The 60,948-nt window shown below is 33.9% G+C and overlaps 2 protein-coding genes and 2 pseudogenes across 2 annotated transcripts; 2 read left to right on the top strand and 2 right to left on the bottom strand.

Moving 5' to 3' along the window:
- Positions 1-7,259: 7,259 nt before the first annotated feature.
- On the top strand, positions 7,260-9,084 carry LOC147385862 (protein NUCLEAR FUSION DEFECTIVE 4-like; annotated as a pseudogene).
- Positions 9,085-15,795: 6,711 nt separating this feature from the next.
- On the bottom strand, positions 15,796-21,588 carry LOC147385861 (serine/threonine protein phosphatase 2A 57 kDa regulatory subunit B' beta isoform-like). Its single transcript, XM_086422902.1, has 2 exons — positions 20,047-21,588; positions 15,796-16,352 (listed from the first exon to the last, which is right to left on the bottom strand). Exons 1-2 carry the CDS (start codon positions 21,235-21,237, stop codon positions 16,023-16,025), a joined length of 1,521 nt encoding a protein of 506 aa, XP_086279028.1. The 5' UTR covers positions 21,238-21,588; the 3' UTR covers positions 15,796-16,022.
- Positions 21,589-30,419: 8,831 nt separating this feature from the next.
- LOC147385860 (protein NUCLEAR FUSION DEFECTIVE 4-like) lies at positions 30,420-32,822 on the bottom strand. The gene has a single exon (XM_086423790.1). The coding sequence runs from the start codon at positions 32,483-32,485 to the stop codon at positions 30,668-30,670; it is 1,818 nt and encodes a 605-aa protein (XP_086279916.1). The 5' UTR covers positions 32,486-32,822; the 3' UTR covers positions 30,420-30,667.
- An 11,243-nt stretch (positions 32,823-44,065) lies between these two features.
- LOC147385859 (secreted RxLR effector protein 161 pseudogene) lies at positions 44,066-44,812 on the top strand (annotated as a pseudogene).
- Positions 44,813-60,948: the final 16,136 nt, after the last annotated feature.

Genomic DNA, 60,948 nt, shown 5'->3' with positions numbered 1-60,948 from the left:
ATACACAGACATGACGGTTGGTGTTGTTATACCTCTCAAGGAGCAGAGAAACATAAATAAATAACTAACCCCACAACTAAAATATTGGCATGATCCAGGGATAGTTATTGAAACAAATGGGCCTTTAATAGACATAAAATCTTTAGGCATAAACTGTTGGATTATGTCTTCTATTCTTATATATGAGATTGTTGTGGATTCAAATCGGATCTTTTGATGATTCGTTTAATTGGTAATGTGTGGGGTTTCTCCATCATTACCGGGGATCCGAGGGCAAAGTCCCGGGACAAACTATTGGGTCCATTTGGTTTGATTTTGGATCCGACCCGTTTAAGTTCTTTGTTACCCTAAATATATAAAGGGTAAGAGATGAATCCCGAAAGGGTGGGTGAGAGAAATTGTAACCTTGTTCTTCTTTGATTAATATAGTGAAATCACCGTTTTCATCCGTAGACGTAAGTCGATTCTTTGACCGAATCATGTATATCTTGTGTCATGTGAGATTCTCGCATTCTTGTTTGATTTATACTTTGGATCATAGGATTTTTTCTAACATAAACATAGTCAAGTGATTCATATTAGGTATCATGTGTACACCCAATACTAAAGGTCAGCCTATAATCAAATCAATAAACCTGAGGATGCCTGTAATAAGAGGTTAATGCCCTTAGGTTGCGAGTTTAATATCCAATATGAGCATTAATTCCATATGGGCCACCCACGAGTTATGTGCGGGCGTTGCACCTGCCCTGGGGCTAGTCCTTGGACAAGATCATAATCTATGGACTATGCAAAGCCCATATACGGGCCCAGTCCACTATATACAGAAATATCCGATTATCATAATTAAAAAAAAAAAAAACAAAGAAGATGACCTCAAATGTAACTATTGAGTTTTAACTCTCATTTATTCTACTCACTTAAAGGCTGCACTATTTTTTATTATTATTATTTAATTTTGATTAATGCTAGAGTGACCTCAGTGGGGGATATCTTGATTTGGTGGCGTGCGTATACCCATATATGCGTTTTTTCTGAGATATGAGTAAAACAAATCCACAGATATGTGCACACCACCACGTTAAAGTGTCCACGCTAAGGTCACTCCAGCATGACTCTTTAATTTTATGGCATATTTTTAATAAAATTTTTCTTGGTGGGGCTAGAAAATTTTCCATTACTCCACAAATTTCTACTTGTACAATCTTCTGCCCCATGCTGTGTATTTCATACCCCATGTTATTCAAACAGACAAAAAATTTATTTATTTATTTTGTTCCTTTCACACCACCGAATGTAACTGTTAGTATAGATACATCTAAATCTCTTCTTGCTTGGGAAGACTTATCTGTAAATAAAACCACCGACCTCACCCAAATATTTAACACAATATATTATATTTTAACATTAAATAAAACCACCGACCTTAAATGCCTAGTAATATTAATATTAAAATAATAAAGAAATGTAGTCAAAACTTTTTAGAATTTTTTTAAAATAGCAAAAATCTAAGAAAAACTTCTTGCAAAATGCTAAATAACCTAAATTAACAAAAAAAAAAAAAAAAAAAAAATCTAAATATTTAAAGTCAAAAATATACTTCTCATACTAAGAAAATATAATCCTAAATGCTAATTTAAGATCTAATTAATAAGTCTCAATCATCCATCAAAATTAATATAAATTATTTTCTAAAATACCTTCAAATTGTTAGAAATTTAGAGGGTTGAATTTGAAAATACTTTAATATTTATTAGGTATTAACCTTAGGGCGAAAAACCTAATCCCACTTTTTTTACTTTATGCTTTTTTTATTTTTTATTTTTTCTTGTTTTTTGTTTTGTTTTATATATTAGTGTTGTTTTTGCCTTGTGTAATTTTTGTCTCACATTGATTAGGAATAGAGTTGATTTTCAACTCTTATAATATTGTACTTCTATTAGTTTTAAAGTTGATAAAGGTAATGTGTAAATTCACCCGAGCATATGGAACTCAAGAGAAAAATTCAAGGTTCTAATTAGGATTTTGATCCACTAATTTGAAAATCTTAATGCGTGTGTGCACATATGACGTGAAGGCTTATTTTTACTTAAATTTCTAAGACCCATTTTATTTAAACTCTTCTTCTGTTGAGTCCAATTAAACACAATTCTTTTGTCTCATCCTCTCTTTTTTTACTCACCGTTTAATTGTCATTAAAATACGTATATATTGCATTGTGAGACCGCACAAGTTAGTCAAATTTGAAGTTATGCTCCGATTGGAGTACCCTCTTGGAGCGTGGGTTATTGTATCTTGGAGAGCGAATGGTTATAGATTGTGGTACCGTAATAAAAGCGAAATTCTCTTTAGGACAATGCTTCGTATATGCCTCAACCTCTAATTTACAATTAAGTATTTTCTATTGCATCTAATTTTGAAATTAGGAATTTTCTCAATTTTCTTCTATATCTTTCATAGAAATCAGTACCTAGTTTCCAACACAATTTTCATTATCACTATTAAACATAGACTTCTAAAAAAAATTTAGGTGAAAAAAAATACTAAAATCTCAATAAAAGTCACATAAAAGAGCTTTTCAACGTAGTTAACAATTTCATTGTATACATTCATTGTGACTTCAATTACTCTTGATCATTGATGCTTTAATGTAACTAAATTCATTATCTTTTAGCTTCCATCAATGACCAAGAATGGCAACAAATTTGTATGTTTAGTCTTCTAATAAGTGAGAAACTTTTTATCAACTACTACCTCAAAATGATAAATCAATTTCCTTATTAAAAGATCATAAAATCATGAATTGGGTTCTCAACAACAATAGAGTCATCCTTGCTCCTTTGTGTTTATATCGAAGATTTGTGTAGAACTCCAATCAATTATAATAATGTGTTGAGTGTATATTTTCCTCCACTCTCGGGTGTGTCATATCCAAATTAAGTCCCATGGCCCTCTTATATTTATAGTTCCCCCCTTTTTCAATATATTGATCTTTTTAGAGTAGTTGGTTAGATATATGGTATCAAAGTGTTAGGTTCTTATAGGTCATGGGTTCGAATCTTTCCACCCTTATGGGTGAGGAGTGTTGAGTGTATATTTTCCTCCATTCTTAGGTGTGTTAAACCCGTGACCCTCTTATAGTCATAGTTTCTCCCCTTCTCCAACATTTTGGAGTAGTTGGTTGGTTAACATAATGGAATCCATTTTCTATATTCATTGAAGATTGATTTTGATTCTTACATTATGAGTGCGATTTTGGCGACCCTCACTTTAGAGACCAAAAGACCTTGCATAACCATTGACCCACGTGGCATACATAATTTAACAGATTTTCTCACACAATGATTTTTTTTTTCTTTCAAAACTAACCTTAATCGTTAATACTAATTTAAGCATTACAAATAATGGATGAGTGATTGTTTGCTCACAGACCAACACTGTTTTGATGTGTGGTGCTGATGACATAAATAATAATAAGAGATTTTTCCTCTCTCTTGCCTATGGTAAAAAATCAAAATTTCCTGATAAGATCATCTCGTTGCACTCAAAAATATGATCTAATGCAAAAGTATTGTAGAGGATGAAATTCTATGAATTTCAAAAAAATAAAAAATAAAAAAAATATATTTTTCATTGGTGTATTTTAATTTTAAATTTGGGTGCTAGGTAGCCGTTAATTTTCAACATCATTGATCAAGCTCGAAATTTAAAAAAAAAAAAATTTCATTTTTTTTTACCATGAGGTTTTTCATGAAATCTAGAAGATTGTAGGGTTTGATTGCAAATATGATAATCCATGTGGATCCCACCATACTTTTAAATTTTTGGAATCTAGAAATAAAGATTTCTCGACAATGGATGGGTGGGCAGGAGAAAGAAATTTCCTTTTTATTACTTACATCATCAATGCTAGGACTGTCAATGGATGCTTATCGGTTTGAATACAGTAATATTCGAATCCGAATCTAAAAATTTTATTTGATATTTGAATTCGAATCCAATTATCCTATCGGATATCAGATAATATCCGATTAGAATTCGAAAATTTTGTATATTAAAAAAAACATAATTTTTCCTTATCCAACTAATTTTTCATTATTACAAAAAAACCTATTATATCTTACACTATGTATATAATAGATAAATAAAATAAAATAAAATAATATATATTCCGAATCAAATATTATCGAATTCGAAAGGTTAATATCTGAATCCATATCCAATAAAGATTCGAATATATAAAATTATCCGAATTCGAAATTTTTGAATAATATCCAATTTTTCGAATTCGAATTTGAATTTTCGACTATCCATTGACACCTCTAATAAGTGCCCCATGTCAAAACGGTGTTAGTCTGTAAGCAAATTTGCTTACATTGTCGTGAGCAAACAATCACTCAATAACAAATCCCATGTTGCTTCGTTTTTCTGTAGCTCTCCCTAGGGCTTCAATTACAATCAAGAGATGATCGCATTTTTAAAAAGAGTAGGCGATAAAATAACTCGTCAGAGAAAACTATTTATTCCAATGACTCCTATTTGTGATTATGCAATTACTATTTATCACGATAATAAAACTATATTGGCCATTTCAGGAAATAGAAAATATAAGGGTAAATAAAGGTATATAGGCCTTAGATATAATATTATTCGACAGATGTTGACAAATGAGGTGATCGTGCTCAAGTACATACCAACTTTAGAAATGGTAATGGATCCATTAACAAAAGCGCTACCCAGAGAGGTAGTTTTGAGAATCTCGAGGGAGATGGGCTTAAGATCGATATCCATGAAGACAAAGTAGTAGAACCTCAACTTAGTATATTTGAAGATACCAATTTCTAAGTTCAAAGAGATAAGAAGTTACTTTACTATCTTTGTAAGTGCACACACTATTTATATATTGGTTACCCTATGATGTTATTTAATGCACATATCTTGTAATATGAAGATGATGAGTTAAACTTTTAATGAATTTGTAGGCTATCTTAAGCTTGGGTGTTAAAGAAGTTACAAAATCATCGATGACAAATTCATCAATATGAGTATAAAAGTTCAACTCTTTTAAACAGAGAATTAGTCATCTTTTTTAAATACTCATGAAAATCGAGATTTAAGCGTATGACTGCAAAACTTATTCATTTGTAACTAATGAGTTAGATTATAATTAGTGTCTATATAATTCCGATTTATTACATAGAATTTAAATTCAAAGTTATAAGCTACTTAAATATTTTATAAACTTTGAATTATATATACAAGTCAAAGGTTCAAACCGTTAGGTACCTATGGTTATACTTATTATGATCATTCTGATACATATCATGTTTATCTCTATTCAATTAATTATTTTTTGAATCAAGTGTGGATTGTTAAAATAAATGTTGTTTAATATTTATTTAGAATAGATTCAAAGAAAATTAATTTAGTTTGTTTTAAAATGATATTTGAAAGTTACTTTATGATTGGTGTATTTTTTTGTTAAAGTAAAAGTATTATTTAAAACATTTCTATTGGTTGATATCTTTTCACATGGATTGAAAATTATAAAAGTATGTTTTGGCTCTTCTTTCAAATAATTTGTAAATCCCACATTTCTTTCTAAATTTTTTTAAAGGGATTTAAATCTATAAATAAGAACATATTCTCAACTCTTTCTTCATTCCAAAGACTCTTTATTAAATCTATTAATAATTTATTTTGATTTTATATATATAAGAAAAGAAAGAAAGAAAGAGGGAGAGAAATACAGAAGAAGGGCCGTTTAAATTTGGATAGGTTCCATAACAGACTCTCTGATCTGAATAGGTGCCTAGTGGTTTCGATGAGTTTCATACCTATTGAATTTCTTAATTCATTTACCAATAGATGTGACTATTGAAATTGTTCTCTATTTATAAAGATCAATTTTGTTAAAAAAATTATTCTAACTTTCTACAAAAAGACATTTGTGTATCCGAAATTCTATGTGACAAAATTTCTCAAAATAGTATAAATTTTGAGGTAATATATAGTTGTGATAAAATTGGACTCTGTTGTATCCTAAAGACAAGTTCATCAGCAACTCATCTACATCTTCATATTCAATCGGAGTGAGGGCGTTTATTATCTATAAGACAACGTAGTGTCTCAAAGTAATTTTTTTCTTTATTTTCAAGTTATATTATTCTTACACATAGTTCATAGAAATTATCAAGAGACGCCCATAGAAGTCTCTATGGAGATCACCTTTTTATAAATGAATTAGTGGTTAGTAATCAGTAGGTAGTTTTTTTGACTTTAACCAACTTAGCTGGGACATTCAAACTGGGTCTGATTACTGTTTGGTGCCCTTGTCAACTACTGGCACAAAAGGGAGAGAGAGAGAGAGACGAAAGGGGCAGATCTGGGGAAGAAGACGAGTTCGCCTCTGTCTGTCTCTTTGGTTTTCTCTTTTCTTTTTTATGAAGAAAGAAGAAAGAGACAAAAGGGGTGGAGTTATGAAATCTATTTTTTATGTTTTATTTTTAAGTAGGTGACATGGCAGTCAACTTTCATTGACTTTTCTCAACCCATGTCAGTGATTATGCCATGTGGCGAGTTCTTTTATCACCAAGTCATGCTGGGGTGACACAGTATTTACTGCAATTCTCACAATTCTAACGTGGAGATGCATATATAATCATAGATGATTTTTACTTGTATCGTATTGTATTGCGAGGAAACACATTTATGTTTATGTGCACATCCCATGTCAGACTTGTGAGAATCCTAGTAAATATATATATATATATTTTTTTTGTCATTTCAGCATTTTTCTTAACAAAAAAATATAGAAAAGAAAAACCTTTTTCTACCTAATGGCTTTGAAAATGTACTGTCAGTGAACCAATAAATTTTACACTGTGGTAGTTATTTTGTATGTAACAGCTTATTATTAAGGTGGCATTTTCTGAATGGTTGAACTGCACTAAGCGAAAAGGAAGCTATAGAGGATCTGCTCCCCGCTAAAGTGGGGGTCGCCAAAATTGCACTCTAACTATGGGTTATAGTGGTTTAAGATATTTTGTGGGCATCACAGTCAACAAAGTCTACGATAACACACTTCAATATGTAAGAGAATATATGATGCATCCTATTCTCTTACATTCGTTACGTCAACCATCAAGTTCTCTCTCAATATATATATGAACTCATCCATTGCACACATATCTCAGCTTAACTTTTACATGTAGTGTGATCCGTCCTCACTACCATCCATCCAATACTTGAAACTTCGTTATAGGGGAGCAAACAGAGATGATGGTGGCTGAGAAAGGTGGTGGTGGAGGCGGTTGTAGAGAGGTGGAACAACTAGCATGGCAGGTGTACCGAGGCCGATGGTTCATGGTGTTCACGTCATTCCTAATAATGGCTGTTTCTGGATAGACTAACATCTTCAGTATATATTCCGACAACATTAAGTCATCTTTGGGGTACGATCAAACGACGCTCAATTTGTTAAGCTTCTTTAAGGACTTGGGCGTGCATGTTGGGATCCTATCAGGACTAATCAACGAGGTGACACCACCATGGGTGGTGCTATCGATGGGTGCCGCAATGAATTTTGCAGGCTACTTCATGATATGGCTAGCTGTAACTGACCGAATTGCTCGACCACATGTTTGGCACATGTGCATGTACATATGCATCGGTGCTAATTCACAGTCTTTTGCCAACACTGGCTCGCTCGTCACTTGTGTCAACAACTTCCCCCAGAGCCGAGGCATTATTTTAGGCCTCTTAAAGGGCTTTGCAGGCTTAAGTGGTGCAATAGTGACTCCACTCTATCTTACCTTTTATGGGGATAATTCAAAGGGACTAATTCTCCTTATAGCCTTCCTTCCTGCTGTGATATCTGTGTGATCTGTTCATACTATAAGGATCATGAAGGTTGTTCGAGAGATGAATGAAGTCAAGATGTTCTATAAATTCCTCTATATTTCACTTGCCCTTGCTGGGTTCCTCATGGTTTTAATCATAGTACAGAAAACAGTTGGTTTCTCTCAATCTGAGTATGGTGGAAGCACTGCTGTTGTCCTCATATTGCTCTTTTTCCCACTCTTCATCGTCGTTAAAGAAGAGATTGATCTCTCGAAGGCCAAGAAACAACCCCTAAACAATCCTTCCCAAGTGAAAATAACCGTTGAAAATCTGATACCCATGTCATCACCACCACTCCCAATAATCACAAAGCCATCAAATTCACAAAAGCAAGCTTCTTGTTGGTCTACTATGTTCAGGGCCCCAAACAGAGGAGAGGACTACACTATATTACACGCGCTCGTGAGTGTGGACATGTTGATTCTCTTCTTAGCCACAATTTGCGGTATCGGTGGGACATTAACCGCGATTGATAATTTGGGTCAGATAGGATTATCCTTGGGTTACATGCCTCGTGGTATCAGCACCTTTGTATCTCTCGTAAGCATATGGAACTACCTCGGTCGAGTTGTCTCGGGATTCACCTCTGAAATCTTCTTAACAAAGTACAAATTCCCTCGCCCTTTGATGCTTACATTCATCCTTCTGTTCTCATGTCTTGGTCATCTTCTCATCGCATTCGCCTTCCCTGGTTCTATCTATGTCGTGACGGTGATCATTGGGTTCTGTTTTGGAGCCCAATGGCCTCTTCTTTTTGCCATCATATCTGAAATCTTTGGTCTCAAATACTACTCAACATTGTACAATTTTGGTTCTGTGGCAAGCCCAATTGGGTCTTATATACTAAGCGTACGTGTCGCCGGGCATCTCTACGATAAAGAGGCTACAAAGCAAATGGTAGCTTTGGGTCTCAACAGAGGAGATGGCAAGAAGTTGGCTTGAATTGGTGTCCAGTGTTACAGATTATCTTTCATTATAATTACAGCTGCCACACTCTTTGGGACTTTGGTCTCAGTTTTTTTGGTGTGGAGAACAAAGGAATTCTACAAGAGTGATATTTACAACAAGTTTAGGGAGGCTGAGTCAGTTGCAGAGACAGAGATGGCTATGGCTGGAAACGACATCCAAGTGGTAGGAGTGAGAGACGACGAGAAGTCGATACCAACCACCACAGATAAATAAGAGCATTGAGGGGTTAATTAGTGGTGAATTAAAGGGTTTTGCAAAGTAAATATGACAAGTAGTTGCTGTTATTTATGTGATTTAAGAAATATAATATATGATAAAGTAACAAAATAAATTATAAATATGATAAAAATATTATCTTAATGTTGAAATGAGTGAAGCTTGTATTGGACACAATAACTTTAAGACAAATTTTGTTCCTGTGACGTGCTAACAGTCTTTGGACATTTTGTCTCCCAGGATACAACGCTTCACACATTTACGAGACATCACTCCAAGTGTACACGTACAAATGAACTTGTACTCTTAAGGACACATGAAAAAAAATCTCTTGAAAACAGAGTGATACTATGCAAGTAATAACTCAAAAATTGAATGAATGCAAAAGAGGGAACACATGAAAATTTATAGAATTACAAGTGTCTCTCTGGACAGTCACTAAGATTATTGAAAATGATTGTGACTTTTTGAACAAATGTGTGTCTGTAGAGTTTGGGTTGTGACTGTTTGAACAGACACATATGTCTGTAGAGTTGAAATACCATTTATGTCTCTTAGAACAATCATGAGTTGACTCTATTTGAGTTTCTTAGAATAGTCAAGAGTTGTAACTCGTTGAGTTCAACTCGATTCAACAAGGTTATAGCAAAAGTGGACCTTTCAAATTCTTATGTGCGTATCGCATGCGTACACACGCATTAAGATTTTTCGGACCAATGGGTCCAAATCTCTTTTAGAACTAATGGGCCCTCACGTGTGCGTGGCTTGACCCATATCTTTCTCATACTTACTATACTATGTGAGAGCTTTTATATAAGAATCACACTCTTTAGTTATTTCATTCGATGTGAGACTAAAATTTTATATTACAACGTACAAACAAGTCACTTAACTCTTACTTTCACCTTTTACTTTAACTTTTACTTTTCTTCCACTTCCATTTAAACATTAGGATAAATCTCACATTAATCCAACAATTGCTTTAATATCATCAAAGTCTTTACCCTATCTCAATTATTGGAGTTTGCAATATGAATTCTATTTCACCTTTTAAGTCTACATGAATCATATATGACTTTGAAGCTCGACAAAAACCATATACTTTATATAACTTGTAATGCTGTATGTTGTGAATTATGGATATTTTCTTTTGATTCACCAAGTCCTAGTTATTATTATTATTAGGAAGTTGAATCAAAGGGTTAACTATCGGTTTGACATATTTTCATATTTAGTCACGGTATAGATAAAACGGAATATGCATTGATTCTACCTACAAATCCAATAGAGATATTTAGGATGTTAAAACTTAAGAGAAAATAGTGTTTGTTTTTAATATAATCCATGATCATAGGCACATTGCTGAACCATGTAAATCCTTGTGTTTTGGGCCATTGTGTTATTTTTGTTATTTTATATGTTCACAAATATTTTAGTTTTTTCATAGTCAAATGACCATATAGAGGTAAGGGTGTTGACCTACCCAATTACCTAAAATCGATTGGTTGGTTTTGGGTCCACCATCATGGACCCAATCATTTTCCGATTCTATTTTGGGTAGCCTTCTTAGTGGTCCAATAAGGATGGTGGCTTCGAGTATCCAATTAGTCGATTTTATATATACAAAATTTATTTATAGGAAATCGTATAATTTTTTCTAAGGACACATGTCTCTTGGGAATCCAGACCTACCATGTCAAACATCTACTTGATGAGAACCTAGGTTGAGGCTAATGTTTCCTACTTTTACGGGTATAAAAAAAAAAAAAAGAGTTAGGATGAGATTTCACATTCATGAGATACGCATATAATCGTAGTTGTGTTTCCTCGAGATATGAGTGAAATGCATGTATGATTATGTGTGCGCCTCCATGTCAGAAATGTGATAATTGCAGTAAATCCAATGCCACCTCAGCATTAGAGGAAAAAACTAAATAAATATTAACTAAAATTAGAATATTAAAAGAATGCAGAATCTTTATTATTAACTTTTTTATTATTATTATAAATAAATGCCAATTCACACTCCACATTCCTTCTCTTCAACTACAAATAAATACGAATCAAAATTTAAATGGGTCCCCACCTCTTTCTAAATTAACGAAAGTCTTTAAATCAAAATTGGATTGACAAGTTAAAATTGTGACTCATTGTTTGGGTCGGGCATCATATGGTTAGGATTTGGATTTTTATAGACTAAGCCCATGATTCAACAAATTTAAGTGATCCTTATTAAGTATTGGGCCCATACACCCAACAAATGGGTTAGCTCATGATTAAGTTCAAAGTCCACTAAAATGGATTGGATCAATAACCAAATATCAATTAAATCAATTGTGTAAAATCCAGTTAGGTTGGGGGACATAATTGAAAATATTTCATTACCATAAGTCTATAAATATCAAAGCCCCTTTCATTTGGAAGGGATAGAGATCACTCTCTCTCAGAAGATAAAAGTTCTCCCTCTAGAGAAGAAGAAGCTCTCAAGCCTTCCTTCAGAAACGAAGCAAAGTTCTTCAAAAGATTTGGACTCCAATTAAATGAAGAATCAAGCCTAAAGCCATCATTCAGAAGTCAATAAATCATTTTCAGTTGATAAAACGTGAAGTTTGTAGAGAAGAAAATCTACAGAAGATTAAACACAAATAAAGTCACAATTAAAGCAACCTTCTCAGTTGATCACACATGAGGTCCGAAGAGAAGAAACAACACATACGTCACCATCTATATTTTGTATTTAACTATTAATCAGAGAAAAATACTAACATTTGTACTATAATTTTTATTGAAATCAATATAAAATTATTTGCGATTTTATTTCATGAATCTTGAGGTAGATTTGTGAAATTTATTGTCGACAACTCCATATAATAATCTTTTAACTTATTTCTTTTCAGTTTGATTTATTTGAAGAATTCATTGTTGGTATCAACTATCAAGTGAGGAATTACAAGTTAATTTTTTTTTCTTCTTTAAATTGAAAATGATTGTCTATATTATCGAGTACCTATATTCGTTTTCTTTAAAGAAAATTGTTATCTTATAGGGTACCCCATTAAAAATTAATCGTGTATCTCGTTGGGTACACGAATATTACCCAATGGGTACAGCGTATTTGATGGGGTTCACACACACGAAACCAGAAAATGATATTTAATTAGGTTTCAAATCTTGGTATATAGGAAACTGAACTAAAACCGGCCCATTGATATCTTCATATAGCTCTCAAATAGAGGGGATTGGTGTGAAAAATGATGGTAAATTAGACTCCTATAAATAGTGTTTACTTTTTTCCAAAATGAATTTCATAATTCAAATTTCCTACAAATCATTATCACAATAATATAAAAAAATGAACCAATTTGAAAGCATTTTTCAAAAGTAAATTTTACAATCCATATCAAAAGCAAATAAGATTGCTCTTTCTCCTCCTATATATATGGCATTCTATGATTTTCTTATGAGTCGGGTTGCATTGATCTCAAGATTGTACCTCACATCGCACTTTCCTGATGTTAAAATGTGTAGAACTATAAATGCTTTTCTTCAAACTTCCACGTCAAGAAAGCGGGATGTGAGGTACATTTTTGAGGTCACTTCAGCATTAGAGAGTAGTTATATGTTTAAAATGACCACATAGTACGTACTTAAACCTTGAGAGAGGAAAATTATAAGTTTAAGGGTATTTTGAGTATTTTACAAAATATCAAGTCACTTGGCCTATTTTCGTCTTATTCGGAATAGATTCATTTAGTGTTTAAAGGCTATTTTACCATAAATTTTAAAGTGAAGTTAAAAGAAAATCTTTGAAAGGAAAACATTTTGGAAAGTGGGCTTTAAACGTTTTAGGATCCGAGTTGCTCAAATCTCACCATTCTCTCAAACTCTAAAGGGTTGGATAGGATCTTATAGGATTGATCGGATCTCTAGGTGTCACATATCTTGGCATGGGCCTCGCGGAGAATATCCTCCACGCAAGACAACCTAGATTTGCTTATTATACTTTTTTGTCCTTTCTAATTACCTATAATACATAGAGAAAAGTAAGAAACAATACTAACCTTTAAATAATCGTAATTACTAACCTCTCTTAGTTCTTAGAAGCCCACCTCCCCCTCTAAGTGTTCATTGTTAGAGAACAAGATGCATTGTATTAAGATGCATGAGATACACTATATCATTGTTAGTATATCTCATCACAAAAGGAAGATACTCATGGAAGATGTTCTAAAATATTTTAATTAATATATTTGAATATTAATAAATATTCTAGAATATCCTCCCTCACAACCTTCCATTTGTGATGATATAGTGTATCTCATGCATCTTAATACAATGTATCTTATTCTCTAATATAATATCATTTGATGTAGGTAGTTGAAAGAATGGCAAACATAGTATAAAATTTTGATCATCGTTAAGTCAATAATTTTTTAGAGAAGAATCTCATGTGGCAAGTCCACAAGAAACTAGATAAAATTCTAATAGAAAAATTTATTTTATAGTATTTTATTTTATTTATTTCAATGCTCTCATAACATCTATTAATGAAAAAACAAAATCCTAAAACACCTAACCTAAAGCCCCAAATAATGAATCGTATACATCCTCTCAAAGGTCCTTATTTTTTTTTGGCACCTTTTATAATAGAGTCGGTGTATTTGCACACAATGAAATGGCTTATTTCACCTACTTGTTTATTATACCCACCTTAACTTTAAAATATCCCTTTACACACACGTAATAAATCTTTTTAAACCTCTATTACTTATTGCACACACCTGTAGGTTTCGAATTATTTCTTCATCTCTTCTTCATCCTCTCTCTCTCTCTCTCTCATTTCTTCTTCTTCTTTATATCTTGAAAGATATTAATTAGAATTTTAAGTTTTGATTTTACTCATTTTTCTTGTCTTATGTAAGAGAATAAGATGTATCACATTATGATGCATAAGATACATTGTATTATTATCAATGTATTTCATCCCAAATAGAAAGTAGTGATGGAGAATAAAATATTTACCAATATTTATTAAGATATTTTATATTAGGAATTATTATAGATAATTGATATATTTATATTAGGCTACTATCTATATCTTGGTTGATGTAATCTCTATAAATATCTTAGTATGATTCATATAATGATCATCAAAGAATTATCAATAAAATCCAGATTTTCCTATCCTAACACTTTCAATTGAGTTGAAAACATTCACGCTAGGTACCTATCGAAATGATTTTGAAAGATTCAATTTTTGATAGGTACATACTGAATCGATTTTGATAATATTTGGTAGGCATCCAACGAATTTGTTAAAACAAGTTTGATCTGAACTTACATAACGAAATTTTACGACTATTAATCTTTGATTTTAATCTCATAAAGTAAGCCTCTACATATTGATCAAAATCATTCATTGTTTGAGTTAAAATCATATAATAAATAATTTATGAGCCATCATAAATTTTGTTTGAGTTAGACATGATTCATTGATAAACTAGAAATGAACACTTGTTAAAATGTTGGACTCTTAATGAGTAATAAACTAAGGGTAAGTAGATCGAGATTCTTCATTTATGTGGAGCAAAACATGCAAGTTCAACATTTAAAAAAAAAAAAAAACAAAACTAGAAAGAGTCTTCTTGATAAAATGCCATACTCAATGGACTCACTGACGTGGAGTGAGAAGTCTCGTTAAGACTGAATTTGACTACCACGTCAGTGACTAAAACATAAATGAAAAAAAAAAAAATCTCAGAAATAGATTTGATCTCTTTCTTCTTCAAAGAGAAAAAAATAAAATCAGTGACAAGAGATAGACACGAACTCGAAACTCGTCTTCTTCCCCATCTCTCTCTTTTTCTCTCGATCGTCTTCTTCAGAAAAATAAGAAAACCAGATCGTCTTCTTCCCAAAATGATTGGAGATCTCGACTCTGACCATCGTTGATTTCTTCTTCTTAAAAAAAAAAAAAAAAAAACAGGGAAAATCAGGGTTTATGGACCAACAGTTTAGATAAAAAAATTATCAACTTTATATATTATCATTTTGGTTTTTGACTTCTCATGTGAACTAAAGAATCCCTAATCTCTATTTCGGCTTAAATTTTATGTTCTCTGTCAACTATTTGTCTCTAATGCTTTATCTTTAACTGGATCTGCTAAAGTTTCAATCTTTTTATGTCCAGATCTAGAAACATAAACAATATTTAATATTTTTTTAAAGAAGAATGAGACGAAAAGGGACAGATCTAAAATGGGGTTCTATTTTATTTTTATTTTTATGTTTCTGTAATTTTTTTTTTTTTTTTTTTTTGGGGTAGTTGATGACGTGGCAGACATAAAATCACGCGGAAGAGAGATTCTCAATCCACGTAAGTGAGTCGATTGAGTATACCCCTGGCAAGTGTATCTCGAGGCATACAAATCTATGGTTTCAAACTTGTCACATCAGTGAGTCGATTGAGTATGCCAACTGACGAGTCATTTGTCACAACTCATAATTAATCTCTTAAGTTGGTAAGAACCAGAATTGCATATGTGAAACTCATTTCAAGTTAGAAAATTCCTGATCCAAAAACTCAGTTGGCAGCATAGGTGGATAACGCTAATTTGTGAGAACTCGAAGTCTCCACCATTAGCTTGTCTGTAATGATGCTTTATGAGGATTTAATTATGTCATCTATAACTTTATCATTATTGGTGCTTTTTGTAGATAAAAATAAATATATATACTGGAAATCTTCACAACCATTCATAATCTGCAGCACATTATCCACATATTTTGATACATTTCTAAATTACATTAATCACTGCCTTTGTTGATCTCCCCAATACTCAACTGACAGATCAAAAAGTGGGGAAAATTTTTCTAAAAAAACAAAAAATGGAGAGGAGTGTCCCCACCCACCCATCCATCCCTCCCTAAATTAATCAGGTTATTACAACCATATCCTCTCCATCGGCCTTTGTTGCCACCACATCTTCCAGTCTCTTCCATGCCAATTCCCGCTGCTCTTCCAAGCCTTTGGCTCTGGCTTCTTTCTCTTGGTACAGTGTTTGACACTCTTCAAACAGCTCATTGTCCATCTCGACGAACATCTTACGTACATTGGCAGTCAGCCCATTAACTGCCTGGTTCCAATGACTCTGTATGTTCTTCTCCAGAGCTTCAAAGATGATTGGTAAAATGACATTGCGGTTCTGGGCAATCAAACTCACAATGTGGTCGTTGTTCCACAGGAAGAGCGCACGTTCAGCAACCTGAGACATCAAATTCACTTTTAGTGAAAAAAAAAAAAAAAAAAAACTTTGAACATGTGGATTTTGAGTATGAATGAATATATAAAATGAAGATCAGCGTATAGATTGATCTTTCTCTTTAAGACATACATTTCTAATGTTCAATAGTATAAACATTTGATAACCTTTCATTATGATGAAGTTCTCCATTTCATAAAATTAAGGCTGAAGAGTCCATTGGTTATGTTATATACATATTCCCAACTTCCCACAAAATGTTCATTTAAAATATTATATATACCTCTTGGCAGATATATAAATATCTATACAAAACAATGACACAGATGCATGAGTGAGTGTGACATAAGATATTAGGCACTTGAAGTGGCACTTCCCAAAAGTCCAAAGAGCATACACATCAGTACACATGCATTTTTGCGTAACATTTTGGTTGGATTTGATTTGGAACTTCTTTTTAATGAGAATAATATGTGCAGAGTAAAAGAAAACATTTCTACAAACCATATAGCAATCCACTCAATAATTTAACTAGGCCTACAAGAGAAGACTTAAAGACAGTTGTGTTTAACAACTTAGTAATTTATGGAGAATGTAACACACCCTCTTTGAAAATCTTAATGGCAACACTGTAGCACATGTCAAGATTTGTTGGGATGTGTTGATATGTGTGTCCTGGTCGATGGGTCAAAACAGCCAAACATACAGGAAAATGGCCATGTCCCTGTTATAGAGATTCTCCCTAACAAAACTATACTCCAAAGTTAAAAGCCATAATAAGAGTTCCACAAGAGGGATTTCTGGTGCAATTCTAGAAAGAGTAAACAACAAAGTAAATTAGCAGTCCCCTGCCCAACTTACTACTACTGGTTCACGAACTTCAATTGACACCAAAGCAGTAAAAAAATAATAATAAAAATGGCAAAGTAAATATCTTTGATGCAACATAAAATACAGATGGAAACAAAATAATGTTCAGCAGGAAAAGTTAGTTTTGGAATGGTACTGACAAACAGAAAAACATGCCCGCGCTATAAGAAAAACAGAAAAAGACTAAATACTAGTACATCTCTTGGTTTTACATCAAATATAAGCATCCAAACCATCAATGATAAAAAAAGTGCCATCATGAAAAGAACCCTCCATGTTAGTATTAGCATCAACACCTACAACACCCACGTTTTCGTCTTAAGGTACTTGGAAAATTAGCTTTAATAAATAATCCATTAGAAAAAAAGGACTCAACCAAAATAAATTAGTTGACAGCCAAATTACTTCTTTAGTAAGGCATGGAGGAAATACACTAAATAGTGAAAAGCAAGGAGAAAATACAACCACCAAAAAAATATTGAGGCACCCAACCCCTCCACCCACCAACCAACACCACCACACGCATATGGTACTTGCACCCTTCTGAAAATTATTTTATTCATCTTTATAAAATTAAGCATGCACCATTATCTTTCCAAGGACCATAAAATCCAGTCCACATCGAGTAACGAATTTTTGAACATAGGATTTAAATCATCTGGCATAAAAATTAATTGGGATGGTAACATATGACCCACCTGTACACAATCAAATACAAAAATGGTCTGCCAAATCACATGCCTTTTATAAACTAATCAGTATACAACTAAAAATAGAAACTATGTTGAAATTATTCCACGTAATTGACCATGATAATACCCATATGAGACAAAAAATAGAATCCAAAGACTTGATGCTGAAGTATCATGTGGAGGTTGCTGGTCAGTAAACTATAGCCTTTCAGCTAAAGTGTTGCGGTTGCTTCCAAGAAGGAAACCCAGTGGAAGTATCAGAATCTGAACAGGACATGCAGCCGGCATGAACAAGAAAAAGATCTTGTATCAACCATGTCTTGGTGTCTATCATTTGCAGATGTTGTAGTGTTAGTTGATAATAAGAGAGAGGTAGTCAATGCAACAATAGAACTTTGGGGAACTGCTTAGAAGCGTATGAGATTTAAGACCAAGATGGACTATTTAAAGTAAAACTTTAATAATGATGCACATAGGAAGGAAAGACCAATAAAACTTGGAGCCCAGAAAAATAACTCGATGTGACCATTTTCATTATCTCAGTTCTATAATCCATAAGTGAGGAGAATGATGTCCGTAGAACTATAGATGCCACCGACGCATCTAAGCCAAATTAAATGGAAGTTTTTAACAAAAAAATATGAATTATGGAGTTTAACATTGGACAATGAAGAAACAACATGTTCATAGGTTGAGCCTAGTAGAGATCACAATGCTGGGATGGAATGACAAACATGTCCGTGCAGCTGGGTTTTATTGTTTTATTTTATTTTTCTAATTGATATTTCTGCTCCACTGTTACATGGATTGTATTTATGAGTAAGAATAAATGTCAGCTGGTATTTTCAAAATATCATTCCTTTACCTGACAAAAAAAGAAAAAGAAAAAGAAAAAAACTCAAAAGTTTCTTGGAGCACAAAATAACTCAACACAGACTAAACAAAACTGCACAACTTGATGAAAGAAAGTAGAAGAACAATATACTGCTGGAGGAAAAGAAAACACAAATGAAACAAGTAAAACGAAAGAGACTAAGAAGTCAAGAAAATGCACAGGGTTCCAGTGTTTTAAAAATCAGACCGGACCGATGTTCCGACCAGAAGTTTTAGAAATGATGGTCAGGTTCACTGAAAATCGAAACTTGATTACCGTCAAAACCAACCGTTTTTTTGAACGATCGATTCTCAGAATTGAAATAAAATTTCTAAGAAGTCAAAGAACATCTTTTTGGTCATGACCAACAGATTCAAATAAGTCATCATTCCTTCTTTGTGAGATTGCAATATAAACCTTCTTAAATTAAAGTATTTAACAAAGTGCAAATTTTTAAAGCATTTCTTTTTAAGGAGATTTTACAAATGCCTTTATTATATTGAAGGATGAGTTACCAAAACATGCAAGGCCTTTTTTTAAGAAACCTTCATAAATTAAAGGTTGAGCTACCAAAATTGCCATGAAATCCTTAAATGTCCTTCCAAGTGGATGGTTGTTATTTACGGACATTTTACAAAAGCTTTTATCATATTGAAGGATGAGTCACCAAAACATGCAAGGACTTTTTAAAGAAACCTTCATAAATTAAAGATGTCATGAAATCATTAAAAAAACTTTCTTAGTGGATGTTTAGAATCTTATGCAATTTAAAAGAATTAAATTTATTTTAAAATTTATATATAATAGTTATTTAACAAAATAGAAATCGGTCCGACCAAATTGAACCCTGGTCCAACCAATTAAGAAAATTTTCGGTATCGGTCTGGTTTTTAAAACATTGCAGGGTTCTGTATCTTTTACAACAAACAGAAAGAGATGAATCATCAACGACAAATCTAACAATGCAAAAGTGGGAGCAAAAGAATAAACAAAAAAATTTGATGCCTAATGGCTAGTCTGTCTGAGCCGGTAGCGCCTCAACACCATCAACTGAATCCAGAAATTAGGAATCTTTAAAACCATGTCCAGATAGCAGATTCTTCTCTATCAACATAATCTAGCTTCTCTAGGTTAATCATTCTATCATCACAACTCTTCATGATACACAAAAGATGAACTTTGCAATTTCAAAATTTAAATGTTGACATAGCAAATTATACAGCTGAACAGGAATTAGCGAAAAAACATGTGGATTTCGAACCTGGAAATGAGAGCTGTTGAGGCAGCGTGTGATCTGTCTAAAAAGAGGAACCATGCAACGCTGGAATTCCGCAGATTGTGTTGCCTCCAACACTTCTTCTAGTTCCCCGAGAAAGAGAACCTCCTTCTGACAGTTCGTAACCGGCCAATACTTCAACAACCCCCTTAGAACAGAATCCGCCAACTTGTAATCCTTTTCGATGAACTGGGTAATGCAATACGTCAATTGCTGATGATACAAAGCAATCGATTTCGGCTTGTGAAGTGGGATAAGTGCCCGAACAAGGAACAACTTATGTTCCTCTTTCATCGGTAAGGCAAACCCATTAATTATGCTCCCTAGAATCTCCAATAACTCACTGATTCCACTATGCCTCTCTGTCTCAAATATAAACCGATAAAAAATATTATTGATTGCTTTCCTTATGAAGGGGCGGTGCACCATGAATTTTCCATAAATGCGATGGAGTATTGTCTTCAAATACTCCCGTTCACGTGGATCCTCAGAATCAAACAAATCAAGTAGTTTCAAAACAAAGGAATGATCAATATATCGTTTTGCGATCTTAGTGTCCGTATCCGATGACACAATATATCTCAAAAGCAACTCATATACAATCTGTAAATGGGGCCATGAAGGCTCTAGATATGGATCATCTTCTTCTGGGTCTGTGTTCTCGGACCCCGTGTTTTCATGGGAAGCTGGGGGCAGGCAACGGAAAATGTTGATCGAGATCATCCGTATCAATTCTTCTTGACAGGTCTCGGTGATCTTTCCAGAACCCGATTGTATGAAATCGACGAGCTCGAGAAGGGTCTGTCGCTTAGTCTCTTTTTCTCGAGCTGATTTCAATGTGTCCGAAAAATCAAAGAGTATGCAACAAAGCTGCAACTTTCGAAGAAACAAACTTTGTCGATCGGATGCCACAACATCTCTAAAAAAGGGAAGGGTTTCGACGATGCCTAAAGTGTCTGGATGCGACACCGCAATTCCAGCTCCACCTGTTTGTTGCTGAGAATTGGCAACAGAGGAGGAAATTGTGGTTCGAGAGGCATGGTTTACTGTAACGTTTGATGTCGAAACCGATACTGAATTCCGATACGCAGACGTACCGTACCCATATATCGCAGCCTCATTGGCATCCGATTTAGAAACCTTACGATGCCCACGTTTCATGAATTTGTTCAACATCCCTAACCCTAGAAATTACCCCTCTTCACTACCGTTCCAGCAATCAAACAATCAGTCGAAGAAACCCTAGTAATTTAGCGAATAATTTGAAGATATTAATGCAAAATAAAAAACCACTAGTTTTCCCAATTTGAAGTTTTGGTTTCTTAGAGATCTCGATATGATAAAACCACGAGGAAATTAAAAATAAATGGATCCAGAAACACGAATCAGAGTGTAAAAGATACCATTTTTGAATCAAATCTTCAAGAAATCCGAACGCCTGAAGAGAGGATCACCGAAAAAATGATCAACATGCACCAAATCGGTCATCGAGTCGTGAAATTCGCGACTAGATAGAAAAAAAGAAAGATAAAAATAGGAATAAAATAATTAATGAGAAATCCTAAAAAAAAAAAAATTAAAAAAGGATTATTCTTAGTAACTCCTAGGAGGATAGTTTCGTAACGTCGTCCGTAGATCCAGACTGTTGATGATTGGACGTAAATATCAAGTAAAATCTAAAGGTCTTGACCTAAGGATGACAGTACTACAGTATCATTTAGCGACGATCTATCGCATCATTTTCAAAATATAAAAGAAATTTGTTTTTGTTTTTCCAGGTTTAAGTTTAAAAAAAAGTCGACCTTTCACGGAAAAATTAGTAAAGACTAACGTCTTTATCAAAATTTTATAAAGTATATTTTACGTGTTCCCACTCGGTCCATCGCTTGGTGTACCTATGATTTTGGACCACTCGATTCAAGATATATTTATTAGATTCTCTAATAAAATTGATCACTCTGATTTTTGGTATAAACAGACATCCGAAACTGTTAGTTGTTTTGTCTTCAACTCGAAGTCGTAGCTTTGGGCACAAGAATCATATTTATCACTAATTGACAAAAGTAACCTTATTCGATACAAGTGTTATCTGTCCTCCACACACATAGAAATCAACGTGTTAAACTTTTAAGATCCATTATTGATCCATGAATTCTTGAGCTCTCTCAACTACACTCTAAGTGGGGATTTCCATCCCCTTGTATTCAAGTCCTTTTTAGTCAAAATGGGTTTCATGTACACATAGTGAAAAAAAATCTATGATTTAATCATAATTTTAATATTTTTTCTCTTTAATTTTTTAACAAATCATGATTTAATCCCGATTTTTTTTTAAAATAATTATTAATTATTTTTGTTTTAAATATATTTTAAGTATTATTTTTTCATTTAATATATAAAATACATAATTTTTATATTTAAAAATTTTATTTTGTACTTTTTAATTTATCTGATGTTTTCTTGATTTTATCGATTTTTTTCGTAACTTTTTCTTGTTGAATTATTTTCAAATCTCGATTTTGTTACTATGCATGGACATGCCGATGGATTTCAAGTCTATAATGAAAATATTTTAATTTCGATGGTTAAAAATCACCAATTTAACTAATGTTTGGTGTGAAACATTGACAAAGGATATGCAAATTAATGTTTTTCACTCCCAATTTGGTCATCATTGTCAATCTCAAAATCTTATCTCGAAGATTTGGAGTCGAGTAAATGAATTCTTTTTCTCCATTTCACGATTCAAAGTCAAAGTTTTTGTTATTGTAAAAAAAATGAACTCTTATATGAAGGAGACCTTTTATATAACAAAAATCATCCATCAGTGTGTAATCATGGAGGGGTGTTGATCAGAAGCACACTTGATTTCAATATAACATGTTATAGGGTAACATTAGGTGATTTGTCATAATAGATGGTAATTATTGTGGTTCATAAGAGGAATAATGGGCAAAAGAGTAATTCACTCATTATTTAGATTATATTAAATGTGTAGGAGATTGGATATGGAAAAAAGTCAACCACTACCCTCTAAGTTAGGATGATTAGGAAATGAGAGAAGTGGATTCATTTTGTATGGATGAAAAAGGAGTTGGTCAAGTCAAGGGTGGTTGATTTGGGATGTTGTTTAATAATGGGGCCCTCTCTTTGGATAATCTCTATATCTATAATTCATTCTTTTAGCTTTCTTTATCATGACTCTATCATGATTGGGTTACAATGCCCAAGTGGGACCCAATTAGATAAAAATTTAATGATTTGGATTTTGACATCTTTGTTGAGAGATAAAGCTAAAGAATTAATAGTCTTTTTTTTATTTATTTATTTTTGTTTTTGTGTGGAGATGAATGAATTATGGTGGAAGAAATATGTTGTTCTAAGCATACAATAGTAGTTAATCTGGTATTTGCCTGTTGGTTGGAAATCCTTTTCATATATAATTAGCTGTTATTTATTTATTGAGAGCTACTATTGCCACACCAACTTTTGTTAATGCCACACCAATTCCCCATGTAAATCACACAAGACTTGCACATAGTTGGTGTGGCGATTATTGATCTCTTTGTTTTTTTTTTTCTTCGAGGAAACCAGTTGTGTCGAACATTTTTGCTTGTGTTCAGAAACATTTTCTCTTGAGTATTGTTGTTGATGAATAATTGCAGTTGAGAGCTTAACGACCTGGTGTCAACTAAGAGTTTCGACATGAATTTTATGTTGAGAAAAACAAGGACAATTGAACCAAGAATCGAATTGAAATAAGGTACGAATCAAAATTTTACATGATTCTCTCAAGATTGAGGTATATCCACGGATCACACCGATCCTACTATGAAGAGAAAACTTAAGGTCACAAATTACAATCTTTCACAAAAAATAAGAAATATAAATACCCCAAGAAATCTAACTAGGATTTTACATAATATTTATGAAATTAGCTCGATCGGCGTGAAGGCATGACTTGATTTACAGTACCTCCTTGTTGACCAGTATTATCAAACTCCACAAACCACAACATTTTACTGAATGTAATGGTCAGATTTTGTTGAATGTGATCGGCAACACATTTAGCATCTCAATTTACGAAAAAACAAAGACAACATTAGGTTAACTAACCTTATTAATGCTATGGTCCACCCCTTGGAAACCCACAGACCAAAATTCTGCTTCATAGGTGAACCATGACCTTTGGATTTGGGGCCTTTTATTTTTCTTTCTTTTCTGTATGTATATAATTTTTTTTACAATGGGTTTGGACTTGATTTCTTTGGTCAAGCCCAATATAAAAAAAATGCTCATATCCAACATTGAATGATTATGAGAATTGGGTTCAATAGGCCCAGATAAGTTTTGCAATCTGGGTTAATCCAGACCTACAACTTGCATTTTTTAATAGATTTGGAGAGCCTCATCAAGCAAATGGTGCTTAGAATACCTCCAGAAACCTTACAACTTGCATTTCTAAAAAGATTTCGAGGGCGTCATCAAACAAATTGTGATCAAAGCAGTTCAGGTAGAATGGGTCGTCGTTGTAGGCCAGAAGCAACAATGAAGAATGGTTTTTAATAAATTTGATTTAAAAAGAGGGAAATTCTATTGAGATAGTCATTTTAAAATGCTAACTGTAGGAATTTCTCCATGACTTCATCTGGTAACAAGAAGTTCAAATCCACTACGAAACCATAGAGTAAAATTATTGAAACACAAATGTAATCGCTTATACAAGATATGGTCAACGAGATGCACATTCCACCTTAGAATCCAATTTGGATTTGGAGAATCTTGAGTTGATGTTGTTTGATAGATCAAACCAGTTGTTCAATATGATCGAGAAGTTTTTTCTTATAGACTAATGAAAATGATCTAAATGCCATTGACTTCAAATTCGTATTGTTAATTTGGTAACTAGGGGTAAGAAAACCCTAGTTGTGGTAAGTGATCATAATGAAATGGTGGGGACATGATGACCCACACCACCCTCTAACACATGTCTTGATAATTCCTAGCTACCTAAATAACTAACAAGCTTTCAAATGTAGAGCTGGTCATGGGCTGGGTATAGGCCTGGCCCATCTTGTCTTGGATCGTTTCGGAAGTATTATAAGGCCTATTTAGTTATCATGCATTCATGCAGGAATTTTGTGAGTACGACCAAAGTAAGTTCATGATATTAAGAAAATTTAAGGAATCCTGGATCGAACAATCAAACGAACCTTGGAGGGCATCTCATACTTACAAGACTACACAGGTTCTATATGATTGGGATCTGGGATTATGTGAAATTCCGGATTGATTTTTCTATGAGCAAAAAATCTCTCCTCAAGATTTATGTTGAGAGTAGCAAAGTTCTTATAAATATGTAACCTTCTCCTTTATATCTAGGCCTGGCATTGAAGTTGAGGTGTTTAAATGCATGGACCCTTTTGGTTACTAACTCAGCTATCACATGAAAAAGCCCCACCAACTCGGCAATGTTGGGGAGTAGTGTAGGGGTGTTATGTATTATATCACTGTCAATGCTCTACGCAAGGTGAAGTTCTACCTAAATCTAGTACAAATTATTAGTAGTTAGGTCCAAACTCGAATAATTCTAGCCCAACACTAGTCAAGATATGGCTCTGTGTGTGTGCGCGCGCACATGCGGGAGGGGGGGACGACATTCCTACAATCCCCTTTGACATCGAGACCGGGGGGACGACTTTCCTACAATCTCCTTTGACATCGAAACCATATCTCTGGGTCTTATGTATTGGGTTCCAATGCTTACCTTCAATAGGATTTGATAAGAAAAGCAAAATGGGATGTGGTCAGAGAATGCATGCATAAAAAGATCAATCATTCAAAAATTGTCGAGTAGACACATGTAAGGACACGCTTAGGGACCACTCCCAAGTAACGAGGTCACTCCACAGTAGCAGTCAAAAATAGCTGCCATAGAGCATGATTGAGCTTTTTATCTAACTTCAATTATACTCGAGACATGTCAGTATGTAAGGAAGTAAGTCCGGGACCTAACGTCATTTTCCACTCATAAGCACAAAAAAAATTATAATGTTGGATGCAAAAATCAACAAAACATCATGTGTCATATCATGCGGAAAGACAATTCCAAGGTGTGGCATCAAAGCACATGCATATACGAGAAACATAATACAAGTAAAATAAACATTTATACCAAGGATCTCCGAAAATCTAAAATATGGACAATTTGCATAAAAGAAGGTACAAAATCTCGTTTCTCTACATTGAACTTTGTTAAATTCTCTTTTGACTTGATTGTCAAAGTATTTTTAGGAGAGTCTCTCGGAGAATCTAAAACGAAAGAAATAGATCAAATCAAAACTTTCATAGTTCTAGATTTTTACCCACACATAACAAACCAAGCCTTTAGATTAGAACTCGAGATGGATATACTAGGGTGCAACTTGGTTCAGTTTGAGGTCAAATTGGAACTAAACCGACCTAGGCCAGTTCCATTAAATGAGAATTGGAACTGAATCAAATTGCTAGAGAACCAAACCAACCCAAACCGAGTTAAGGTTGGTTCAGTTTGGTTCGGTTCTATGGATTGCCAATATCTTCAAAACCTAATTGAATCAACATATTTGATATCGAAACCATATCTCTGGGTCTTATGTATTGGGTTCCGATGCTTACCTTCAATAGGATTTGATAAGAAAAGCAAGTCGGGATGTGGTCAAAGAATGCATGCATAAAAAGATCAATCATTCAAAAATCGTCGAGTAGACACATGTAAGGACACGCTTAGGGACCACTCCCAAGGAACGAGGTCACTCAACGGTAGCAGTCAAAAATAGCTGCCATAGAGCATGATTGAACTTTTTATCTAACTTCAATTATACTTAGGACGTGTCAATATGCAAGGAAGTAAGATGCTATTTGTTAAACTGAACAAATAAGTGCTGAATGATTATGATTGCTGAAACTGTATAAGCGCTGAATTTAAGTGTTGAAATTGTTGTTTGTTTATCGATTTGAATTGTGTTGAACTGATTCAAATTAAGCGTTGTAATCACATAAATCTGTTTGTTACTTAATGCTGAAAACTGGTAAATTGACTATATTACTATTTTCAACAGTTGTATGTTTAAGGGAAAATTATTAATAAAATTCAAAAATAAAAATTATTTATTAAAAAAATACTAAATTTAATGAAATTCGTTTTGGGAACCTAGCCGAACAAATTCTCTCTCCTCCACATCATTTAAATTTTAAATTTTTTTTAATTCAAATTAAAAAATAATATTAATTCAAATTAAAGAGAGAGAATATTAAATATAAATATTTCGTTAAATATAAATATTAAATATTCCAAAAAAAATAAAAAAGGAAAAAGAAAATTTCTCTCTCCTCTTTTATTTTTTTGAAATATTTAATATTATTTAAATGCGTGGAGGAGAAAGAAAATTTTGACCTTTTAAGGGTCGTAATTTTCTCTCTTTAATTTGAATTAATATTATTTTTTAATTTGAATTAATATTATTTTTTAATTTAAATTAATATTATTTAATTTGAATTAATATTATTATTTTTAATTTGAATTAATATTATATTTTAATTTGAATTAATATTATTTAAATACGTAGATGAGAGAGAAAATAGGAGAGAGATAATATTGGTGTGGGTTGCCTTATTAATTTGTGGGGTGCTTATATCATTATCTATAGGATATAAGAGGTAATATCATTTCAAGTATAAGGGCATACTTGTCCGTGTTGAAAAAATCGGTGCTTACCGTTTCAGCAAAAAAATTAAGTGATCCAACTTCACTTAATGTTTTTCACTTATTTTTCAGCAATAAGTGCTGAAAATGTGGAGTAAACAAACGTGCTGATTGCTGAAGCTGAATTGCATTTAGCATTAAGTGCTGAAATCAGCGTTAAACAAACACCCCCTAAGTTCGGAACCGGACGTCAATTTCCACTTATAAGCACCAAAAAATTGTAATGTTGGATGCGAAAATCGACAAAACATCACGTGTCACATCACCCGGAAAGACAATTCCAAAGTGTGACATCAAAGCACATTCATAGACGAGAAATATAATACAAGTAAAATAAACATTTACACAAAGGATCTCTGAAAATCTAAAATATGAAGAATTTGCATAAAAGAAGGTACAAAATCTCGTCTCTCTACACTTGAACTTTGTTAAATTCTCTTTTGATTTGATTGTCGAAGTATTTTTAGGAAAGTTAATTGGAGAATCCAAAACTGAAGAAATAGATCAGATCAAAACTTTCCTAGTTCTAGATTTTTACCCACACTAGTATAACAAACCTAGCCTTTAGATTAGAACGCGAGATGGATATACTAGGGCTGCAACTTGATTCGGTTTGAGGTCAAATTGGAACTAAACCGACTTAGGTCGGTTCCATTAAATGAGAACTGGAACCGAATCAAATTGCCATAGAACCAAACCAACCCAAATCAAGTTAAGGATTTGATTCAGTTCTATGGATTGCCAATATCTTCAAAACCTAATTGAATCAACATATTTTTAATAAATATAAATAGATATGAATATGAAATCTCATATAATGAGTCATTAATCTATCCATTAATAATTACAAAAATTCATTAACGTATCCATTCAAAAAAACAAAGTCAATAGTTTTTTCATCAATTAAAGAAAGTCTTGAATCTCATCCATCCAAAAAAATGTCATTAATCTATCCATTAAAAAATAATCAATTTATCCATAAAAATGGGTATAGTATATTAAATAGGTTAATAATATTTATTTATAATTTTATTAATATAAGGATTCATTCTCGGTTTGGTTCGGTTTTACAAGACATGAACCAAGAACCGAACCAAATTGGTCGGTTCTCTATTTTGTTAACTCGAAATCGAACCGAAATTCATTATAAACCTAACCAAACCAATCCAATGCTCTAGGTTTGGTTTGGTTCGGTTTGAACCAGACCAAGTTGCACCCCTAGGGTATACTAATCAGGTGATAGTTGGCTTGAGTCTACTATGCGTCATTGGTGAGCAGGCTTGGGCTTAGACATGGTCCTTTGACACATCATGGACCAAAATTTGGCTTGGCCATAGGTCTTATACCATCCTTCTTGTATAAGTAAACAGCTTGATTGGGGCCCATTATGAAGAAATGCTCACATCCTCAAAAAAATTAATAATAATAATAAATAAAAAAAAAAAGAACAAGAAGAAGAAAAAAAGGTTACACCACATGGCTCAGAAACCAAAGTTGGAGTCAGACTGCAACCCCAAACAAGTCTGCCTAGGTTTGTATAGCAGAGCAAAACAAAATGCCAAACAAGTGGGGTGGGTGAGAGCTGATTAAAAAAAGAAAAGAACAAAAGAGGAAGGGTGGACCTGTGTTTATTTAACTTTTTCAATTATATTGGAAGGATTTGTCTTTTTCTCTTGACGTGCTCCAACTGATAGTTTTTGAAATGCACGACACCCTTTGAAACCACATCTTTTTGTGCCAATATCACCACATGTGCCACAATCTTTTGGTCCACTGACCTCATGATCTTTTGGCCCATCCTTTACTTGTCCTTAAAAAACAAAATGTCTTTATGATTGACGATCTTTCTTTCTTCTGTTCGAGAAAATTTTTTATGACCCACCATGGGTTAAACATAACATAACAGTTTCAAGTCCTAATCCTCGATGTAAAATGCTAATGAAAGGGGCCCAAGTATAGAACCCAGCAGGCAAGAAGCCCAAATTGGTGCCATCTCTGATTTTTAAAATATGTAGCATATAGGGATATCTCCTATTCGAAAATAAAATATTTTTACTGAAAAGGTATCTTCTCTAGGTGTATAATTTTTCGTTTTCTTTTTTGAATTTGCATTTATTTGGGTATAAAAGTAAAATTAAAAAATATAAGTACAAGTATTCATTTTGGTAAAAAAAAATGCATTGTCAAACAAGGATGTTCCTTATATGCCAAACATTTAAAAAATACATGTGATAGCTTAATTTTGGCTCCTCCAACTCTTGTTTGGTAATAACTCGAACTCATTAATTAGGCTGAGGTTTGACACAAAAATCCACCAATATTTGGGCCAAAACTTTGTGGGTTGGTGAAGACGTCAACTTGCTAAGTTAGTTAAAGTGCGCGTGTTGATACCACAAATTGGGTTCAAACCTTTCATCTGCTGTTTACTAAGCACTAAATCATTTTCTTATCCAATAATGGTGCCATTACCATGGGTTTCCGAATTTGTGTTTGATACCAGCCAATATTGCCTAAACATATTACGTTTTGTCTATACCACAACTAAATACGAAAATCAGTCAAACCAATAGTTAGCACTTTGATTAAACTCCCAAATAATAATAATCACTAGGACTTGGTGAATCGAAATAAAATATCCATAATTCACTACATACTACATTACAAGTCATATAAAGTATATGTTTTTTGTCGAGCTTCAAAGTCATATATGATTCATGTAAGACTTAAATGGAGAAATAGAATACATATTGTGAACTCCAATAATTGAGATAGGGTATAGACTTTGATGATATTCAAGCAACTACTGGTCATATTTACTTTGTAAAATGCTTCGATTCACCATTAATTAAACCCCCAATGCTCTTATTTATCTGTGGTGGTGGTGGTGGTGGTTGCTATCGACTTCTCATTGTCTCTCACTCCTACCACTTGGATGTTGTTTCCGGCCATAGCCATCTCAGTCTCTGCAGCTGACCCAGCCTCCCTAAACTTCTTGTAAATATCACTCTTGTAGAATTCCTTTGTTCTCCACACCAAAAAAAGTGAGACCAAAGTCCCAAAGAGTGTGGCAGCTGTGATTATAATGAAAGATAATCTGTAACACTGGACACCAATGCAAGCCAACTTCTTGCCATCTCCTCTGTTGGGACCCAAAGCTACCATTTGCTTTGTAGCCTCTTTATCGTAGAGATGCCCAGCGACACGTACATTTAGTATATAAGACCCAATTGGGCTTGCCACAGAACCTAAATTGTACAATGTTGAGTAGTATTTGAGACCAAAGATTTCAGATATGATGGCAAAAAGAAGAGGCCATTGGGCTCCAAAACAAAACCCGATGATCACCGATGCGACATAGATAGAACCAGGGAAGGCGAATGCGATGAGAAGATGACCGACACACGAGAACAGAAGGATGAATGTAAGCATCAACGGGCGAGGGAATTTGTATTTTGTTAAGAAGATTTCAGAGGTGAATCCCGAGACAACTCTACCGAGGTAGTTCCATATGCTTACGAGAGATACAAAGGTGCTGATACCACGTGAAGAGTAACCCAAGGATGATCCTATCTGACCCAAATTATCAATCGCGGTTAATGTCCCACCGACACCACAAATTGTGGCTAAGAAGAGAATCAACATGTCCACACTCACGAGCGCTTGTAATATAGTGTAGTCCTCTCCTCTGTTTGGGGCCCTGAACATAGTAGACCAACAAGAAGCTTGCTTTTGTGAATTTGATGGCTTTGTGATTATTGGGAGTGGTGGTGATGACATGGGTATCAGATTTTCGACTGTTATTTTCACTTGAGAAGGATTGTTTATGTGTTGTTTCTTGGCCTTCGAGAGATCAATCTCTTCTTTGACGACAATGAAGAGTGGGAAAAAGAGCAATATGAGGACAACAGCAGTGCTTCCACCATACTCGGATTGAGAGAAACCTACTGTTTTCTGTACTATGGTTAAAACCATGAGGAACCCAGCAAGGGCAAGTGAAATATAGAGGAATTTATAAAACACCTCGACTTCATTCGTCTCTCGAATAACCTTCATGATCCTTATAGTATGAACGGATAACACAGATATCACAGCAGGAAGGAAGGCTATTAGGAGAATTAGTCCCTTAGAATCATCCCCATAGAAGGCATGATAGAGCTGAGTCACTATTGCACCACTTAGGCCTACAAAGCCCTTTAAGAGGCCTAAAACAATGCCTCGGCTCTCGGGGAAGTTCTTGACACAAGTGACAAGCGATCCAGTGTTAGCGAATGACTGTGAATTAGCGCCGATGCATATGTACATGCACATGTGCCAAACATGTGGTCGAGCAATTCGGCCAGTTACAGCTAGCCATATCATGAAGTAACCTGTGAAGTTCATAGTCGCACCCATCAATAGCACCACCCATGGTGGTGTCACCTCGTTGATTAGTCCCGATAGGATCCCAACATTCCCGCCCAAGTCCTTAAAGAAGCTTAACAAATTGAGAGTCGTTTGATCGTAGTCCAAAGATGACTTAATTTCATTGGAATATATACTGAAGATGTAAGTCGATCCAGCTGCAGCCATGATTAGGAATGATGCGAACACCATGAACCATCGGCCTCGGTACACCTGCCATGCTAGTTGTCCCACCTCTCTACAACCGCCTCCACCACCACCTATCTCAGCCATCACCATCTCTGTTTGCTTCCCTGTAACTAAGTTACAAGTATTGGATGGATACTAGTGAGGAGGGGCTTTACACTACATGTCAAAGGTAAGCTGAGATATGTGTGCAATGGATGAGTTCATATATATAGCACTTGATGGTTGACCTGATGAACAACTAGGGGGTGAGGTGGGCTTCTCAGAGAGAGAGATAGATAGAGAGAGTAGGCCATCCAAAGTGGAAGGACCCATGAGTCTTCTAACGGGTCTCAAACCTGAAATGATGCCTAATGGATTCAATTGGTGCTGAATGGGTTTCAACTGCACAGGTATATAGACCTCACAATAGTTGTTCCAGCGAGGTTTGAACCCGATGATGCTCTAATAGGTTTGGTATCTCAATTTATTTTTATTTTTAGACAAATTACGGGAAATATAAAAGGGTATATAATTTCATTGATTTGACCTTTTCAACAAGCCGTCTTATGATTCCTAATCATTGATAGATTATTTTTGCCAATTTTTTTTTTCTTTTTTCAAGCGGTCATCTCGCTTCAAAATTTTGAACAAAACCCCTCCTTCGAATTACAAGTGGCAATTTGAAGGAGGTATTCTAAATATTTAAAAAATGGAGGGTCACAAAAAAAATAAAAATTCCATGTGTTTTTTGACATGAGGGCTTCTTCAAAATTTTGAAGCGAGCTGCTTGCTTTAAAGTCAGACTTAGCAGAGCCTAACGAATATCAACAAAATAAATGGAAAAGAGAACACAATACATTAAAGAGTCGTGATAACCTGACACTCTATTTTTTGGGTACACTCTCTTTATAGAACCATAAATCCTTTGCTTCAGGATACTCAAGGACAACAACCATGTTCACACACATGATGTGTATGTTACACAAGTGGCTCACATGCTCATTAATGTATACAAATGTCAAGTGATTGGGTCCATCAATCGTACTCCTTTGACAACCAATACAATTATGAATGATCGGATGTTCTACACCATTCAAACCTGAAATCTTTGGAATGAATCCAGCTCCTGACGTATCATTTTGCTCCGACTTGATGATCCACAACTAAAGGGGATAATCAACGACATTGTTGTGTTAATCATGGATCTTGACACTTGAATATGAAGCATTGAGATCAAATATTCTAATTGTTGAGATCAACACTTTGAATCATCAATCTTGAAAATTTGAGTTCAACGTTTCATTCAAGTGAGAGGGTGTTAATTAAGAAAGAAAAAGGTTATTAAGATCGATATCGTCCTGAAACTCAAGGTTAACTTCGAAAGATGTATCGACCTCATGGTCTATTAAATAATGAATCAAGATTAGAATGGTGTCCTGTTCCAATAGAAAAGGAATGGTGTCTTCGTGTGACATTTTGGTAGGAGTTTAAGACACATTAGACTCCTAACTAAGCCGTTTTCTATATGACACACAGTTCAATGGGTTTATTTTCTAATAAACATTGCAAAGTAGACACCGTATTTTACTATAGGAATTAGACACTCTTCTATATTGCGACTCTTAAATTATTTTCCATTATATAAAAGAATTTAATGAGGGCAATATGATAATTGTGCAACACAAGTTTTTATGGTATTCAACTTATTTTTTTTGTAGGAAGCTAGAAGCATATTTAATTTGCTACTTTACATGAGCTCACTTCCAATTTCCCACAAAAGTGATTCAAATTTGATCATGTCACCAAACCTTTTCTATTGTGTAGAAGCGCTTCCCAGCAAGAGAAGCAAGGCGCGATTATAGTACCAAATGGACCTTCATTGTTGTAGTGTGATGATGTCATCAAGGGTTTATGTATGTGTAAAGAGTTGTGATTTTCTAACTCCCCCCTCTATTCTCATGATGTGGCATGTGACAAAATCGTGAATTTTCTTTCCTTAGGATGCACAACTACACATCCCCATAAACATGTGTAGTTATCTATCTCGACGAAGAAAATCTACGGTTCTATCCCATGCTACGTCAAGAGAGTATGTCAGAGGGGAGGGGAGGGGAGGGGAGGGGGGGGGGTTAGAAAAAGTAAAGACACTTATACTAATGCAGAAGACGTGACCTTAAACAAAATGGAATAGAAAAATATAATGAGTCATGATAATCCGATTTCCCCACGTTATGTGCAGTTGTGTATTTCGAGACATAAAATCTATAGTTCTAACACATGCCATATTAGGAGAGTATTTTGGGTATATCATTACTCAAACATAATTTATTTAACCAGATCAAATATTGAAGATAAGGATTTAATGACCTTGATAATAACGTTTTACAAAGATGTAAGGCTTGAGCATGAGGAGGTGAGGAGGCCATGTACATTTAATGATTTAAAAAAAGGTGTATTGGAGTATCTATCATTGTCATTAATTTTGACATTAATTGACTTGGTAGAATGACGACCCCAATCTAACCTCAACTCGTGTTCAATCTGTAGTGCTTGCCAACTGGTGTTGGATATACCCTATTCCACTAAAAATCAAAGCATTTTCCTTAAAATAGTTCTCCCTTGTTTAACTTGTTTCAAGATTATTGGCCAGTCAACGATGAAGTATGGGTTTTATTGACTCATCAACTTGTGGAGTCTAACTTTATCTCTCTCTTCATTGTATCTTGCCTATCTATTCTACACTCTCTACAGTGGCCCAAGTCGGCAAGACAAGACAACATCTATTAGCATCCCGACTTTTGCTTATTAAACTCTAATTAAATTTAAAAATTAAAAATTAATAGGGTGTGAATATCATTCTCTTGGTTTAATAAAGAATGCCAGGTTTAGATATTTTTCTCTCTTTGAGGGAGAGATACCGAAGAGTGAAGAATACAAGATCAACATCAAGATATCGGAGTAAACGATCGTCATTGATGTCCACTTGTCCTTTTTGATGGGTTATTATCGATAGTGACAATTCATAATTTTTATTTATCTTGTACAAGTGTTATGAGACAAATTTTGATTTGAAAATTTTAATTCCTATTTTAAATGACGTTTTAATTTTTAATTGAATTGTGATAAATAATTTAAATAATTAGGATAAATAAGTAAAAGTTGGAGTGCTAATAAAAATATCTTCTTTTACCTTACGATGGTCAGAGTTTGAACATGTGCTTAAAATATCTCCTTGATTTATGGCTTACGTGGCATTTGTTGTTGTGTTGGAGGAGGGTTTCAACCCTCCACTCTTAGTGGGTACAATTTGGATTCTTAAAAAAATAACATGCATAGAGAACTCTAATTGTTTAACATGTGATGCCATGCCATTGATTCATCAGTTTGTTTATTTATTTTAAATCAGTAAAGAACAAAATCGAACCCCAATTATTGGCATAAGTAAAATAAATAAATTATTGGACAATACATGAAAGAGAAAACACAAAAAAACTCTTTAAAAGACTAACACATGCATTCATTGAAATAGAGATTAGTCCTTAACCAAAAATGGTGTTAAATTAAAAAATACATATATTAAATTGATGATTCAAAGACATGATACCAAAATCCAATGAGTATGGAATGTAGAGGCCAGAGCCTCCCTTAAAAAAAGGAGAGGTCTTGAATTTAAGTACCACCACTCACAAGAATTTATCCCATCGTATCTGGTATGTGTGATTTGTGGGGTATTGTATTTACTTAGGGGATTCATACAAAATATGTTGTTCTAAGAGGGCAATTGCCTCGCCCCTGTCAATTGGGCCTATGGGTCCAGACATCCCATCATAAATAAATAAAAAATTAAAAAAACAAAAACTAAAATGACATAACACCACTTGTATAGAAAAAATAATAAAATCTAAACATAGCTTAAATCATAGTCTGTCACAATTTTCTCTTTCCCTAACCAGTGAATCTAATTTTTTGCAACATGTGGAATCAAGCCACTGATTTGTCAGTTTAGCATGGTTTTTATGGTATAAGATAATGGATCTTTGTTCCAATGTGTTAGTTATTTTAAGAATTTGATGGGTTCACTCCTTTAGAGTTGTTGAATCTGTAATCTAATCTTTTTTTGTCCTTTTATAATTTGATAATTAATAATACAGCACATGTATGACTTTGAAAAATTATGATGGTAAATAATAAAATTATCCCTTAAAATGAATTTTTTTTTTGAGAATCAATTACTTTGTAATTAAAAGATGAAATGCAAGACTCGATGGACGATCCTCAGGATATGGATCATTCCCCTTGACATTCAAAATGGTTGAATTTATTTTAGAATCGTGCTGGAGTAACATTAAAATTGACATCGATTCATACATTATAGACGTGTAGGTATGCAGATAACCATAGATGTTTTTCCCATGCATCTCGATGAAAAGCATCTATGATTTTGTACACATATGCACATGTCCACCTCAACAATGTGGGAATCGATATCAATTTTAATGTCACTTCAGTTAGTCCAACTATTAGGACACTTCCCTCCAAATTGGCCTCTTTAAGATTCTTGTATTTGGGAAAGATCTCAAGGTTGGGAAGCCCACCACGGAGTATGGACACAAGTATCACATAATATTACTTAAGGGATTCAAACTTTTCCAATTGTATACAAGTATCACATAATAAATAAATAAAAAGAACTCCATCAATCAGATTTCTACGTTTTAAAGACAAGAAAGAAACCAAGTAACCAATCATGAATTCAAGTTAAAATCAATTACTCTATCATTTATTTAATAATATTGTATTAAGAAGCAAACAAATAAGAGGGGTATTGCTGACATGACAAGGACACAAAACTGTAGATCTTGCCTTAGCCATGTACAGACTGTTTATGTGTCAGTTCGTATGTTTATCACGACTCAAAAGGAGTTGAAACTTTGATCTTTAGCCCAGAAAGATAGAGCTAACAATGCCCAACCTGATCGACTCCAATGTGTTTGTACATATTATACAAATAAATCTATGATTTTGTAACAAATATAATTAAAATATATTATAAATAAGAAATTTACTTTCATCTCTAGTATTTATCAATTAGGATAGAGATTATTTTGATCAAAAACAATATCAAACAGTATCATATGATTTTTTATTTCTTTTAAATGCTTGATTATTTTTATAGTACCAAAAAATAAATTTAAGCCCTGCCCAATATGGGTCGTGTTAGGGTATATAGCCAATTTAGAGCTGATAGGAGTACAGGGCTTAACTAAGTATAGTGAGCTTCTTTAAGGCTGGGTTAGGACTCAACCAAACCCCGAACGAACCCACTAATTTAAGCCCTAAACTTGACCTTTGTAACTTTGTTGATTTTACAACTCCTAATTTAATGTTTTTTGTTTTTTTTAATAAATTTTTTTTATCCCAGATTAATATAAATAGATGAATCCTGAAATAAAAATTCATCAATTCCTCAAGAAACCTTATCATTTCAAGTCATGGTAGGGTGTAAACACATTTGCAACAACATAGGATATCGTTCCAAGACATAATTGATTAAAGGAACAATATTCATTCTATCAATCTCAAATTCTTGGAATAAGATTTTGATGATACGAATTGCAACAACAAAATCTATGTTAGACTGTCAGTTAGCCTTCCAAGGATTTGGATGGGCTGTGAATTGGATGCCCACTTGATTTCCATATATGACATGAAAGAAAGAATAATTATCATTAATTTAAGAGAAGTGTTGGATTGACCTCATAGATTGGATCTCATATCATACATCCTGATGTGAAAATGTGTAGGAACCATAGATGTTTTTTAACCGTATCTCAATGAAAAGCATATAATGGCTTCTACACATTTTCACATCAAAATGTGTGATATGAGGTACAATCTTGAGGACACTTGAGCATTATTCTTAATTTAATTGAGTGGGAAATTACCAAGCAATTTTAGTTGACAAAATTTTATGTTTATAACAGTTTCTTCCAAAGCAGCCATCACAACCATTTGAAACACATTATACCCATATTCTATTGCAAGTTGAGGGTTCTAAAAAAACCAAGAGGAAGGTTGCAAATAAAGAGGATGGAATCAGAAAATATCTAAAGAAACATGCCTTGATTGTAGGATCCATGTACACATATATCTACTCATATATTTACAACGTGTTTTGTCCTATGTGGGCTAAAAGTTTTGGATTGAACTGATTTTTGGTGAGGAGGATCTCATCGTCATAGAGACCATCCTCACCAAAAATCAGCTCAATCCAAAACTTTTAGCCCACAAAGGACAAAACACGTTGTAGATATATGTGTACATGGATCTTGACCCTTTTTACATATACTTCAAAGTCTGGGTTCGGAATTATTCGACAAGAGAAAGCTTCAGAAAAAGTGACAAAAGTAGATAAATATGGAAAAACATCAGATAAATTAAAATATAAAAATAATTTTTTTTTTTTTACATATAAAAATTGTATTCCATATATTAAATGATAAAATAACACTTAAACATAAAAATAATCTATTAGTTCTTTTTTCAAAAACTTGTCGATTGTATGATGATTAATCGTTATTTTTTTAAAAATATCATGATTTAATCAACAATTGGCAAAATCATGATTTAATCTCCCTTTTTTTTTCAAATTTTTTTTTTTAGAATTTTTTAACTATTCTCTTACCTTATCAACCATTTCCAACAATCTAAATCAGTATGGACCACCTTCCAAAGATCAAACCAATTTGGTGCTCTTGGGACCATCACTTATTTTAGATGTTCAATAAAATTATGGGCAATTAATCTGTGATGGATTTTTCAAACAACCCATGTACTTAGATATATCCGATTCGAACAATCTAACTTTAGTCGTCATCTTCTTCACATTCGGGCACTGGCGTGCTACCTGTTAAAGAGTACCATTGCCTAAGCTACAAATATCAAGTGCCATCCAATAACATCTATTAACTCAAAACAAATTATTATCACCCTTTTACCATTAATTTTGGAGATTTCCTTGTTAATTTTTCTCATATCAATAGTGCCTCATTTATCTTATAGGATAGCGGTTTATACTATTTTCGCGAGTCATATTTTCAGTTATACTTTCTCGACAAGTTTCTGATGGAATCTTTCAACGTCACGTTTGAGCGTTCAGCGTAATAAAAGGTGAATAATTCTCCTTTTGTAGGACAATTGAATCGCAGACATTTGGCCTAAAACACATGAAATAACAGCTTACTTATTAATGTCCGACCATGTATTATTATTAATTTTTTTTTTCAAATCACTTGTAATATTGACCTTGGTTAGGAGGGTTAATGGACTAGATTTGGGCCTGGAAGAGCCTAACCCAAGCATAATCCATAGTTTAAGTCCAGGCCTTCCTAGTAGAAGTCACAAATGGTTGGGTCAAGATATTTTAGTTAAATCTAAGCTTATATTCCATTAAGCTTACCCCGAAAAATGTATCAACCAGGCCTCGAAACTAAGCCCTAGCTACCTAAAATATAGGGCTGTCTATGGATCGGTTCCAGTTCAAATTGGAGGCAATGCGGGATCAACCCGATAAGGAACTGATCAATAAAAATCAGATCAAGATTTTTATTGGAGCTAAACATTAGGATTGAAATCCAATTCAATAACAAACAGATTAGATCAAATTGGGTTGATACTGTTAAAATTCAACACTAGCCCAAAATTGGGAAAAGCCCACATTTATTGCCCAAGCCCAATGGCAATTTAGAGATCAATTTCTAGAATCTTCCTAGAGAAAACTCTAGATGTTTTTAGATAAAAGAAAAATAGAAAATTCTAGAATAGTAGATATCTTGGTAGAAAACTCTAGACTAATAGATATTTTTAGAAAGTTCTAGATGACAAAATTGTAACCATTAGATTAAAAATGTGTTGGCACAATCCTAGCCATTAGTTAAGGAAGTGTAACAAGTATAAATAGAGGTGAGTCCTCTCATTTTGTAAACAAGTAGTAAGAAAACAAGTTGTGAGAAATAAATTGTGAGTAAGAGGTCTTGAGAGATTGTAAAAAGTGCGAGTGTTTGTAAAAGTGTGTTTTTCTTAATAGAGTGTTATTTTCTTTTTCAACTTGTGAGTGATATTTTTATTAAGGGTATAGTACAAGTAATTTGTTTACTTGTTTATATCCAACATTTGAGTATTTAGAGTCGAGTACTTTAGAATTTTTCCTCAACAATTGGTATCAGAGCGAGGTTGCCAAGGATCGATTTTGGTGGAGCTATCTTGAGTCGTGAGGAGTTTACTACTCTACAAGATCGTTAATCAAGTTTGTTCCGTATAGTCGAAGCTCTGTCGGTATGATGGGTGACCTTCAAGTAGTTGGAGGAATCAAGAAGCTCAACAACCAAAACTACAACACGTGGGCAACATGCATGGAGTCTTACCTACAAGGTCAAGACCTTTGGGAGATTGTCGGTGGTAGTGAAGTTACACAACCGACAACAGAAGATGCTAATGACATCTTGAGAAAATGGAAGATTAAAGCAGGTAAGGCAATGTTTGCTTTAAAGACCACAATTGAAGAAGAAATATTAGAGTACATTCGAGATGCCAAAACACCGAAAGAAGTATGGGATACTTTCGCTACACTCTTTTCAAAGAAGAACGATATAAAACTATAACTTCTCGAGAACGAGCTGCTATCAATGGCGCAACGTGATATGACGATCGCCCAATACTTTCATAAGGTGAAGTCGATATGTCGTGAAATTTCAGAGTTAGATCCGAATGCTGCTATTGGAAAAATCAGGATAAAAATAATAATTATCCATGGTTTACGACCCGAATACCGAGGCTTTGTTACTGCAGTACAAGGATGGCCGACACATCCATCACTTGTTGAGTTTGAAAATTTGCTTATTGGACAAGAAGCTTTGGCTAAGCAAATGGGAGGAATCTTGTTGAAGGGTGAGGAGGAAGCACTCTATACAAGCAAAAACAAAGGCAACTTCAAGCAGTACGTCAAAGGTGGATCTAAAACGAATGGTGACAAGATAAGAGGTCATCAAAGAGAGGGAAGCTCTCGTCCAGGGGGAGCTTCAAAGAATCACGGTAATAGTAGAAGGTTCGAAGGCGATTGCTACAATTGCGGGAAGAAGGGCCACATGGCGAAAGACTGCTGGTCTAAGAAAAAGCGTACTGAGAGTAATGCTGTTACTTCCAGTTCTAAAGAGAAAATCGAAGATGAATGGGATACTGAAGCATCATTTGTAAAGGAAGAAGAAGAGGTAGCTCTTACAGCTATATCTAAAGGGATTGACTACGAGAAAGACTGGATCGTAGACTCGAGGTGCTCAAATCACATGACAGGTGATAAACAAAAGTTGCAAAACTTGTCTGAGTACAAGGGAAGTCGTGTGGTGGTGACGGCTGACAACTCAAGGTTACCGATAGCTCACATCGGTAAGACGATAGTCACACCTCGTTATAATTCTAACCAGGTGTCACTTCAAGATGTCTACCATGTTCCAGGAATGAAGAAAAATTTGTTATCCGTGGCTCAACTAACATCATCAGGTTACTATGTCTTTTTCGGTCCCCAAGATGTGAAGGTATATTGACCTCAAAATCTCAGAAAAGCCAACGATGGAGGGAAAACGATTGGAGTCAGTTTACGTAATGTCAGTAGAGTCTGCATATGTAGACAAGATAAGAAGAAATGAGACAACAGATTTGTGGCACATGCTGTTGAGTCATGTTAGCTATTCCAAGCTAAGTGTGATGGTAAAGAAGTAGATGCTTAAGGGACTTCCTCAGGTTGACGTGAGAACAGACACAGTCTGTGCGGGATGCCAGTATGGTAAAGCACATCAATTGCCATACGAGAAATCAAAGTTTAAAGCAAAGGAACCATTAGAGTTAGTTCATTTTGATGTGTTTGGGCCAGTTAAGCAACCATCAGTTGGCGGAATGCGGTACATGGTGACCTTCATTGATGACTTCTTTAGGTATGTGTGGGTTTTCTTTATGAAAGAAAAATCTGAAACTCTTTCAAAGTTTAAAGAGTTCAAAAAGATAGTTGAAGGAGAAGTAGGAAAGAAGATCTGTTGTTTGCGCATAGACAACAGAGGAGAATATACCTCAGACGAGTTCTCTTTATACTTACGAGAATGCAAAATACGTCGTCAGTATACGTGTGCCAATACACCACAACAGAATGATGTAGTAGAAAGAAAGAATCGGCATCTTACAGAAACTTGTCGGAGTATGCTACATGCAAAGAATGTACTTGGAAGATTTTGGGCCGAAGCTATGAGAACAGCAGCCCATGTGATCAACAAACTTCCTCAACCAAGGTTAGAGTTTGTTTCACCTTTTGAGAAACTGTGGGACATAAAGCCTACAGTTAGCTACTTTCGAGTATTCGGATGTGTATGCTATGTATTTGTTCCTGATCATTTACGTAGCAAGTTTGATAAGAAAGCAGTCAGATGTATCTTTGTTGGATACGATAATCAGAGAAAGGGGTGGAGATGCTGTGATCCTACAAGTGGAAGGTGTTATACATCGCGAGATGTGGTATTCGACGAAGCATCTTCTTGGTGGTCCTCAGGAAAAGAGGTGTTGCCAGACTCAAGAGAATTCGAAGATAAACTACAACAAAAGATGGAGGAGCACACTGTCAACATTCAACCAAGTTCAGATGAAACTGGAGATCTGCATGACAGTGATGGTAATCAAGAGATGGCCCAGAATCCTTGAGAAACTGGTGTGTATCAACAATCAGATCATCCTGAAGAAACGGAAGTATCAACCCCACAATCACAACTGAGAAGGTCAAACAGAATTCGCAAACCAAATCCCAAATATGCCAATGCAGCCATAGCTGAAGAAGCAACTGCTAAAGAACCCGAGACATTTGAAGAAGCATCACAAAATTCTGAGTGGATCAAAGCTATGGAAGAAGAAGTCACAGCGTTAAAGTAAAATCAGACTTGGGATTTGGTGCCAAAGCCAAAAGATGTGAAACCCATATCCTGCAAATGGGTTTACAAGATAAAATGTCGTCCAAATGGATTGATTGAGAGGTATAAAGCTAGATTGGTGGCTCGAGGGTTTTCTCAACAATATGGGCTAGACTATGATGAAACATTTAGTCCGGTGGCGAAACTTACAACTGTACGAGTCCTACTAGCACTTGCAGCCACCAAAGATTGGAACCTGTGGTAGATGGATGTGAAGAATGCCTTTCTACACGTGGAGTTAGATCGAGAGATCTATATGATCCAGCCAACAGGTTTTCAGAACCAAGATCATCCTGAATATGTGTGTAAGCTGCGAAAGGCACTCTACGTATTAAAACAAGCACCAAGGGCATGGTACGGTAAGATTTCTGAATTTCTTACCCAAGGTGGCTATTCAGTAACACCTACAGATTCCAGCTTGTTTGTTAAAGCTAATGGAGGAAAGTTAGCTATCGTGCTTGTGTACGTGGATGATTTAATCCTAACGGGTGATGATGAGGCAGAAATTCTTCAAACAAAGGAGAATCTATCTGTTCGTTTCCAGATGAAAGAACTTGGACAACTCAAGCACTTCCTTGGTTTAGAAGTCGATCGTACACAATAATGAATATTTCTCTACCAGCGAAAATATTTTAGAGATCTATTGAAGAAGTTCGGAATGCTCGAAAGCAAACCAATCTCAACACCGATGGAACCAAATGCTAAGATATGTGCACATGAAGGAAAAAACTTGAAAGATGCAACGATGTATCGGCAATTGGTAGGTAGTCTTATCTACTTGACTTTGACTCGACCTGACATTTCTTATGCAGTTGGTGTGATGAGTCGGTACATGAAAAATCCAAAGAAGTCACATTTGGAAGCAGCCCGACGAATACTAAGATACGTGAAGGGTACAATTGACTATGGTCTTTTGTACAAGAAAGGCGAAGATTGCAAGCTAGTTGGCTACTGTGATGCTAACTATGCAGGAGATCACGACACTCGCCGATCAACTACTGGGTATATGTTTACTTTTGGATCGGGAGTGATTTCTTGGTGTAGCAAGAGACAACCGACTGTGTCTTTGTCAACAACAGAAGCAGAATACCGAACAGCAGCAACAGCAGCTCAAGAGAGTATGTGGCTGATACAATTGATTAACGATCTACATCAATCAGTAAATTATGCGGTTCCATTATACTGTGATAACCAGTCAGCAATTCGTTTGGCAAAGAATTCAGTTTTTAATGCGAGAACTAAACATGTCGAAGTGCATTATTACTTCGTTAGAGAGAAGGTTCTTCAAGAAGATATAAAAATGAGACAAATCAAAACAGATGATCAAGTTGCAGACTTGCTCACAAAAGGATTGAGCACTAGCAAGTTTAAAAACTTTCGTCGTCAGCTCGGCATGGTGCATAGAGTAAGAGCTGGTGTTGAGGGGGAGTGTTAAAATTCAACACCAGCCCAAAATTGGGAAAAGCCCACATTTATTGCCCAAGCCCAATTGCAATTTAGAGATCAATTTCTAAAATCTTCCTAGAGAAAACTCTAGATGTTTTTAGATAAAAGAAAAATAGAAAATTCTAGAATAGTAGATATCTTGGTAGAAAACTCTAGACTAATAGATATTTTTAGAAAGTTCTAGATGACAAAATTGTAACCATTAGATTAAAAATGTGTTGGCACAATCCTAGCCATTAGTTAAGGAGGTGCCACAAGTATAAATAGGGGTGAGTCCTCTCATTTTGTAAACAAGTAGTAAGAAATCAAGTAGTAAGAAAACAAGTTGTGAGAAATAAGTTGTGAGTAAGAGGTTTTGAGAGGTTGTAAAAAGTGCGAGTGTTTGTAAAAGTGTGTTTTTCTTAATAGAGTGTTATTTTCTTCTTCAACTTGTGAGTGATATTTTTATTAAGGGTATAGTACAAGTAATTTGTTTACTTGTTTATATCCAACATTTGAGTATTTAGAGTCGAGTACTCTAGAATTTTTCCTCAACAGATACACAAAATCAAAATGAACTTCATAAATTTAAACGAAATATATAATATATGTATCTTCTCACCTCTTAACAGATTGGGACATTGTTGATACAAAACCGATCTGATAGATTACCAAATAAATCATTATAGGATCAGATACTTATCTGAATCCAAATTCGTAATCTAGATACAAAATTATTTGAACATAATAGATCGGATTTTGGGTTGATTCGATCCATTGTAGACCTACATGAAACTAAGGTTGTCAATGGATACTTATCGATTCAGATTCAGCTTATTTGAATTCGAATCCAGAAATTTTATCTGATATTTGAATCCGACAGATATCTCTAAAACACTATTCGAATTCGAATCCGATTTTCTTATCAGATATCCGAAAATATCCGTTTTGAATTCGAATAACATGTGGAAAGGAAAAAAGTATCGATTTTTCTAAATCCAACTGATTTTTCATAATCAAAACAAAAAAAATCCTCATCTTCATTTGAATCAAAATCAAAAGAAGAATAAAAAACACCCCTTGTGTTCTTTATATATTATTTATATTATATATATGTTATTTAAGATCAAATATTATCGGATTTGATATGTTAATATCTGAATCCATATCTAATAAGGATTCGAATACAAAAAAATATTCAAATCCAATATTCGAAATTTTCAAATAATATCTAATTTTTCAATTTTGAATCGGATTCAAATTTTCAACAATCCATTGACACCCCTACATGAAACATGGGGATTTGTTTTTGTTGGTTCCCCATAAGGCCATGAGAAAGGCAGGTAGGCTACATGATCCACAACAATTGGGTCACACTGCCTTCAAATTTTTCTCATAAAACCTTTACATATGGGACCCAACTTCTTCAAAATTAATATTTAATTCCATAACCTTTTTTATAAGGACTTAGATGATGAACACAGTTTACTTTCCTTGGTGTCCAATTGTCAAAGAATATTTGTAGAGAGAGAGAGAGGTCACAAGGGCCTGCATGTCCATTTTGAACTTATGTGCCCTACCTCTATAAAATAATTGAATTGGTTCCCTAACTTTCTAAGTTTGCATTTATCATCCATTCAATAATGATTTGGAGGGTGTGGAGGACCACTTTTAGAGGTTGGATTCCATTGATGTAAAGGGTTCTACACCTTATCCAGGATGGTCATCAGGTCATTAAAAAATTTATTTTGTTATCTCAATTATCAACCATGGAGAAGATTGTTTTTCTCGGGTATTTTTTTTTATTATGATCTATCATTTAGTGTTTAATTTGATTGTTTTTTTATTTTGAGAAAATTCATTAAATGACCCTGGCATATAGGGACTTTTTTCTAAATAGTTCATAAGTTTTAGACAGTCTCTTAATATTCCATTTAGTAAAATTTTTCTTTTCTCAACAGTCTTTGGACCTCATCTCCCACATTTCTCACAATTGAATGCCTTAACTAATCTAACTCATTATTTTTATTATAAAAAAAAAATGAATTTTTAGCATCTCAATCGAATTTTGGAAACTCCATTCCATCGAAAAGGATTTAAGAAGGAAGTATAAGTCATTTTCAACGGACACTTTTTCAAATATTTTGAAGATGTATGTGAAAAAAAAACTAGGATTTTTGACTATTTTTTTTCTTTAGTTTATGGATGAAAATAGATCAAGATTGATTCTTTTGGATTGAAATCATGTAAAAATTATCTCAAGTTTTTAGTCTATCTTTCCATGGACTTCAGACAAAATAAACTCAAAAATTAGAAATGGGTGGATTTTACCAGTGTCGAGTTCACCACTTTTTATTTAAAAAGTAGTGAACTTGACAGTAAATAAAAAGCGTCGAATTCGACAATAAAGAAAAAGTGGTGAACTCGACAGTAAATAATGGTGAGTTCAATAGTAAAAGTTATAAACTTGATAATAATAATAAAGCGTCGAGTTAGACATTAAATAAAAAGAGGTGAACTCGACAGTAAATAAAAAAAACGATGAGTTCCCTAATAATGAAGGACCATTAAAAAATAAAAAGTTTACTAAATGTCATGTCAAGCTACCGTGCAAAACTTAGGGATTACTTAGAAATAAATCCTTCCGTCATGATCCTTTTAATCTGTACTTGAAGAGAAGGAATGGGGAATATGAATTGATTTTTATTTAAAAAAGAAAGTTAAATATGCACACATAACCGTAGATGCTTTTACTTTTATCTCGAGGAATCACGTCTATAGTTATGTTCTCACCCCCACATAAAAAATGTGAGAATCATAGTAAATCCCAATGGCAACCCAGTATTAATGAAAAATATATATGTATTTTAACTAAAATTAGAATAGAAAAATAATGTAGAATCCTTATTTTTAACTTTCATTTTTAAATAAATGTCAATTCATATTAACAATTCCTTCTCTTCAACTGCAAATTACTTAAAGGACTGTGGCGAAAGGATTTATTTTTCAAATTAAAATAAATATTTTATATTTATTATTTATTATTTTTTAAATTAAAATAAATAATGCTTCCAGGCTGGTTTATAGGACATTGGGGACCTGTACAATGGAACCAAACCCACCTTAATTTGGTTTGGTTCAATTCTAGTAGGTGTTGGTGTTCAGTGGAAACAAAGAAGAAGAAAAGATGAGGAGGAAGAGGGAGGGGGGAGGATGTGGCGGCGGTGACAACGACGGAGATAGTGGTGGTGGTGGCAGTGAAGGTAAGTGAGGACGAAGGGAGAACGTGATGGTGATGGTGGTGGCGACGAAGGTAAGTGAAGAAAAAGATGATGATGAAGATGGGAGGAAACCGTGGTGGTGGTGGTGGTAGCGGAGGAGGTAAGGAATGGAGAAGAAGAAAGAGAAGGTGGCCAAAGATAGTGATGATAGAGACGGAGACAATGATAATGATGACGACGAGGTTAGTGTAATGATGGTGATGGTGATAAGAAAAAAGAAGATATGAGTGAGGAAAAATTGGGGATGGAAAATATGAGTGGATTTCACTTTCCCACCCATATAGGTGGAAAAATGAAATCCATGTTTTGGTGGACTTTTTGATTAGTGTGGAAAATGAATTTTCATTTTTATGTGCAATCAAACACTTGAAAAATATCATTTTCCATGAAAATTGATTTTCCACCCTATTTTTCATATACAATCAAACATACCCTTAGGGCAAATCGATTCAAGTTGCTTTCAATACTTAAATGCCATACTTTAAAATTGATTTGACATTTTCAACAAGTCGTCCAATGATTCCTAATCATTGATAGATTATTTTTGCCAATTATTTTTCCTTTTTTCAAGTGGCCATCCTGCTTCAAAATTTTGAAGAAAACCTCTCCATTAAATTATAAGTGGCAATTTTAAGGGGGTATTTTAAAGATTGAAAAAATGGAGGGCTATACAAAAAGAAATTCCATGTGTCTTATGATGGAGGGCTTGTTCAAAATTTCTAAGGGACTGTTTGCTTCGAAGTCGGACTTAGGAGAGCCCAAAGAATTATTTTTTTATAGCCCTTCATTTTTTTAATCTTTACAATACCCTCTTAAAATTGCCACTTGTAATTTAATGGAGGGGTTTTCTTCAAAATTTCTAAGCGGACTGTTTGCTTCGAAGTCGGACTTAGGAGAGCCCAAAGAATATCAACAAAATAAATGGAAAAAAGTACAAAATATATTAGTCATGATAACCTGACACTCTCTTTTATACGTTTTCTTCACAGAACCATAGATCCTTTGCTTTGGGATACTCAAGGATAACAATAATGTTCACACATGATGTGTATGTTACACAAGTGGCACACATGCTCATTATTGTATAAAAATGTCAAGTGATTGGGTCCATCAATCGTACTCCTTTTTGACAATCAACACAATTATGAATGATCGGATGTTCTACACCACTCAAACCTGAAATCTTTGGAATAAATCCAGCTCCTAATGTATCATTTTGCTTCAACTTGATGATCCACAACTAAAGGGGATCATCAACTGCATTGTTGCATCAATCGTGAATCTGGACATTTGAATATGAATCATTGAGATCAAATATTCAAATTGTTGAGAACAACGCTTTGAATCATCAACCTTGAAAATTTGAGTTCAATGTTTCATCCAGGTGAGAGGAGAGGGCATTAATTAAGAAAGAAACATTTTATTGACTGGGTTGTTAAGATCGATGTTGTCTTGAAACTCAAGGTTAACTTCGAAAGATGTCTCTACCACTGGGTATATTAAATAATGAATTGGGATCAGAACGGTGTCCTATTCCAATAGAATAGGAATTGTGTTTTCATGCCACATTTTGGTGGGAGTTTAAGATACATTAGAGTCTTAACCAAGCCCTTTTTTTTATATGACACGCAACTCAATGTGGTTATTTTCTAATAAATGCGTGCAAACTAGACATCGTATTTTGCTATGGGAATGGGATACTCTTATGTATTGCGACTCTTAAACAATTTTTTCTTATATAAAAGAATTTAATGACGGCAATATGATGATTGTGCAACGCAAGTTTTTATGATATTCAACTTCTTTTCGTTACGGGAAGCTAGAAGCATATTTAATTTGCTACTTCACATGATCACACTTCCAATTTCCCACAAAGGTGAGTCAAAATGTGATCGTGTCACCAAACCTTTTCTACTGCGTAGAAGCACTTCCCAGCAATACGAGGTTATGTTATCAAATGGGTCAAGGTTTTATATCAAGAAATTGAAGAGAAGGGCACTTTCATAATTTTTGTTAGTCTTTTATAGAAAATCATGGTCAAGGAAAGTATGGTATCAATCTCAAATATTCACCAAAATGGGGATAGATAAGTCTAATTTATCCAATATTTTTACTTGGGTTATCGATTCAATTCTCTCGGTATCATATTGTGGGAAACAGGGGCGGATTTAGAGTGGGGGCACTTGCCCCCATAAGAATTTTCAAACCTTTTGTGGACTATTGAGCTATTGCGACAGATAATAGTGACGGATAAAGAAATCTGTCGCTATTGCCCCCACAATTTGTTTTACACTCTTAGTTGCCCTCACAAAAAAGTTTCGATTCTTATGTTACCCCCACCAAAAAAAAAAATTTACAATCTTTATTGTCCTCACAAAAAAATTTCCACACTTATGTTACCCCACATGAGTAAAATCCTGGCTCCGCCCATGGTGGGAAACAACCTTAAAGGACTCTCTATATGTTGTTTACTATTCTACCATCTTTGAGGATTCTTAGAGTCAATGATGAAGCATGAGTTATTTGACTCATCAATTTGTGGGGGCTACCTTTCACTGTCGGTTCTGCTACGTATATTATTTGACATGTAGGTTCTAGTCCATTGTTGTACCCTGGAACAGTATAATATCGGAAAAATGTGATGGTAATTAAATAATAAAATTATACTTAAATGACAAAAAATTTAGAAAATGTTTTTTATTTTCTTTTAAAAGAAAGAAAGCAAGTTAAGGCACAGGACCGTCATTGTCCTAATGTGATAATGTCATCAAGGATTTATGTATGTGTAAACACTTGTGATTTTTTTACTCCCCCTCTACTCTCTCGAAGATGGGATGTGATAGAACTATAGATTTTCTTTCCTTAGGAAGCAACATGTGCAGTTGTGCATCTCAAGGAAAGAAAATATATGATTCTATCACATGAGAGTAGAGGGGAGTATGTCAGAAGGGGGAGTCAGAAAATTATCATTCATGTGTAAAAATTCGTCACCTCTAGATATGAGTGATCATTTGATTTAATTGTATTAAAAAGTAAAGACACTTATAATAATACAGAAGACATGATCATGAAGAAAGTAGAATAGAAAAACATAATGAGTCTTGATAATCTAACTCTGTCATCTGGCATACTCTCTTTACGTGGCATGTGCTAGAATCATAGATTTTATGTCTTGGAATACACATCTGCACATCCCATAAAATATGTGACGTTATGTATCTTGAGGCATAAAATCTATGGTTTTAGCACATACCACATCAAGAGAGTATTTTGAGCATGCCACGAGGGGGAGTCAGAAAATCATTACTCAAACATAATTTATTTAACCAGATCAAATCTTGAAGATAAGGATTTAGAATTGTGATAATTTGACTACCCCACGTGGTACACTCAATCGACTCTCTTGACGTGACAAGTTGGGGAACTATAGATCTAAACGTTTCAGGATATAAAATTGCACTTTCCCATAAAAATGTGTATCTCGAGAGAATCATGTATCTCGATGCGTACAAATCTACAATTCCCCAACTTGTCACATCAAGAGAGTTGATTGAGTATACCACGTGAGGGAGTCAGAAAATCATTACTCAAACATAATTTGTTTAACCAGATCAAATCTTAAATATAAGGATTTAATAACCTCGATAATAAGGTTTTACAAACAACATAAGGCATGAAAGATGTAAGGGCTTGAGTTTGAAGAGGTGAGGAGACCATGTACATTTAATGGTTAAAAAAAAAGTTGTATTTAACTATCTATCATTCTTATTAATTTTTGTCATGTATTCACAACCTAACAATGAAATGATAGGATGACGACCCCAATCTCTCCTCAACTTGTGTTCAATCTGTAGTACCTGCCAACGGGTGTTGACTATACCCTATTCCACTAAAAATCAAAGCAGACTAGCAACTTTAAAACAGATCTCCCTTGTTTGACTAGTTTCAAGATTATCGGCCAGTACCCATCAACTTGCCCAACTTTCACTCCCACTTCATTGTATCTTGTCTATCTATTCTACTTTTTTAATCTATATTTGTTGTACTTTTTTTAATCAATTTCTTGGCCCAAGTCGGCAAGACAAAACAAAAGTGGAGTCGTTGCTACTTTTACTTGATAAACTCCAATTAAATTTAAAAAATAAAAAAATTAATAGGGTGAGATTATTATTCTTTCATTTTACGAAAGAACATTAGGTCTAGATTTTTTCTTGTCTTTGAGGGAGAGATATAAAAGAGTGAAGAACACAAGAACTACATCCAGATGTCTACAAGATATCAAAGTAGAGATGATCGGCATTGATGTTGACTTATTATTTTTTATGGATTATTGTCAATGGTAGCAATTAATAGTTTTTCTTTATCTTGTACAAGTATTATGAGATAAATTTTGATTTGAAAATGTTAATTCCTATTTTAAATGATGTGTTTTAATTTTTTCTTGGATTGTGATAAATAATTTAAATATTTGGGATGTAATAAATAAAAGTTGATGCCAATAGAAATATCTTTATTTTTTCGATAAAAATTAGAGTTTGAATATGTTTTATATATATATATATAGATAACAAGAGTCCAAATCCTATGCACTAAGGTGGAGGATTGAAACGTCCTCCCATATCTCAAAACATGCTATAATCCAAGGGATTGATGCCTAAATTATTTTCTTAGAATATGACTTACATGACATGTGTTGAAGTGTGGGAGAAGGGTTTCAATCCTCCACTTCGAATGAATATTTGGATTCATGAGAAAAAAATGACATGCAGAGAGGATTTTAATGGTTTCAAAGCATGTGATATCATGCCATTAATTCATTAATTTAATGCAAAAATATTTATATAAAAAAACAAATTCAGACCCCAATTATTGGTAAAGTAGAATAAATAAATTATTGGACAATACATGGAAGAGAATGCATGAAAAACTCACAAACCAAAGTTGGTGTCAGACTGCAACGAGAAATAAATCTGCCTAGGTTTGTGTAGCAGAGCTAAACGAAATGCCAGACAAGTGATGTGGGTGAGAACAAATTAAAAAAGGAAAAGAAGAAGACTGGGCCTTTGTCTATTTCACTATTTTCAATTATATTGGTAGGATTTCTCCTCTCTTGATGTGTTCCAACCAATGGTTCTTGAAAAGCACAACACACCTGTGACACCACATCTTTTTGTGCCAATGTAACCACATATGCCACAATCTTTTGGTACACTGACCTCATGATCTTTTGTCCCTTCATTTACTGGACCTTGACACAGGGATTTACTGTGATTCTCACATTTCTGACGTGGAGGTGGCCATATAATGGTAGATACTTTTTGCTCGTATCTCGATGAAAGACATCTATGACTACCACATCAATGCAGTGAGAATCACAGTGAAAAACAAAGTCCCCCAAGGATTTTCCTAAAAAAATGTCTTTATGATTGATGATCTTGATTTCTTCTATTTGGGAAAAATTTTCATCACTCATCATGGGTTAATAACATTACTGTTTCAAGTCCTAATCTTTGATGTAAAATGCAATAATGAAAGGGGACCAAGTATAGAACTCTGCAGGCAAGAGGTTTAAATTGTTGTGCCATCTCCAATTTTTAAAATATGTAGTAATATAGGGATATCTCCTATTTGAAAATAAAATATTTTTATCGAAAAGGTATCTAATCTAGGTGCTCTTTTCTTCTTGGAATTTGCATTTATTTGGGTATAAAAGTCAATAGTTAACACTATGATTCAACTATCAAATAATAATAATCACTAGGACTTGATGAATCGAAAGAAAATATCCATAATTCACAACATACAACATTAAAAGTCATATAAAGTATATTTTTTTTGTCCAGCTTCGAAGTCATATATGATTCTTGTAGACGTAAATGGTGAAATAGAACTCATATTGCAAACTCCAATAATTGATATAGGGTACAGGCTTTGGTGACATTAAAGCAACTACTTGTCATATGTACTTTGTTAATTCACCACTAATTACCCCTCAATGCTCTTATTTATCTGTGGTGGTGGTGTGGGGGGAAGGGGGTGGTTGTTATCGACTTCTCATCGTCTCTCACTCCTACCACTTGGATGTTGTTTCCAGCCATAGCCATCTCGGTCTCTGCAACTGACTCAGCCTCCCTAAACTTCTTGTAAATATCACTCTTGAAGAACTCCTTTGCTCTCCACGCTAAAAAAAGTGTGACCAAAGTCTCAAAGAATGTGGCAGCTGTAATTATAATGAAAGATAATATATAACACTGGACACCAATGCAAGCCAACTTCTTGCCATCTCTTTGTAGCCTCTTTATCGTAGAGATGCCCGGCGACATATACATTTAGTACATAAGCGCCAGTTGGGCTTGACACAGAACCTAAATTGTACAATGTTGAGTAGTATTTGAGACCAAAGATTTCGGATATGACGGCAAAAAGAAGTGGCCATTGGGCTCCAAAACAGAACCCAAGGCATGTGAATTGGATGCCCACTTGATTTCCATGTGACATGAAAGAAAGAATAATTATCATTAATTTAAGAGTCGTGCTGGAGAGACCTCAAGATTGGACCTCATACATCTTGACGTAAAAATGTGTAGGAATCATAGATATTTTACTCGTATCTCAATGAAATCATCTATGGTTTCTACACACTTTCACGTCAAAGTGTGTGAAATGAGGTACAATCTTGATTTTGATTATTACCATATGATTGAGGCACAATTCAATTAATGGTTAAGACTATGCATACACTAACTTGATTATCTAAAATCTTACGACAAACTTAAATTCACAATTAATGCAAATTTAAATATTTTCAACATGGCACAAAGAATTAAGTCACTAAGATTAAATATAATCAATGGCACGCAAAATATCTATCAAACCACGCTTGAGATTTCATACAATGGACATTTGATTTTCATGCAAAATTATCACAGTACTAAATTGGCTCACGAAATTCCAATGCACGAGAATGATTATTAGGCATGTAAATAACTCAAATACTAAGTCGACTCAATGTTCACATTTTTTTTAAATAAAACGATTTTATATTATGTTACATTCCAAAATTCAGTGAGTCAACTTGTAGGACAATTTTGTGCCAGAGATCACTCCCAAAATAGTGAATCAACTCAATGTGCAATTATTTGAAAAACAACTTGATTTTATGTACAAAACCAATCCCAAAAACAGTTCGTCGGATCATGACATTAATCGATAAACAAGTTGAATAATTAAAAAAAAAAATTGGTGGGTTGATTCAAACCGAAATTGGAGTTTGCAAAACAATGGGTGGGCCCACAAAAATGCTTCATTTACTAACTTAGTAAGATTAGAATTCTTACTAAAGGTTGTGGAGGTCAAAAAGGTTAGTACGTTGGCAATCTGACACCACTTCTAAATTCGATAATAAAAAAAATTCATAAACTAAAAATAAATAAAGAGAATACCTTTTTTAAAAGCAATTTCTTCTTCTTCTTTTTTTCAAAATCTGAGAATTTTTCACTTCGCTCTAAAGGGAAGATCATGTTTTTCAACGTTACAAGATTAACCCAAACCCTTGGAAAGATTATAAATCTCACTAGTAAGTAACATTAGCCTTTATCTTAGAATTTAAAAAAAAATAACAACATGGCACCAGGCTCTGTCGCAAGTAAGGATCTGAAACAAATCTTATAGATAAATAAAAATGAAATTTTCCATTAATGATAATTTAAAAAAAAAACACTGGGGCTGTCCATTAATGGAGTTTAAAATCCCAAGCATCTCACTATTTGTAATTCTGCAATAATTGTGGACAACAAGAAAAAATATATAACATTACCCTCTACATTTATTTGAGATTACATCTTAATTTTTCAAATTAATGATTTATCCCTTGATTTTGGTCTTCTTTTAAAAATTAATGGAATAATAATTTCAATGTCCTCATTATCACCACCATCACCATTAACATCACCAATTTATCATCACCATCACTGTTAACATTATTATCATATGATCGAATTTTTGATTTTCGGATTTTTAAAATAAAACGGATAATACATGTATGAAGGATGTGTTGCATATTTTCCATTTATCGGATTTTTGATCGAATTTTAGATTGGATTTTTGCAATCCAAAATCGAATAGAACTCAAATTTTTACAAATCAAATTTTTGTCGTATTCTGAATTGCTAACAAGATTTTGGAGTGGAGAATGGGTGGTTGTTAGTTTAAACTTAGTTTAGGTGTAGCCATGTGTAAGGATGGGAGGTGGGATTTATTTTGATGTTTATTGGAGATAGAATTACATGATGCAATGAATTGCAAGGATGTGAGGTGGCAATTTTGTGAGAGATTTGGGGGAAGTTGAAGAAGAGAGAAAATAGGGGGAAGGTAAGTACATGGTCACGTGTGTGATGGGTTGTAGTGGGCTGAGTTGGGTGGTTTGAGTCATGGTGAGTTGAGGGGAAATAATAAAAAAGTGGGATTAATTTTGTGTTTTAATTTATTATTTGATGTTGTGTTTACCAATTTCACTTTATTGTTTGCAATTAGTGTTATTGTTCAATTTTTGATTTGTAAAAAAATTGTTTGATATTTTTTTTAAATTTGTTTAAATTTTATTTATTTGTTTCTTCGAATTCATTGATTTTGGGGTATTTTTTGTATTTTTTGTCAAGATAGCAAGGGTATTTTCAAAAAAAGCTGATTTTGAGTTAGGATGCGTACTAATAATTGTTCCTAGGATTTTTTGACGTTCTAGATTTGATTTTGAAGTTATTTTCGTCAAAAGAATGGATGTTTAAGGTCGAGTAGAAAAGTGTCAAGAGTATTTTGACAATTTTGTCAAATTTTTAGCGATTTTTGATCTCATTTCATTTCGAGAGTAAAGACAGTATTTTGGATTTTCATTGCCTCATTTTAGGAGTGGAATGGAAATGTGGGCCTCACGAGAGGCATTTTTGTAATTTTCTTAATTTGGTTGTTTTTGGGTGTGGGGCCTAATTTTTTTGACTCTAAATCTCATAATGTGATTATTCATCAAATTTTGGTTGAGACGGAGATTGTTTGATGCGTATTCTCTCCAAATGATCTTTTTTGTCGAATTTTGATAATTTATACAAATCTCATGATTTTTGGAAGTTGAGTGCCCCATTTTCTATGGTTTGTCTAATTTTAACCTATGTGAGAGATTTCTAGGTCACGAGATGTACTTTAGGATTTTTTTTGGAATGTTTTGTGGTTGAGCAAGGTCCTAAGGGTGTTTTCATAATTTTACCTGTGTTAAGGTGTTTTTGGGTGTGAGACCTATGTTCTTGGTCTCTATGTCCCATGATAGGTTCGTGTGTCAATTTTCACAGGGAATGATGGTCATTCAACAAGGGCTCTGTCCCAATTATCCATTTTCCTCTATCTTCTTCAGATTATATGTAGTTTTAACTCATTTCAAAGCGTGAGATAATTTATACTCATCTTGGAGTGTACATTAATTTACAACTCATCTCAAATTATTTACAGTAATTTAAACTCATTTCAGAGTTATTAGACAATTATCGTGACCAGTTGATGAATCAGACGAAAGTCAAAAATGGAGTGTTTACAGTTGTCAATAATCCATAGATGATGATGATAAATTATTACTTAAAGCAGCATTCCTTACTTTTGGGTATCATATAAGAGCAACTCCAAGGCACTCGGACTTTGACTTTATATCGTCTCCCAATTACAATTTTACAGAGCTAGAGTCATCCAAAATCATTCCAACACCCTGTGTCACCGGTAACTGACTCTCTATGGAGAGTATTTATAACACCTATAATTGGAGTATATCTGCCTTTGCCTTTTGCAAGCAAGTATAGCATTGTAAGAAAACTTGATCCTCCTTTTAGAGGGAGAGATACTAATTGGACCCTAGCCCATTTAATAAAAAGATGTTGTACTCATATGTATACTTTCAAAGTCGGGGTTCTGAAATTATTCGGCAAGAGAAAGCTTCAGAAAAAGTGATAAAAGTCGATAAAGATAAAGATGGGAAAACATCAGATAAATTAAAATATAAAAATATTTTTTTTAAGTATAAAAAATGTATTTCATGTATTAAATGATAACATAACACTTAAAAAAAAAAAAAATATGCTATTTCTTTTCTTTTAAATCATTGATTGTATGATGATTAATCATTATTTTTTTGAAAATTAGAGATTTTTTTTGCAAAATTTCATGATTTTTTGAAGAAAAAAAAAACGTGGTTTAATAAACAATTGTTAAAATCATGATTTAATCGCGTTTTTTTCCTCAAAAAATCATAAATTTTTGTCACCATGCTCGTACGTCGTACCTTATCAGCCATTTCCATCTATCTAAATCAGTATGGACCACCTTCCAAATATCAAACCAATTTGGTGCTCTTGGGACCATCACTCATTTTAGATGTTCAATAAAATTATGGGCAATTAATCTGTGAAGGATTTTTGAAACAACCCATGTACCTACATATCTCCGATTTGAACAATCTAACTTTAGTCGTCAACTTCTTCACATTGGGGCACTTGCGTGGCACCTGTTAAAGAGTGTCGTTGCCTAAGCTACAAATATCAAGTGCTGTCCAATAATATCTATTAACTCAAAACAAATTATTATCACCCTTTTACCATTAATTTTGGATATTTCCTTGTTAATTTTCATCATACCAGTAATGCCTCATTTATCTTGTAGGATAGAGGTTTATACTATTTTCGCAAGTCACGCTTTTAGTTATAATTTCTCAACAAGTTCCTGGTGGGATCTACCATGATCACGTTTGAGCATTCAACGTAACGAAAGGTGAATAGTTCCCCTTTTGTGAGGCAATTGAATCGCCAACATTTGGGTTAAAACACGTGAAATAACAACTTAATTATTAATTTGTGACCCTGTACTATTGGATTTTTTATTTTATTTTTCAAATCACTTGTATATTAACCTTGGTTAGGAGAGTTAATGGACCGGATTTGGGCCTGGGAGAGCTTAACCTAAGCATATTCCATAGTTTATCTAACTAGGCTACACCATTATGGGTTCAAATATTTTAAGTCGAGGCCCACCTAGTAGAAGACACAAATGGCTGGGTCAAGATATTGTAGTTAAATCTAAGCTTACCCTGAAAAATGTATTTACCATGACTAAAAACACTAAGCCCTGCCTACCTAAAATACAAATTCAATCTAAGCCCACATCCAAAATGGTTGGAAAGTAAAGCCCATAGTCCCATTCCCGCCCTTTAGCGTCCTTGGCACGCACGGGCGGGTCTCACTCACGCAGATAACATGGCATGTCCATAATAGGGCTGTTTATGGATCGGTTCCGGTTCAAATTGGAGGCAATACGGGATCAGCCCGACAAGGAACTGATCGATAAAAATCAGATCAGGATTTTTATTGGATCTAAACATTAGGATTGAAATCCAATTCAATAACAAGCAGATTAGATCAAATTGGGTTGATATACAAAATAAAAATGAACTTCATATATTTAAACAAAATATATAATATAGCATCTTCTCAAATCTTAACAAATTGGGATATTGTTGATACAAAACCAATCTGATAGATTACCAAATAAATCATTATAGGATCAGATCCTTATCTGAATCCAAATTCTTAATCTAGATCCCAAATTATTTGAACATAATAGGTCGGATTTTAGTTGATTCGATCCATTGCAGACCCACATGAAACTAGGGCTGTCAACAAATACTTATCAGTTCGGAGTTGTATTTGGATTTGAATCCGAAAATTTTATCTAATATCCAAATTTGAATCCGAATCCAATGGATATCCCTAAAAACACTATTCGAATTCGAATCTGATTTTCTTATCTACTATCCGATTTGAATTCGAATAACATGTGGAAAGAAAAAAAAATCTTGATTTTTCCTAAATCCAACTGATTTTTCATAATCAAAATAATAATAATAAATCCTCATCTTCATTTATATCAAAATCAAACGAAAAATAAAATAAAAGACCTTGTATTCAATATTATATATATATATATAGATATATTATTTCGGATCGGATATTATCGGATTCGATATGTTAATATCCGAATCCGTATCTGATAAAGATTCGAATCCAATATCCAAAATTTTCAAATAGTATCCGATTTTTCGAATTCAAATTCGAATTGGATTCAGATTTTCGACTATTCATGTACACCCCTACATGAAACATGGGGATTTGTTTTTGTTGGTTCCCCATGAGGCCATGAGAAAGGCAGGTGAGCCTCTATCAATAATTTGAAGCATGTTCTCTCCCATGTGAGTAGGCTACATGACTCACAACAATTGGGTCACACTGCCTTGAAATTTCTCTCATAAAACCTTTACATATGGGACCCAACTTCCTCAAAATATTTATTATGTAAGGGGGTGCGCCCACCTCCATCAAAATATTTAATTCCATAACCCTTTATAGGGACTCAGATGGTGAGCGCAGTTTACTTTCCTTAGTGCCTAATTGTCAAAGAATATTTGCATTGAGAGAGGTCACATGGGCCTGCATGTCCATTCTGAACTTATGTTCCCTCCCCTCTATAAAATAATTGAATTGTTGACCTAGCTTTCTAAGGTTGCATTTATCATTCATTCAATAAGGATTTGGACGGTGTGGACCACTTTTAGAGGGTAGATTCCATTGATGTAAAGGGTTCTTGTGAGGTCCCAAAATTTGGATCCATGACCTGACCCATAACCTTTGAGTCAGGATGTAGATCCGCATATTAAAAGGTTAAAAAATTATAATTTTTTTAATGATATAAAATATATATGTGATTTTTTTGATAAAATTATTTCATGATTTCCAATTTTTTGTTTAAAAAAAAAAAAACTCTTTAAAATAGTCAATACTAA

Source organism: Akebia trifoliata, chromosome 14, assembly GCF_017979445.1.
Source record: "Akebia trifoliata isolate Shusen 1 chromosome 14, ASM1797944v1, whole genome shotgun sequence".
NCBI lineage: Eukaryota > Viridiplantae > Streptophyta > Magnoliopsida > Ranunculales > Lardizabalaceae > Akebia > Akebia trifoliata.
This window is presented reverse-complemented; position numbering and strand designations above follow the sequence as displayed.

Bases quoted from the DNA above. Each gene is read 5' to 3' on its own strand.
- LOC147385861 (XM_086422902.1), bottom strand. From the start codon at position 21,237: ATGTTGAACAAATTCATGAAACGTGGGCATCGTAAGGTTTCTAAATCG. The intron at 16,353-20,046 runs GTTCGAAATCCA...TTGATGTCTCAG, and splicing joins TCAACAGCTCTCATTTCCAG to GTTGCTGAACGTGCGCTCTT.
- LOC147385860 (XM_086423790.1), bottom strand. From the start codon at position 32,485: ATGGTGATGGCTGAGATAGGTGGTGGTGGAGGCGGTTGTAGAGAGGTG.